This window comes from Primulina eburnea, chromosome 4 (genome assembly GCF_022965805.1).
Source record: "Primulina eburnea isolate SZY01 chromosome 4, ASM2296580v1, whole genome shotgun sequence".
NCBI lineage: Eukaryota > Viridiplantae > Streptophyta > Magnoliopsida > Lamiales > Gesneriaceae > Primulina > Primulina eburnea.
In genome coordinates, this window is record NC_133104.1 from 36431130 (window position 1) to 36503218 (window position 72089).

General features: G+C 36.2%; 5 protein-coding genes and 1 pseudogene across 6 annotated transcripts; 4 read left to right on the top strand and 2 right to left on the bottom strand.

Annotated features, from left to right (window-relative positions):
- Window positions 1–18932: 18932 nt before the first annotated feature.
- On the bottom strand, window positions 18933–20477 carry LOC140830252 (uncharacterized). The gene has a single exon (XM_073193535.1). The coding sequence runs from the start codon at window positions 20475–20477 to the stop codon at window positions 18933–18935; it is 1545 nt and encodes a 514-aa protein (XP_073049636.1).
- Window positions 20478–42631: 22154 nt separating this feature from the next.
- LOC140830253 (secreted RxLR effector protein 161-like) lies at window positions 42632–43360 on the top strand. The gene has a single exon (XM_073193536.1). It carries the CDS (start codon window positions 42632–42634, stop codon window positions 43358–43360), a length of 729 nt encoding a protein of 242 aa, XP_073049637.1.
- A 1020-nt stretch (window positions 43361–44380) lies between these two features.
- On the top strand, window positions 44381–47721 carry LOC140831039 (uncharacterized). The gene is made up of 6 exons (XM_073194733.1): window positions 44381–44573; window positions 46091–46141; window positions 46206–46248; window positions 46571–46611; window positions 47264–47323; window positions 47572–47721. Exons 1-6 carry the CDS (start codon window positions 44508–44510, stop codon window positions 47617–47619), a joined length of 309 nt encoding a protein of 102 aa, XP_073050834.1. The 5' UTR covers window positions 44381–44507; the 3' UTR covers window positions 47620–47721.
- A 771-nt stretch (window positions 47722–48492) lies between these two features.
- LOC140831038 (serine/threonine-protein phosphatase 7 long form homolog) lies at window positions 48493–52921 on the top strand. Of its 2 annotated transcripts, none has more exons than XM_073194730.1 (8): window positions 48493–48618; window positions 48707–48734; window positions 50435–51194; window positions 51269–51390; window positions 51469–51556; window positions 51641–52081; window positions 52183–52467; window positions 52550–52921. In XM_073194730.1, the coding sequence occupies exons 3-7, from the start codon at window positions 50436–50438 to the stop codon at window positions 52375–52377; spliced, it is 1605 nt and encodes a 534-aa protein (XP_073050831.1). In that variant the 5' UTR covers window positions 48493–48618; window positions 48707–48734; window position 50435; the 3' UTR covers window positions 52378–52467; window positions 52550–52921. The 2 variants fall into 2 exon arrangements, with proteins under 2 accessions (XP_073050831.1, XP_073050833.1); XM_073194732.1 differs by having other exon boundaries at window positions 48538–48595.
- A 405-nt stretch (window positions 52922–53326) lies between these two features.
- On the bottom strand, window positions 53327–54430 carry LOC140830254 (uncharacterized). Its single transcript, XM_073193537.1, has one exon. The coding sequence runs from the start codon at window positions 54428–54430 to the stop codon at window positions 53327–53329; it is 1104 nt and encodes a 367-aa protein (XP_073049638.1).
- A 13068-nt stretch (window positions 54431–67498) lies between these two features.
- Window positions 67499–70748, top strand: LOC140830255 (pentatricopeptide repeat-containing protein DOT4, chloroplastic-like; annotated as a pseudogene).
- The last annotated feature ends 1341 nt before the right edge of the window (window positions 70749–72089 follow it).

Here is a 72089-nt window from a genome sequence, read left to right on the forward strand (position 1 = left end):
TCTTCTTCACTTGACGAATATACTAGAATATCATCGATGAATACCACAACAAACTTGTCTAGAAATGGCTTGAACACTCTGTTCATGAGATCCATGAATACTGCCGGAGCGTTTGTTAATCCGAACGGCATCACTGTGAACTCATAGTGTCCGTACCTTGTCCTGAAAGCTGTCTTTGGGATATCGTCTGATTTGACCTTCAATTGGTGGTAGCCTGACCTTAAGTCGAGCTTGGAAAAAACTGAAGCTCCTTTGAGTTGGTCAAACAAGTCATCTATCCTTGGAAGCGGATACTTGTTTTTGATTGTGATCTTGTTCAGCTCTCTGTAATCGATACACATCCTCATGCTTCCGTCCTTCTTCTTTACAAATAGGACAGGAGCTCCTCACGGAGACGCGCTTGGTCGAATCTGCTTCTTATCCAACAACTCTTTAAGTTGCTCTTTGAGTTCTTTCAACTCTGCTGGAGCCATTCGATATGGTGCTTTTGAGATTGGTGTAGCATTGGGCACTAGGTTAATCTCAAATTCCACTTCGCGATCAGGAAGTTCGCCCGGGAGTTCTTCAGGAAAGACATTCGGGAATTCTTGCACTACCGGAATCTCTTCTAGTGTAGGTTCAGTTTCTTGTTTTACCTCGCTTAACATGGCTAGGTAAACTTCTTCTCCACTTTTCATGGCTTTCCAAGTTTGAGAAGCAGAAAGAAGAGTCTTTCGTTCTTTGGTCTTGCCATGAAATAAAATTTTCTCTTGGTGTGGAGCTTGGATGGTTACCGTCTTTCCATGACAGTCTACTAAGGAATGATTCTTGGCTAACCAATCCATTCCAAGAATTACATCGAATTCCACCATGTTTAGTTGAATCAGGTTTGCCTTGAATTTCTGATCTTCTATGAGAACACTAATATCCCGATATAGAGTGCGAGTTTCTAAAATTCGATTTGCAGGAGTGGCTACTCTATATGGTTCTTCTAAGTTATCAGGCTTAGCTCCTAACCTCTTGGCAAATCTCTTAGACATGAATGAATGCGTAGCACCACAATCAAATAACACATAGGCAGGTATATTATTGATTAGAATGGTACCGGCTACGACATCATTGGAGTTGTCAGCCTCTTCTTGAGTTATCGCATAGACTCGAGCATTTGGCTTGTTCTCCTTGGGATTATTTGGAGTTGATCCTCCTGCTGGTCCATTCCTTGGATCTGGAAGAGGACATTGAGCAATGCGATGGTCCATCTTTCCGCAACGGAAACAAGCTCCAGAATTCCTACGACATTCACCAGTGTGTGTGAATCCGCAAGTTTGGCACTTGACTCCTTCTTTGTTTGATTGAGAAGAAGTGGTTCCTTTGGATGGGGCACTAAATTGGCTGCTTGCAAACCTAGGCCTCTTGAATTGCTGGCCCGATTGATACTAGCTTGGATGAGGACGTTTGAGTTTGTTCTCGCCTTCACGCCTCTTAATATCATTTTCAGCCCTGATGGCGGCTCCCATCAATTCATCAAAACAATTGGGCTCGATAACGGCAAGGGCAGATTGAATACGGCTGTTCAATCCCTTCTTGAAGCGATGCATCTTCAAAGCTTCGTCTCCCATGATGGTTGGGGAGTAAGTTCCCAATGAGTGGAACTTGGATTTGTACTCCACCACTGTCATATTTGGTTCTTGAACCAAGCTTTCAAATTCTGACAGCTTCTGCACTCGAACCGTTGTCGGAAAGTACTGCCTCAGAAATGCCTCTCGGAACCTTTGCCAACTGATAGGTCCCGTCTCTAACATAGCTGGTGAGACTCCTTCCCACCATTTGGCAGCTTTATCAACAAGAAAAGGTGTAATCACCTCTACTCGGACCCTTTGTGGAACCTCCAGTAGTCGAAGATGATTTTCCACCTCTTTCATCCAATTCTGTCCGACCTCTGGATCGGTGCTTCCATCGAAGTTAGGGACTCTTGCTCTTCGAAGAGCCTCATAATGTTGCTTAGTCCCATTCTGAGCTGGAGGTGGTGGTGGTGGATGGTTAGCATTAGGGTTCACTAACCCTTGTAACGTGGTTGCCACAATCGTGGCTATCGCCATTAAATCCACTTGGCTGAGGCCAACTGCTGGTGGCTGTTGTTGTTGTTGTTGTTGTTGTTCATTCTCATCGTTGCGGTTGTTGTTACGGTTGTTGTAACGAGGATTGCGGTTGTTTCTAACTGGGCGTCCGTCCATTTCCTACAATTAAGAAAGTTCTAAGGTTGATAACAGAATAGAGACTAAACAAAAGAATCACAATGATTGAGTAATTGCTCCAAAAATTAAATATGAACCAATGGATAGAAATACTCTTTTATTGATTCCTCAAGAAAGTGCAATTACAAATGAAATTTGAAAATGAAATAGAAATGTAAATGAGACAAGTGTCACAAGACTACTAATGATGTTCTAATCTATCACTTCTCCCAAATCTAAATCCATATGATCCTCTTCAACTTCCTCTTCTTCTTCTTCGGGATCCTCCTCGGGTTCATCTTCATGGTTGGCTATTACTGCTTCGAGATGTTCAATATGACCGTGCAGAACTGCATTCTGGTCGCTAAGAACTTCAACAGTATCTTGCAACTCTTGAATCTGAGCATCAATCTGTGCACTATACTGATTATGCTGGTGCACGAGTTGGTGATTTTGATCCTTAAGAACTTGGATCTTCTCAACCAATGATTCACGTAACTCAATGAATTCGGCAACCGTATATTGAGAGGTCTCGAACTCTTCTTGAGTCTTCCTATGTCTCTCTTCTGCTTCATGCAGATAGTGAGCATATCTGTGAACATCACCCTCCAAGTGTTCTGCTCGACGCTCTAACTCGTCCTTGTCCAGCTTTAGGCAGTAGTTATGCCCCTTTAGTTTCTCTAGCTTCCTCTCTAAGTTCTTAACGTAGCTACTTTGGTCAGCCATATCCTACATCCAAAACATGAGGGTAAAGGTTCAGAGATGATCTCAAGAATATAGGTCGAGTTATAGACAAATACTGGAATGAACAGAATCAGTACTGCCTATACAATTAACAGAAGAAATAACTCAAAAATTTTCTGTCTCAGAATGGTGTGAAAATTTTACTAAAAATCCTTCACATCAAGAACATGAATGGTACCAAGTTTGGTGCAAAAATACTAAGCCAATTGAAAATGAAAATTCCTCAAAGTTTAAAAATTTTGGAGAATTTTACGGAAATGATGATATCTCTATCTAAACGAAGGATTTTGGGGTTCGTCGGTGGTGCTAGAAAGATTAATGGTTCTAGGTTAGGTTCTCCTCGTCGAGAGCTTTCCAACGCCTACTTTTAATAGTAAAAATTCCTCCTGGATCAAAAGTTATGGCCGTTTGAAGTTTGTGCGAAAAACACCTCAACTTCTATGTTATTTGCAAGGTCTACTGCATTCCCTTGCTGTAATACACTGTCTACTCCAACTCTGATGCTTCTGCAATCAGTCTGCTGCTTTTCCAGCATTGTCTGCTGCATTCCGAGTCTACTGACTCAGTCTTCTGCATTCAGATATACTGATTTTGTTTACTGGTTCTGGTTTCGGGCTACTGGTTTTGGGTCTACTGATTTCCATCTACTGGTTCTGGTCTACATCTACTGGTTCTGGTTTCAGATATACTGATTTACTGATTTGTTTCCCTACTGATTTTCCTAACTGTACGTATTCAGTCTATCATTTCAGTAGTCTATTACAGTAGCTTATTTTCAGTAACTTTCAGGACTTATTTTCAGAAGTCTATAAGAACTTATTATTTCTAATTCCTCCTCCCCAGATTATGAAACCCGGTTCTGCTCTGATACCACTTCAATGTCACGCCTGGGGACGGGGGTTGGTTGACACCGGCGTTGCTCTCAAATTTACATTCGAAAACAACAAGCCTCAGAAGTACAGAATTTCAGAAAAAACCAGTCTTTTATTCATAATACTGAATATTCATTGTCTGATACAACTCCATAATAATGTTTTACAGCGGAAATGTAAAACCAATTACAACATCGTCTTAACAAATGCAGCGAAATAAACATAAATAAGAACTGATAACAACGATCTTCATCACCAGCCCCAAAACTGACGTTGCTCCTCTTCTTCTATCAACTCTTCCTCGTTTTTATCTGAGATGGGTTTGGTGGGTGAGTGATATGATTGTCACTCAGTAAGCGGGGGCGGGAATAATTCTCAGTTTCGAAATCGTTTTCAACAGAAACAGTAATACGATAATATACAGAGAACTCTTGTTTTCAGAACAGTAATCAGAATTCAGAAATTACAGAACAGAATTCAGAATTAGTAAGCACTGAGCACGTTAGTGAATTTCATGGCTAAACTGATATCAGTCCCCTATATGTTCTCTCCTCTAAGGAGTGAGGCCAGAACCAGAATCAGAATCAGAATTCAGAAATGTTCAGAATATATATTCCTACCATTAGTTCACTAGGGAGTTTCAGTGCTTCAAAATCAGAAATCAAACATACAGAAACTGAACTTTAAAACATGAATTATCAAACGGATTTCAAGACATTTACATATAAGCCCACTTACTGTAATTTGCTAAAAGTGTTTCGGTAGAAGTCTGAAATCTTCTTGTTCTTGCTACTGATTCTACTGCTCGAAAATCAGCACTCTCTTAGCTCGAAAATTCAAGTGATACTCTCAAGATTTGTGTAACCCAATTCAGAGGTTTGAGAATGTTATTTATAGGCCGAAATCTGACTGTTAGGCCCCCTATTAATGGTCATGATCTGCATTTAACAGCCTTGATTTCATTTAAATGCTTCATTTACAAGTCTAAGCTGAATCAGTAACTGTCTGCTGCTTCTTCGCTCTTCTGCTGCTGCTGCTTTCTCGCTCTTCTGCTGCTGGATTCTGTATGCTGGAAAATACATGTCTGCTGGAAAATATCAACTTCTGAAATATTAGCTTGATGCTGGAATTGCTAGTTTCTGTTGGAATTTTCATTTGCTGCTGAAATTGCTAGCTGCTGAAAATTCGAGTTCTCACACTTATCATGAGAGCACGCAGATGCAGAAAGAGAAATGAAAATGCTGTCATTGACACTTACAGTCATTGGATAAAATGTTAGGAAAAATGCATACTTATCTCTTTTGCTTTTGGTCATTTATGTTGTCAGAATTGAGTTTTAGTTATTCTAATTTCTAACAATTTTATTCTTATTTTAGTGGAAGCATTGATGTAGTATTGTACATGTGAACACCGCGTCGACGTAAGACAAGCATCATATCATAAAAATAATGACAACTGAAGAAAAACAAAGATAACATACTAAGATTGATATTTGACAACATTAAAGATCCAAAATTGCGAAAAAAACAATGATAGCATACTAAGACACATTTATGCCATGAAAATAGTCTCTCCCAGACTCCAACGGCTGTGTACCAAATATGCTTTTCCAGAGATTAGAACCTGCAGCTCTTCTTGATCATGTTAGCAGTCCATTTGGGTTGTGTAAACATTTTCATAAATATGAGTTTAATTTGGGAAACTGAATCAGTGAAAGAGAAACTGAATTTCTAAACCACCAAAAAAAAAATCTAACTGAAGAAATGTCTAATATTTTTTCTTGGATTATTGTTGATTGATGATATACTAGAAGAAAAAAAAAACTTATGATTATTGATTAAAACTATCTTAATTTTTTTGGAATATATTTTATTAATTGTTTGTGTAAATGGATTGTAAGCATGTTCTAACAATTAATTAACTGGATTACAAAATGAAATTTTTAATTTTAAAATTCAATATTATATAGTAATCTTTGATTAAACTAAATCGACCTTTCTAACAATTAATTAACTGAATTACAACATAAATTTTTATAATAAAATTCAGTATTGTTATATTCATCTTTGATTAAACTAAATCAACATTTTATTAAGGAGTGTGTCTCATGTGAAACCGTCTCACGGATCTTAATCTGTGAGACGGGTCAACCCTATATGCTTAGCATAAAAAATAATACTTTTTCATGGATGACCCAAATAAGAGATCTGTCTCACGAATACGACATGTGAGAACGTCTCACACAAGTTTTTGTTTTTATTAAGTAACACTTCATTAAATATATTGAAAATTTTATTTGAAAGATTTAACAAATTTAACTTAAATATTTAAGACCAAAAAGATATCCACGTAGAAATATTTTAAAATTTGAAAACCAATATTTAGTAAGGAAATAAATATGCAAACGTCATTCACAAAAATTTGTGAAATAGTTTCATTAATCAATTTTTTTGAGGCGGATCTCTTATTTTAATGATCCATAAAAAAATATTATTTTTTATGTCAAAATATTAATTATTATTGTAAATATGAGAAGACTTGACTCATCTCACGGATCTTTATCCGTGAGATCGTCTCACAAGATACATATTCTCATCCCGTGAAAATTATCTTTAGCATTCTGTTAAGCTTGTGTGATAGATTGATAGATATACAAAATATGAGGATAATAAATTGAGAGCAATGTAACTATATTTAATTTAAAATTCAAACCAAATGATGGCTTAAATAAAAATGTAAAATCAATGGATAAGTTATTATCTTTCGCACTAATATTCTTATATAAATAGTCAACATAGGAAGAGAAGGAATATACATTTTACCAAAGAGTCTTTATGGTACTAAAAATTTAGTGAATGGATTTTTTTTTCCATAAAATTTTTCCATAACATATAGACTTTTTCCAGTAATTTTTCTAAATAAGACAGACATTATTTGATAAAAATTATATAGTAATAAAAATAACTTTTCTATTTCTAATTGAAGAGCACGAAGATGTCTCTTCGTTTTTATCAGATTCCTCTTTGCAAGTTCCTTCACTTAAGTCAAAATTTTAAAATAATAATAATGTTTTTTTATTTGACACCAACAGTGTATGCTCAAGTGGTGTAATTTCATTTTACGGAAAAAAAAAAAGATGTATTATAATTTTGAGAAGTTGGCTGGGGTATTCTAGCCTTGGAATATGTTTAGATGATAGTGAAATAAACACTTCAAACAATTTTAGATGATTTTGAAAATCAAGTAGTGTTAGCAGCTGGAGTTAATTTTCTGATCATACTATATTTTTCGAGCAATTAAAAGAGTTTAAAAATGTAAAAACATATCATTACACTTAATGAATTGATTATATACAATATCTAAAAACAACCTAATAAATAACATAATGTAAAAATGGTCAAGAGTTTGTTTATGAAAGTTCGAAGACAACTTTTACATCTCTGTTTCTTCTATTTACAGGAGTATTCTTTTTGAGTATTTGATTAGTATAACCATTGTACAAACTTAGTTCAGCACTCTTCACAAATCCTAATGAGATAAAACTCTTAGCAAAAACACAGCAACTTCGATTCGTTCGAAAGTAAGTTTTTGAAAGTTACAAAATTCTCACCATACGAAAAAGCTCAAATATAAAAAAGTTAAGTAAGAATGAAAAGGTTGCACGAGTTGATCCTTAATTGCTCTAATAGGCTTCTAGGGTGCGCAAATCAGCTTAATATGATAGAGCTTTTGGAAATACTGATAAACTTTTGGAAAATGCGAGGATTCAAATTTTCAGTTGATTCAATCCTTGTACTTCACACTATAATGCATTCCTCTATTTAAAGATGATGGTTCAAATATTAATAAATTTGAACGGTAGTCGCAAATGTTACTTAATAGCCAACAAATCTACAAATAATGTCATGTGTCAGTATCACTTTTCAAAAATAGCACCGAAGCATTTAATAGTCTAAGAAACTAGTTAGAAAAAGTAACCAATAGTTTTTTATATATGTTGAAGACAAAATGAAATATGTCCTTTCAACATTAAACTCTGAGATGACTGATTGTAGTATGTAGAGGATGTTCAGTCATGTGAGTCGGAGTGCAACTTAATAGGTCTAAGCTGATATAGAAATCGGATCGACACCAATATGTTCCTTCGACTCATCAATAAATATTGATTCAGCAAACTTCGATGTATACTAACTTTCTTTGTCAGATCATTTCAGTTTGTAATCACAAAAAATTAAGCCAAAATTTTATCTTAACAGTTTCTCTGTTTTTTATGATAACAAAACTAAGTTTAAAATGCAGTTACTGAACGGACTTTTATAAATATCCAAAGATGCAGTAAAACAAAACAATTCATCGCCTGAACGATTGGTGAGAAGAATGATTGGGCTTATAGCTACCATGCCCAGAACTGCTATGACCACCTGAACTGGTACCGTTGCTAGGCTTCTTTTGTTGAGAAGGAGGAACATCAGATGATTTAGGATTTTCTCTTTTTAGGCATCACCTTTTACTTTTTGAAGAAAATCAACAATTTCATATAGTTTGTCAATAGTTTCGACCTGAGCAGATAAGTAAGATTGATCTTGATCAATCCTGCAACTCAGGTCAGCTGTAGATCTTACATTTGTCATCTTTGAACCTGAAATCTATCCAAAGTGTAGATTGAAAACTTTAAGTACTTCAACAATATGATATTATCTTTTGTTTTTAATAGTTCCAGATCTAAGGTAGAAACCAATTGATCGGCTTGAAGTCTCTGATGTCATCACTTAGAGTATTATCACTTGTGATGGTAGAGTTCAATCTGAGTGAGATGATGTCTTCAATATGTTCAACTGACAGTTTTACAGTTTGATTGGTATGAGGAGGAGACACTCGATAAGATTAGTGTATATCTAAATCAAGTACTGGCTGTTGTAAGTTGGTTTGGAGCTCTTCAATAACATATGAGAATCGAAAGGATGAGCCAAAGTTAGAACAAGTTCATCTACTGCTGTGGTTTTTTCTTGAGCATCTTCAAATTAAAATAGAGCATCTGAGATAGGTATATCTTGATGTGTACGGGAAGAAGGGGTGTACAGATCAACAATCTCCTCAATCAACGGTTCCTCAGATCGAACCGAAGAAGTTATAGGGATATAAGCCTCTATAGATTTCACATTTCATCAGTAAGGTGGAATGAACTTTTGGAAGCTTTTCCAAAGGATGTGTCAGATCATGAACTTGAGGAAAAGACATTTGCAAATTCTCATACTTATCATTAACCAATTATTGATACGAAATTGGTTCAGAGAAATTCGGTTGAGCTGCTTGTGAGATTGGATCATATGAGTTCGGTCGGTCTGGTTGCTCAGGTTGATCTAGATGTATAGCTTGATCTGCTAGATAAATTAAGTTTGTTTCCATAGTGCTTGATGTGATCCTCTTGAAATGGGCGAGCCGGGTAAGGAGCTCCAATCGGATCAAATCAACAATTTTTAATGTTTTGGGAATTTTGAGCGAAGACAATGGCTTGAACGGCACCTGCAAACAATGAGAAGAACTCGTGAATGGGCGCCGGAGGGGTTTCCGACGTAGCCACTCCGATGATAAAGTCAGCAGGCTGCTATGATGATGAACTTCGAACAATATTTTAGGAAAAATAAATAGAATGATTAAAGTTCCAAAGGCCCCTTTAATGACATTAATACCTGCTATTTATAGGAGAGGAATGGGTAGTTACCTCGATTCCCGCGTCACCTACTAAGTCGGTTCACCATACTAGCTTCTGATGACTTCTCGGACACTCCAAACCCAAGTTGCTCTGGCGGATTAGATTGACTGTAATGATTACACTTGAGTGTGGCTCATTTATCGAGGTAGCTCTATTCTCGAGGTTGCCCAAGTGGGTATCCAACCGAGAACATTCCCTGGACATGTGAGAAGCACCCGGCCAACTCTATGAGGACCCGGGCTACGGATAAAGGATTGCGGATGAAACCATCACACCCGGGAAGGGAAAATTTACCCGGGCATTCACAAAACTACCCGGTACCCTGGTTTGTACCCATGGGATTCCGATGAACAAACCCATATCCTTATAGGGGTATCACCACCCATCCCTAAAATAGTCGGGCTAGAGCTTGACTCGCTGTCCCGATTCAATCTTTCCTGCTCTCTCCCGGATTGCAAGTGTGAATAAATACCGAGTGAGGGAACTTCCTAAGCGTCTGGTATCTCATACCCCCGACTCCTCAAAATCTGATATTTACTATTCTCGAGAGAACCGATCGAATACATCATTACGTATACATTAATGAGGATTTTACTGAAAACTACTCGCTTTCCAAGGTAATGATGAGTTTGTTCCCTCGATAACCGCACACGTCTCTTCAATTGTACGCACGATTTCCTAGGCGTCATATGATCGTCCGATTAGATCTGAATCGAGGGCGGAGATTAATTCTCTTCCCTATAAATAATGACCTTGCTCATTCTTCCGTCTCATCAGTGCAATGGCAGGTTCAAGCAATTCGAAAGTTCCGGATATGGCTGAAGAGCTCATGGCATCTGCAATAGAGAGAAAAAAAACGACTATGGAGGACGAAGTCTTTCACAAAATACTTCACTTCTGGGAAAAATTATACAAGCTGGAATCCTCTCAGTATGTAGAGGGGGTTCCTTCTCCTGAGAACGTGGCTCTTATGCGGAAATATCGCCGACGCCTCGGTGTTGCGGAGTACGTGGACATCTTTACCCACCATGGTGTCTACGCACTAATGTTACAAAGGGAGCTGAAGATCCTGGAGGATATATCCGGGTCAGATAGCTTTGGCAAGACCGCTACCGGGAATCTTAGTGGCTGGTTGCACAAATGGAAGATGTTTGTTGAAAAGGAACATCTTCGTGTACTCTCTGCCCATTTCTTTTAATTAATAAAATATCTTTTTCACTTTGTTATTGCCTGTATCTGGTAGAACGTCAAAACCAAATTAACAATAAGTAAATAACGAAGATTAACATGGCTAATACTCCTCAAAATTAAAAACTAAATGCCTGAGTTTTCGAAATCCCGCCCTATCAATCAATATGCCCGAGTCCCGAATTTGTAGTCCGGGAAAAGGAATAAGCCCGGACCAAGAATCCTCTGGTCTGCTGACGTGGTGTCATAATGATATGAGATTTATTAAATTCCTGCCAAACGAAAACGTTCTGTATTCCGAGGTACATCAGATTTGATGTTTCGATAACCGTCAGACCCTCTCGTCTGCCCAGCGCAATTTACGAGGGGCGTTCTGATCGTCCAATTGTCCAGATTGGATGGCTTCGATCAACTTTTGAATAATAAAGGAGATGCTTCGACTGGCTGAGGCTCTTGGACTTCCTTGCTTGTCTATAAATAAGGGGATACAGATGCAAAATAAACCTTAATCCATAATGTCGAGCTCAAGTGGTTCCAGTGCCTGCAGCAGTACACATGTCCTGGTGACTCCGGAAATGCGTCCTCATGTGGAGGAGCTAAAGAGAAGAATTGAACAACGCATATGGGCGAAGGTCATGGCCGTGCGGGACAAGGTTTATGATCTGGACTATACCTACCGCAATCGTCTCGCCCCTACCCGAGTACAAAGAACAAGAGCAAGGAAGTATATCCGAGAGTTTTCAGTAAACCGGGTAACAGATCTGGTTGATGACGAGGTTCTGCTGCACATGATGTTGTGGAAAGAATGGCGTGCTTTGGACAAGATAATGAAGGATGAATCCTTTGTCAACCTCCGTATTCACGAGTTCACTAATTGGATAACGGAGTGGCAAGATTCTGTATCTGATATAATGGATCCTATAACTCTTCGTCGTTTTCGTATGTAATGGAAGTTTTATTGATTTTTCCTGTCTCGTTATTCTGTTGCAAACAAATCCTGTACAAATTAATGCGAACTGAAATAACAGACGTACCATAAATTAGGATAACCCAATCTCTAAGACTGAAATTACACTTGGGACATATTTGGTGAAAATATGGTCCCCGGATCTGGTATCTCCTGCACTTAGAACATATTTGAGCTAGTCAAATCCTTGAATTTGTAACAACATACCGGGGTATCGAACTACCCGGTCCTAGAAATTACCATCCCGGGTCTTTAGGCTTCCCGAGCTACGAAACAAACCCACCGAGGTATTCAAAACCTCCCGGCCCATCCACACAACATCATAATGACACGTGTTACTCTATCCCAACGGTCAGTAACGTTTTCGTATTCCGAGGAACAGTAGGCCTGACACTTTTAATGATTGCGCGTGTCCCTTCGCGTACTATCCGATTCCCGAGGGTTATCTCGACCACCCGTTTAAATGCAAATCAACGGTTGAGATCAAGCCCCCTCCTTTATAAATAGTGGTGTACCCCTTTGCCAGAATCACTATTGAATTCAAATTTCAGCGGAACTCTTGCGCTTGGTTTTCTCTACTTCTTCGGCGTGTACAATCATTTTCCTCCGGCGACCTGCCCACTGTCTCTCTTATTTACTCGTAAGTACTCTTCTTTAAAAATGTCTAATTCTACCTCTTCCACGTCGGGGGCCAACGCGCGAGGCTCGCCTAGCGACGAATCTGCTGCGTTACGCTCCGATGCTTCTCAATCTCCCCAGCCCCGTCGCTCTATCACCCAACCCGCTAAGAAACCAGTAGCCTCTCCAATCATACCATCTTCCTCTAAACCCCTCCCTCCTAGTCACTCCCGAGCTCTTGCCCAAAAGAAAGGTAAGGGTAAAGCTCGGGCCACGGACCCTCCTCCCATCGAGGTCCCGGGAATTCCCTGGTTCTCCTCTCTGAGTAGCACCCTGCGCTCAGGGGCGGATGAGGAACTTAGGACCTTGGGTAACATTCCTTCCAATCTTTCTATCCTAATACCCGGGTCCTCTGACAGGGCAAAAAACCCCCCTCCAGGGTATACTACTTTCTTCCGGGACCAAATTAAGAATGGTCTTAGGTTTCCGATTCACCCCTTTTACATTGCAGTTGCCAAATTTTTTGGCGTACCAGTTAACCAATTCCACCCTAATTCTTTTAGAATAATGGCTGCTACCTATGTCCTCTTCAATATGAACAATTTTCTTATTAACCCCCTTATCCTTCACTATTACTTTTCTTGCCGTTTTGGGGACAATGCCTTTTCCCTGACTGCCCGGCACAATACTCGCTTCTTTGATGATATACCCTCTTCCCAAAAAGGGTGGAAAGGAAGATACTTTTTTATTCGACTCCCGGGAGATCTTCCCTGCTTGACCGGTTTTCTCTCCTCTCTGCCTACACAACCTTCCCTCCCCGGCACTTACAAATTCGAAGAACCCTTCATTGTGAGCCAAGATTTGGTGGAGGGGCGCAGATACTCATCTTCCACACTAATTTCTGATGATAATCTGACCGCGTATGGGTTGAGTCCCCGGGCTGAGGATCCCGAAGATCATATTATTGATGAGGTGGCAGGCTCGGGCTCTCAACCCGGTAATTCGCCCCTCTTTCCTGCCGCCTCCTTCCTTGCTCCCTCCTTGATTTTTTTAACATTATTTCTTTTTGTCCTGACAATTCCGAGATGCAAGCAGCTTTTGCCAAAAGACGAGCAGCTGAGAAAATCGCCCGGGAACAGGAGCTTGCGGCGCGCCGTGCAGCTACCGAAGCAGAAAAGAAACGTGCTGCCGAGGAGGTGTCTCGAGGAGTGACGGTTACTGGGGAAGATCCTCCCCGGGAAAATACTCCTCAGGCAATGGATGAGACTGTAGAGGATGCTGAAGACCTCGCCCCTCTCAGTCAAAGAAAAAGAAAAGCCACGGCGGAACCCGAGCTGGTTGTCCTGGAAGGCCCATCTGAGGGTGATCCCTGCACTTCCCCACCTGCACAACCCCGACTGCCCCCCCAAACTACTGGGGCCTCAACCTCCGAGCTCCCTTCCAACAATATTTTTTTCGAGGGAGCTACTGTTAGTGGTGCTAAACGCTTCAAGCAAATGCTCAGCCCCACTGAAGCAATATTTTTGAAGAGCATCCCTGCCACTAACAGATTTTTGGAAGGATCAAACCGGCTTCTCTCGGTAAATTCTTCGTCTTACAGCTTAATATTGATACCGACTTATTCTTCCTGACTTTTGTCTCTATCCAGGCGGCTCAAATGATGGTCTCGGCCTTTGAGGAAGTGGCGGCAGTGGCCACCAGGACGAATAGACAGGCTCGGGCGTCTCAAGAAGTTCATGACCAGCTCCGAGGAGAGATTGCCCGGGCCGAGAAGCTGCACGAGGAGAAAGTTGCCGGGCTCCTTGCTTCTTTGGAAAGAGCCAATCAACAATTGGCTTCAACTCAACGTGCTCGAGATGAGAGTTTTGCTCGAGAAGAAGCCTCTCAAAGGCAGACTGCTTTTCTGGAATCCCGAGCTCGATTTCTTGAAGAAGAAGCCACTCTCCAACAACACCGGGTTGTGGCTGCTGAAGATAAACTCAAGCTTTTCCAGCTCACTCATGAGGAATGGAAGACTGTCTTCCTCCGATCCTCGGATTTCCAAGCGGCTGTTGAAGATAGATCGTATAACTACTTCAAAGTGGGCTTTGCGAAATGCCAGGAGCAATTTGAGGAGGAGGGCTTGATTCCGGCAGACAAGGAGGGCTTTCCAGACATAGATCGAGCTATTGACTCCCTTCCCAAGGATGATGATGCCGACAAGGAGACTAAAAAGGCTCCTGAAAAGACTGGGGAATAGTCTGCTGTAGTATTTTTAGTTTAAGATTGTGTCTTTAGATTTCCATATTTCCTTGTGTAATTCATGCCCTCGGGCTTTGGCTATATAAAAAATCATTTTTCTTTGCGCAATACCTTGATCTCTAGCGGACCAAATATTTTATATTCGATAGGAATTCAAAGAACGTGAACCTTGCTAAATACGGAGTCTTGAGCCCGGGTGTAACTCCTTGGGCTTTTTAGAACCAAGGTACGGATCCTTGGGCCGGGGAGCATGTCCCGGGACTTGGGAATGGTCGAGGTGTGTGGCCCCGAGCCAGGGTGTAGTGCCCTGGGCTTTTTTAGAACCAAGGTGCGGAGCCTTGGGCCGGGGAGCATGTCCCGGGACTTGGGAATGGTCGAGGTGTGTGGCCCCGAGCCAGGGTGTAGTGCCCTGGGCTTTTTTAGAACCAAGGTGCGGAGCCTTGGGCCGGAGAGCATGTCCCGGGACTTGGGAATGGTCGAGGTGTGTGGCCCCGAGCCAGGGTGTAGTGCCCTGGGCTTTTTTAGAACCAAGGTGCGGAGCCTTGGGCCGGGGAGCATGTCCCGGGACTTGGGAATGGTCGAGGTGTGTGGCCCCGAGCCAGGGTGTAGTGCCCTGGGCTTTTTTAGAACCAAGGTGCGGAGCCTTGGGCCGGGGAGCATGTCCCGGGACTTGGGAATGGTCGAGGTGTGTGGCCCCGAGCCAGGGTGTAGTGCCCTGGGCTTTTTCTTCGGGAATGTGGGAGATAATAACACAACACTTCTGTGGAAAACAGATATTTCATTTACGTCTTTCGGTGAATAGATTACATCTGTCAAGTATAAAATTGCTTTAAATTAAATACATTCCAAGGTCTTTTGAGAGGGCGTCCTTGTGCATCCTCTAGATAAAAAGATCCGGAGCTGACTCTCCGAGTGATTTTGTAAGGCCCTTCCCATTTTGCCTCTAATTTTCCCACCTCTCCCGCTGGATTAACCCTTTTCATGACTAAGTCTCCAATTTGAAAGTCTCGGATTCGGACCTTCTTATTGTAAGATTTCATCACTCGACCTCTGTATGCTTCCATGCGGATATATGCCCGGTCCCTCTTTTCCTCGACTAAATCCAACTCCCTGGCTCTGCTTTCATCATTATCGTGTGGGTAAGATTCGACCCGAGGAGAAGTCTCTCCAATCTCAACTGGGAGAACTGCTTCAAAGCCATATACGAGGCTGAAAGGGGTTTCTTGAGTCGGTATCCGCGGAGTGGTCCTGTAGGCCCAAAGAACACTAGGTAATTCTTCAACCCAATACTTCCCCTTACCCTGAAGTCTCGTCTTCAACGCTTGTACAATGATCCTATTGACAACTTCTGTTTGGCCATTTGCTTGAGGATAAGCCACAGAGGTGAAGGATTGAGTGATCTTCATTTCTTGGCACCATGCAACAATTCCTTTGCCTTGAAATTGTCTACCATTATCTGAGATTAATCTCCGGGGCACTCCAAATCGGCATACAATATTTTTCCACAGGAATTTCAGTACCTCTGTTTCCGTAATTCTTGCCAAAGGCTCGGCTTCCACCCACTTGGAAAAGTAATCGACTGCTACTAACAAAAATTTCTTCTGAGCTCGGGCAAGCGGGAAAGGACCTACAATGTCCATGCCCCATTGATCAAAAGGGCAGGATGCCCAAATAGGCTTCATAAGAGCAGCCGGGCTGTGTTTGAAATTTGCATGATGTTGACAGCCTTCGCAGGTTTGAACCACCCGAGCTGCATCTTGACCCAGGGTTGGCCACCAAAATCCTGCAAGCATGGTTTTTCGAGCTAGAGACATTCCTCCGAGGTGCTCCGCGCAACATCCTTCATGAATTTCCCGAAGTACATAATCTACCTCTTTTTTAGGCAAGCATTTTAAAAGAGGCCCCTGGAATGATCTTTTATACAAGATTGCGTTTAAGAGCACAAACCTGGGAGCTTGTCTCTTGATCTTCTGAGCTTGACCTCTGTCCTCGGGTAGTGCACCCTTCTCAATAAATCTGATTAAGGGCGTCATCCAGGAGTCTTCTGGATCGGGTGTTCCTTCTTCGTCCATCGAGAGGATCAAGCGGGAGACCTGCAATACCTCCCGGGTGCTCACTTCACTTAGGGATGCTGCCATTTTTGCCAGAATATCTGCCTCGTCGTTTTCTTCTCGGGGGATTTGCTCGATACTCCAATCCGAAAAGCCTTCTGCTCGAGCTCTGATAAGTTGTAGATATTTCAACATCCTACCATCTTTAGCTTCATACACACCCTTTATCTGCTGTGTTACGAGTTGTGAATCAGAATATATAATTATCCGGGAAGCCCCGACTTCTCGAGCAGCTCGTATTCCAGCTAGCACAGCCTCATACTCGGCCTCATTATTAGTTACTCGGGAGTCAATCCTTATTGCCAATTTGATTTTTTCTCCCGGGGGAGATATCATCACGACTCCTACTCCGCACCCCGCAAGGCTAGACGCCCCATCTACAAAAACCCTCCACACTTCTTCTCTACTAGGCTGGATCATCTCAGATAAAAAGTCTGATAAAGCTTGTGCCTTGATAGCCACTCGTGGTTTGTATTCGATATCGTACTCCCCCAATTCCACCGTCCACTTAATCATTCGCCCGGATACCTCAGCATGGGTCATGATTCTACCAAGAGGGCTGTTGGTAAGAACCACTATTTGATGCGATAAGAAGTAAGGTCTTAGCTTCCGAGCAGTCACGATCAAAGCCAATGCAATCTTCTCCACCTCTGTATATCGGAGCTCGGGCCCTTTTAGAGCGTGGCTGACATAATAGACAGGCTTCTGATCAGAGCCTTCTTCTTTGATTAACACTGAACTGACAGCATGTTCTGTAGAGGATAAATACAGGAATAATCGCTCCCCGGGCTCGGGCTTTACTAACACCAGGAGCTCTGCAAGATGAGCTTTCAAGTCCTGGAAGGCTTGTTCACATTTATCGTCCCATCCGAAGTGCTTGGCCTTTCTCAAGACTTGAAAGAAAGGATAACTTCTGTGTGCTGATCGGGATATAAACCGAGAAAGGGAAGCAATCCTTCCCGTCAGCTTTTGCACCTCTTTTACAGACTGGGGAGAGGGCATACACAAGACAGATTTTACCTTCTCCGGGTTTACCTCAATTCCCCGATCTGTTACCATGAATCCCAGAAATTTGCCACATTTTACGCCAAAAATACATTTAGCCGGGTTAAGCTTGATCCCATGTTGCATGAGGGTGGCAAAAGTTTCCTGTAAATCATCAATAAAAGTAGTGACCTCCCGGGCCTTGCTTAAGATATCATCCACATAGACCTCCACGTTCCGCCCCAGCTGTTTCTCGAATACTTTGTCCATAAGACGCTGATAAGTGGCCCCTGCATTCTTCAACCCGAAAGGCATTACAATATAACAAAATGTACCTCCCGAAGTGACAAAACTAGCTTTATCTTGATCTTTTTTAGCCAAGGGAATCTGATGATACCCCTGGTATGCATCCATAAAGCTCAACAGCTCATAGCCCGAGGTAGAATCTACCAACTGGTCAATCCGGGGCAGCGGATAATGATCTTTGGGGCACGCTTTGTTTAGATCGCGGAAATCTACGCACATGCGCCATTTGCCAGTGGATTTAGGTACTAAAACCACATTGGAAAGCCAAGTAGGGAATTAAATTTCCCTAATATGCCCCGCCTTCAGGAGCTCCTTGACTTGTTCTGCTATGACTTTGTCCTTTTCAGGACCAAAGTGCCTCTTTTTCTGCTTCACAGGGTGAGACCCCGGGAGGATGTTTAAATGATGCTCCGATAAAAAGGGGGAAATCCCCGTAAGCTCCTGCTGGGACCAGGCAAACACATGAATGTTAGTTTTTAAACATTTAATTAAACTTACCCGGGTGGTCGTGCCGAGATCCCGAGCCACCCGGATCTGCTGTCCTGGCCCAATCTCCACCGCCTCCTGCTCTTCCTCGGCCACAAAGTGTATCTCCCCTTCCTCCACTATCCTCCCTCCTGTCTCACCTACCTTAGCCCTCTTCCCCTCCTTCTTAGATCTGTTCTGATCCGCTCGGACCGCTTCCACATAACACTTTCTAGAAGAGGGTTGATCTCCCCGGACTTCTCCTACCCTTGCTCCCACAGGAAATTTTATTTTCTGGTGGTAGGTAGACGCTACAGCCCTTAACTCATTCATGGCCGGCCTCCCAAGGATGATGTTATACGATGAGGGGGAGTCCACCATAGTGAAGGAAGTCATCACTGTTTTCTTGAGATCGTGAAAGCCCAAGGTCAGAGGTAAAATAATCTCCCCTTCCGGATAAACCACGTGCCCGGCAAAGCCAAAAAGAGCAGTTTCCACTGTTTCCAGGTGTTAGCCCTGTAAATCCATCTGCTTAAAAGCATCTTTGAAAATTACATTCACAGAACTGCCTGAGTCCACGAAGACCCGCAGAATGTCATAGTTCGCCACTCGGGCTTGGATCACCAAGGCATCGTTGTGGGGTAGATTCACCCCTCTTAGGTCCTCCGGGCCGAAACTGATGATTTCCTCACTCTTCCTCGATCCTTCCACCTCCAAACACTCTCTCCTACTCCTTGACTTCCTCGCTCGATTGGAGTCTCCATCAGTAGAGCCTCCGGATATCATTTTAATCGTCCCTACAACCGGGGGTGACTTCTTTCTTTGCTCGGGTTCAGGCCCCCTCCTCCTTCCGGGTTCGATTCTAGGATTGTTTCTCACACCCCCTCCCCGGGAACTAGATCCGGGCTGCCGGGACGTCCATGGCGGCACCCTAGACATCTGGGTATTGATAATGGGCCTTGGGAGGGAAGGCACAACATAATTTCCCTTCAGGACTTTGCAATCCTCAGTGTTATGGTAGCCTAGCTTGTGAAGCGCACAAAATCCCTTTTTCTCCGGCCGAGCCAGTTGATGATCCGGGGCTAAATCCCTACTGCATTCCTGCACCTCCCTCTCTCGGGCAATCTTCAGAGGCACATTATGAGAGAAATGCCCTGAATTGCCCCTCTTTTGTCCCCTCTCCTCGGGCTTAGATACCCGGTCTCCTCTTTCTTTCCTCACCGCTTCCCTCTTTTGTTTCTGGGCTTCCTCCATATTTATGTACTTTTCTGCCCGGGATAACAGATCCTCAAAATCCCCGGGCACTTTTTTGGTGAGTGATTTGAAGAATTCACCCTCTCTCAAACCCTGGGTGAAGGCAGTAGTCTTGGTCTCGGTGGCACAAGACGGGACGTCTAGAGCCACTCTGTTGAATCTTCTGATGTAAGCCCGCAAACTCTCCTCAGGGCTCTGCTTTACCTCAAAAAGACTGAAGGCGGTCTTTTTGTATTTCTTACTACTACTAAAGTGGTGTAGGAATACCTTTTGGAAATCTCGGAACGAATGCAAGCTTTGGGGGGACAAACCCTCAAACCACCTCTGAGCGGAATCCACCAGAGTGGTCAAGAACACTTTGCACTTGATTCTATCAGTATAGCAGTGTAACATGGCCATGTTCTCGAATCTGGCTAAGTGCTCCTCCGGGTCCGCATTGCCATCATAATCTTTTATTTTGGCAGACTTGAAGTTTCCAGGAAGAGGTTCCCGAACAATGATATCGGCAAATGGACATCCCTTTGCCGCGGCCCGGGCAGAGCTGCGACTTTCCAGCTGTCCTTCTAGGACCTTCATTTGCTGCTTTAAATCTTTCAACTCCTCTGCTGTAGTCGGAGCCTTCGACCCGGCACTATAATCTTCATTCTCTTCGCTCCCTTCCTCCTCCTCCTCCTTTCGCCCCTGCTCCTGCTCTTGCTCCTGCTCCTGCTCTGGTGGTGTGTTACGTCGAGAAACTTCTTTCCGGGCCATAGCATGAACCATTGCGTCAGCCATCATTTTTTTCAATTCCTCTCGGGTCATGGTTATAAGATTCTGGTCGGTATTATTAACGTTTACTTGTCTGGAAGATTGTCCCCCGTCCGCCTGGGCCCGGGAGTTATCTTGGTCTGTTCTTCTGGTACGAGCCATATCAACGCCTCGAGCTCAATATGATTTCCCACAGACGGCGCCAATGATGTGATCCTCTTGAAATGGGCGAGCCGGGTAAGGAGCTCCAATCGGATCAAATCAACAATTTTTAATGTTTTGGGAATTTTGAGCGAAGACAATGGCTTGAACGGCACCTGCAAACAATGAGAAGAACTCGTGAATGGGCGCCGGAGGGGTTTCCGACGTAGCCACTCCGATGATAAAGTCAGCAGGCTGCTATGATGATGAACTTCGAACAATATTTTAGGAAAAATACATAGAATGATTAAAGTTCCAAAGGCCCCTTTAATGACATTAATACCTGCTATTTATAGGAGAGGAATGGGTAGTTACCTCGATTCCCGCGTCACCTACTAAGTCGGTTCACCATACTAGCTTCTAATGACTTCTCGGACACTCCAAACCCAAGTTGCTCTGGCGGATTAGATTGACTGTAATGATTACACTTGAGTGTGGCTCATTTATCGAGGTAGCTCTATTCTCGAGGTTGCCCAAGTGGGTATCCAACCGAGAACATTCCCTGGACATGTGAGAAGCACCCGGCCAACTCTATGAGGACCCGGGCTACGGATAAAGGATTGCGGATGAAACCATCACACCCGGGAAGGGAAAATTTACCCGGGCATTCACAAAACTACCCGGTACCCTGGTTTGTACCCATGGGATTCCGATGAACAAACCCATATCCTTATAGGGGTATCAGTGCTAGATACTGATAGAGTGAGAGGTAATTGTAAATCTTGTCTCATGACCTTCGCGTTCATTGACAGCACAAGAGCATCCATCTCTAATTGGCTAATGACTGTTGCATCATCTCTGGCAGGTGGACCATGAGAATCAAAATTTGTATTTTTCTTATCCAGAACGATCCGAAGAATGCTCTCACGTACCATCATGGCTAGAAAATTTCTTCGTTCCAAAGCTTTAGAGATTAAGTTTGTTTCAATCCAATCAAGAATCTGATTCTCAAGCTTAGTAGGACTCTGTAATTTTTGTGTTTTCATTTTCTCGAAGTGAACAGCGGTTCGATAAGCAAACCATTTATCAAATTTCTTCAACTTTAATGGTAGTTTGAAATTATTAGAATGGCTTGGTATGTTCTACCAGAATTATTTTGCCATTTGCTTTTGGATCAATCCGAGGCAGCTCGAAAATAGTGGGTTAAAGGGACGACAAGAATGATAACTGGTCTAATAGGTTCGTTAAAATGCTTGAATGGCTTGATCTTCTGTATTCTCCTCTTTTTCTCAGGCACGAGAGAGGTGCACACTTGAGTCACATGCAATTTCTCTTGTTCTTTGTCAGTTATTTTTGACTCAGACAGATCAACCATTAATTTTCTCTTAACTGATCCCTTTCTCGGGGACTTCTTTTTCTTTTTAATACCTTCTTCAGCTTGTCCGATTTCTTTCTTTACTGCCAAAAAATCCTCAAAAAAAAAACTGTCGGCAGGAGCATAGCATTTATTGCATGAATTTTCTGAAAAGAAAAACGTGTAGTTGGGTGGAAATTTTCAGAATGAAGGGAAAACGCGATTTTATACGCGTGTTCACACTGACAGAGGTTCTATAAATAGAGCTCCCCTCTTCATTCTGAAATCATCTCTTCTTCAAGTTTTCTCTCATCTTATAAGCATTTGAGTACTTAGTTCTATAATATTTGTGAGGTGTTTTGTTCTCCTGTATTAAGAGAGTGTGAGTTCTCTTTGGAAACACAGTGAGTGAGTTGTACACCACAAAATATTATAGTGAAATTCTTTTCATCTTGCCCGTGGTTTTTACCCTAATAATTTTTAGGGGTTTTCCACGTAAATCTCGGTGTCCAGTTTATTCTTTATTTTCAGGTTTATTATCTCAAATTCTGCACGTGAGACCAACAAGTGGTATCAGAGTCTTGGTTTAAAACTTCTTAAAATTCTGAGTATGCTCTGTGGTTGCAGCCTATACTGATCTTCCACATCAGAAAAGATTTTTTGAGATTTTTTATTTAAGGTGGGATTATTTTGTCCGGTCTACTAAAATTTTTGTAAACATAATAGCGGGAAGGTACGAAATAGCAAAATTCAATGAAAGCAATTTTATGCTGTGGAAAATAAAGATACAAGCAGTTTTCAGAAAGGTGAATTGCTTGGCAACTATTGGAGATAGACCGGTGGAGATTACAGATGATGGAAAGTGGAATGAGATGAATGATAATGCCGTAGCCAATTTACACTTGGCTATAGCAAACGAAGTTTTGTCAAGTATCTCTGAAATAAAAACAGCCAAAGTTATCTAGGATAGTCTGACAAAGATGTACGAGGTCAAGTCGCTATACAACATGATTTTCCTAAAGAGAATGCTTTATACTCTTCGGATGGTGGAATCTTCATCGATGACCGACCATATCAACACACTAAATACTCTATTTGCCCAAATCACTTCCATGGGCCATAAAATAGAGGAAAATTAATGTGCGGAGCTTCTACTTCAAAGTCTACCAGATTCATATGATCAACTTATCATCAACATTACCGACAATATTCTTATGGGCTTTCTAAGACTCGACGATGTCTTAACTGCGGTTCTCGGAGAAGAAATCTGGCGCAAGAATAAGGAAGACATGTTGGTTACTTCGAAGCAGGCAAAGGCTTTGCCGATGATAAAAGGAAGATTTATAGACCGTGACTCCAGTGGGAGCCAAAGACGAGGGTAAGAAGAAAAATATTTACTACTTTAAATGTGGCGGTAAAGGGCACTTCAAGAAAGAGTGTACGAGTATCGATAAAAGCTCTCAAGGAAATGTGGCCAGTACTTCAGGCAGTGGTGAAATATTATTCAGAGAAGCAGCAACTGTTGTAGAAGGCAGCCACAAATTTTGTGATACATGGATTATGGATTCAGGAGTGACGTGGCACATGACGTCTCGGAGAGAATGGTTTGATCATTATGAACCAGTCTCAGAAGGATCTGTATTCTTGGGAAATGATCATGCCTTGGAAATCGCTGGGGTTGGTACTGTCAAAATTAAAATGTTTGATGGCACCATTCGCACCATACAGGAAGTACGACATGTGAAAGGACTGGCGAAAAATCTTCTGTCTTTGGGGCAATTGGATGACATCGGGTACAAAACTCGGATCGAGAACGAGATCATGAAAATTGTGAAAGGCGCGCTTGTGGTTATGAAGGCGGAAAAAGTTGCTGCAAATCTGTATGTACTTTTGGGAGAAACACACAAAAAGGCAGAACTAGCTGTTGCATCAATTGGTTCAGGAGAAGAATTGACAGTGTTATGGCATAGAAAGCTCGATCATATGTCAAAACGAGGATTGAAAATTCTCTCAGAACGGAAGCTGCTGCCGAGACTTACAAAAGTGTCACTACCTTTTTGTGAGTACTGTCTTACCAGTAAACAACACAGATTAAAGTTTGTCACTTTTACTGTCAGGAGTAAAAGCATATTGGAGTTGATTCATTCGGATGTTTGGCAAACACCGGTTGTGTCCCTAGGAGGTGCGAGATACTTTGTCTCGTTCATTGATGATTTATCTAGGAGATGTTGGGTGTATCCAATCAAGAAGAAATTGGATGTTTTCCAGATCTTCAAAGATTTCAAAGCATGGGTTGAACTTGATTCAGGAAAGAAAATCAAGTGTTTGAGGACTGACAATGGAGGATAATATACCAGTGACGAATTTGATGTGTATTGTCAACATGAGGGCATCAAGAGACAGTTCACGACGACTTACACACCTCAACAGAATGGAGTGGCGGAGGGGATGAATAGAACCTTGTTGGACAGAACAAGAGCTATGTTTAGGACTGCGGGTCTAGACAAGTCATTTTAGGCAGAAGCAGTCATAACCGCTTGTTATATTATCAATCGTTCTCATTCAGTGGCGATTGATCTGAAGACTCCAATGGAGATGTGAACCTGGAAGCCGACGGATTATTCTCATTTTCATACATTTGGAAGTCCGGTGTAAGTTTTGTACAATGAGCAAGAAAGATCGAAGTTGGATTCGAATCCAGAATATGTATCTTCTTGGGTTATGCTGATGGAGTTAAGGGGTTTCGCTTGTGGGATCCTACTGTTCACAAGCTTGTCATCAGCAGGGATGTTATCTTCGAGGAAGATAAAGTAAAGGGAGACAAAGGCATACTGAATTCAGAAACTACTATATTTCAGGTGGAGAATAAGACAGACGAATGTCAAGTTTCTTGTGAAGCGGTACCAGAGCACGAAAAACAAGAATATGTTGAGTCTGAAGTTTCCAATGTGAGGCAGTCAACTCGAGACAGAAGACCACCAGGTTGGCTTTCAGATTATGTCACTGAAAGCAACATTGCATATTGTCTATTATCAGAGAATGGTGAGCCATCGAGTTTCCACGAGGCTATTCAAAGCTCGGATGTATCCTTATGGATTATAGAAATGCAAGAAGAGTTGGAGGCATTAGACAGAAATAAAACTTGGGATCTTGTTACACTACTACGAGGGAGGAAAGCCATTGAAAACAGATGGGTCTATAAGATCAAGCGTGATGGCAATAACCAAGTGGAGCGGTATCGTGCTAGATTGGTGGTAAAATGGTATACTCAGAAAGAAGGTATTGACTTCAATGAGATATTTTCTCTTGTGGTTCGACTTACAACAGTCAGAGTAGTGTGGCATTGTATGCGGTGTTTGACCTACATCTAGAACAGTTAGATGTGAAAACGGTATTTCTTCATGGAGATCTTGAAAAAGAAATCTATATGCTCCATTCAGAAGGTTTTGCGGAAAAAGGCAAAGAAAACTTGGTTTGCAGGTTAAAAAAATCTCTATACGGTCTCAAACAGGCGCCGAGGTGTTGGTACTAGAGATTTGATTCCTAAATCATGAGCCTTAACAGAGTGAGTGCAAACCCTTGTACATATTTCAAGAGGTCTGGTGATGATTATATCATTTTGTTGTTGTATGTGGATGACATGTTGGTAGTAGGCCCCAACAAGGATCAGGTCCAAGGATTGAAGGCACAGTTGGCTAGGGAATTTGATATGAAGGACTTGGGACCAGCAAACAAGATTCTAGGGATGCAAGTTCATCGAGACAGATGTAACAGAAAGATTTGCAAGACTTTCTTATTTGAAAAAAGGCTTGCAACGCTTCAACATGCAAGATAGTAAGCCAATATCGACCCCTCTTCCTGTTAATTTCAAGTTATCCTCCGAGATGTGTCCTAGCAGTAAAGCAGAGAGGATAGAGATGTCTCGAGTACCATATGCATCAGCAGTGGGAAGTTTGATGTTCGCCATGATCTGTACAAGACCGGACATTGCTCAAACAGTGGGAGCAGTTAGTCGGTATATGGCGAATCCTGGGCGAGAACATTGGAGCAATGTTAAGAGGATCCTTAGATATATTAAGGGTACCTCGAATGCTGCATTATGTTATGAAGGATCGGATTTTACACTTAGGGGCTGTGTTGATTCAGATTATGCAGGTGATCCTGATAAGAGGAAATCTACTACTGGTTATGTGTTTACACTTGCAGCAGGAGCAGTAAGCTGAGTTTCAAAACAGCAGACAGTTGTGGCATTATCTACAACGGAGGTAGAATACATGGCAGCTACTCAATCTTGCAAGGAGGCAATATGGATTAAAAGGTTATTGGAGGAGATCAGACACAAACAAAAGAATGTTCCTTTGTTTTGTGACAGTCAGAGTGACTTGTACATCGCAAGGAATCCAGCCTTCCATTCCAGGACCAAACACATTGGAGTCCAATTTCACTTTGTACGAGAAGTAGTAGAAGAAGGAAGTGTGGATATGCAGAAAAATGCATACAAAAGATAACATAGCTGATTTTCTGACCAAGCCTCAAGTGGTCTAGCAGAAACATAAGCAGCAGAGAATGGCAAGATTGAAAGGATGTGTGGAGATGTGTTTGATTCTCTATCAAATCTCCAAGTGGGAGAAATGTCGGCAGGAGCATAGCATTTATTGCATGAATTTGCTGAAAAGAAAAACGTGTGGTTGGCTGAAAATTTTCAGAATGAAGGGAAAACGCGTTTTTATACGCGTGTTCACACTGACAGGGGCTCTATAAATAGAGCTCCCCTCTTCATTCTGAAATCACTCCTTCTTCGAGTTTTATCTCATCTTATAAGCATTTGAGTGCATAGTTCTATAATATTTATGAGGTGTTTTGTTCTCCTGTATTAAGAAAGTGTGTGTTCTTTTTAGAAACACAGTGAGTGAGTTGTACACCACAAAATATTATAGTGAAATTCTTTTCATCTTGCCCGTGATTTTTACCCTAATAATTTTTAGGGGTTTTTCATGTAAATCTCGGAATCCAGTTTATTCTTTATTTTCGGGTTTATTATCTCAAATTTCGCACGTGGGACCAACAAAAACCACATTCTTGCACTTGTACATTGCGATGGACTTCTGATTGAGCATTTTGTGGACATGCTGTACTGAATATTAACCCAGTTGAATATTAGACCTTTCAAGAACTCGACAGATAGGTACAACAAAGACTTTCAAATTCTTGTTTGGGTAGAAATCATTGCAAGGAGAATTTTTTAAAGAACAGTGGACAGTTGACCTGGATACCTCTAGAGATTTCCACTACTACTTCAAATCAGTCCACGGTAAAAGCGTCAAAGGATCTACTTTTGGAATTCAGAGATTTTCAGACCAGAAGCCTCGATTTCATCCTGCAAGGCTTAAACAACATCGAAGTCAATGTAAACAACATTGATGGTGAATGAAGACATGTTGATGATTGAAAAAAACTAGTGAGTGCAAGAGAAAATTTGTGTGAATTTGCAGATAAGTGAGTAAAAAAATCAGATAGCTCGTTAAAATGAAACGGTGGAAGATTTTGAGAATATATACAGTCTCATAAGGAAAAACATGTCAGGCCATACGCCAGTAATTTTGTGGAAATAATTTGAAAATTCAAAAAAAAATCTTGAGCATACAATAAAAAAGTAAAGAAAAATTCTCATAAACATAAATTTAATTATTAATTTGTATGAGTCAAATTCAAATAAAACAATAACTCAGAATTTTTAAAAAAAATTGAAAAAAAATTTAAAAATGATTTTGCTTAACTAATTTTTTTACTTAGATCAGTATCATCAGTCATAGCTATAGGACAAGATCAGACTGGTCATGAGCTGACCATCATCTTGAGCTTAATATGTCTAATTATTGTCTTATCAGCTCGATCTAACGTTCTCCCTAAGTTGATGCATAAAGAATTAACTTATATCAAAAAGACTAAACATATTTCTAAAGTAAGAAAAATTAGTATATGGTGTAGGCTTTATGAAGTTATCAACAACTTTCTGATATGTTGAGACATGCTCCAGCCTTATGTCTTCTTCATAACATGATATCTAATGAAGTGATGTCTGATGTCGATATATTTGATTAGAAGTGATATATGATATCAATATGCTTAGTTCTTGAATGTAACACTCTGTATATGATTGTTAAAGCACTTGTATTGTCATGGAAAAAATGAGATTCAACTTCTTGAACATCATGATCTCTTAATTGTAATTGAATCCACATTAGTTGTGCACAACAACTACCAGACTCCAAGTACTCATATTCAGTTGTTGATATGGACATGGAGGTCTATTTTTTGTTGAACCATAAGATCAATCTGTCTCACAAGAACTGTCAAGTTCCATTGTGCTTTTCCTATATAACTTACAACATGCATAATCAACGTCAGAATACCCGAATAAATTGAAACTGTAATATTTTGGATACCACAGACCAACATTTTGAGTCCTTTTAAGATATTTTACATTTCTTCCGGCTGAAATAATGTGAATATTTAGGGTTTTCTTGAAATATAACACATATACAAAAAACAAAAATGATGTTTTTCTCCTATCTGTTATATTATATCAGTGATCCGATCAAACTTCTATATAAAGATGCCTCAACCAAATGTCCACTTTAATCCTTGTCCAACTGAAGAACTTATGGGGTGTGGCAGCCACTGAACAATTTTCCTACCAAATTTGTTTAGAAGTTCTTTGGTATATTGGGCTTGATTAATGGAAGTTCCATTATCAAGTTTTCTAACTTGTAATCCAAAGAAAAATGTAAGTTCACTCATTGAACTCATTTCAAATTTTTCCTACATTAATTTAGAAAAATTTTCACATAATATAAGATTAGTTGATTCTAACATGATATCATCAACATAAATTTGTATAAGTATGATTATCTTTCCTAAATTTAAATAATGTTATATCAACGGCACCAATAGTAAAACCATGATCAAACAAAAATTTAGATAAAACGTCACACCAAGCCCTAGTAACTTGTTTCAAACCATGCAAAGCTTTGTCTAATTTAAACATACAATCATGGAATACATTATTCACAAATCCAAGTGGTTGTACAACATAAACATCATCTTGTAACAAGCCATTTGATAAGCCCTTTTAACATCTATATAGTAAACTTTGTAATCCTTAAAAATAACATAAGAAAGAAAGATCCTAATAACTTATAACTAATATGACTTTATTTCTAGTTACAGTATCATTTTTATCTAATTTATTTCTATAAACCCTTCTTGATAAACCCTTCTTGTGCCTATAATTGATTGATCTACAGGTCTAGGAACTAGATGACATACTTTGTTTCTATCAACCTGATTTAGTTTCTCTTGCATTAAATTTATCCAGTTTGAATCATCCAGAGTTTAATCTAATTCTTAGGTTCTAATTGCAAAATAAATGTGTCATGCTTACATTAATCAATCATTTGACTCTAGTTCTTAGTGAGGCTACAGGGTTATCTATGACCAGCTTATGTAGATTATTCTTATTCTATCGGTAACATTGTTCAAGTGGATTTGGATTTACAACATGAGGATCTTGATCTTGGACCGGATCAGCTTTTGATTTTGATTATTATCACTTTGTGGAGTATCATATTGATTTTGAATATCATCATTGTGATACAATGAGTTTGGTTAAAAAACCTCAAAAAAGGTGTAGTCATTGTTTTATTTTTCTCAATATTTAATGAATATAAATAAAAAAAAATTATATATAAGAGATAATATTGTAATATTAATTCAATGTTATGGCGGTAAGATTAAAAAAACCTAATGAAAAAATTTGTAACCACAAATTTGATATGATCGAATTATTAATTCTATCAAGCCAACCAAGTACAACCTTATTTTATCTATATATTTTAAAATACTAGAAAAATGCACGTGCGTTGCACGTAAAAAACTAAACTACTGAAAATATATGTACGAAATTTTAATAATATTTAAATGAATTAAAACATGGTTATTAACATTTATCAACTGAAACAAACTAACCCATAAAAAATAAAAAAATCATGACCATAGACGGTATATAAATCAGAGAAAGTATCTTATCCACTTGACACACTTTCCAATATGCTTCTTGGTTGATTTTGACAACTTAACAGCTCTTTGTCGTAGTTTGTTATAATATAAATATAATTGTTTTGATATGCTCAACAAGTATCTGATCGTCTTTAACATCTATTATGTTATTTACAATCCTTATCCGGGATCTGACATGCTCGTAGTTTGCTTCTTTATCACGACATTTTTTCGATTTTCTATATTGTTTTTATTTGATAATCTTATTTTTCCGACTATTTTTTTTTGTTGTTAAATGATTTTTCAGCTTTTGACAATAATCAACTATAACTCCTAAGAAAAAATGTTTTTACTCGTGATAAGTTTTCACTTGTGACTAAAAGTATTTATAACCTATATATTCTTCAACAACATAACCAATGAATGGTGTTGCACCTTCTTCAAATATTGTGATATTTGTGATATCATTTTTATATATTTAGTATCATATTATCAACATATAGCTGTAAGGTTAATAAATTTTTAACAACTATTTCTCAATCAGTGTGAGAAAAATACTTGAATTTTTTCAAATGGCTATATCTTAGAATTGTGTGCTCATTTAATTTGACACAATTCAAGAAAGTCATCTTGATCGTCATTTTTTGGAAGCTTTGAAATAATGATTGCGAGCATCATGTCATGATGATGATATAGTTTCAATCTCATTTGTTGCGTTTAGAACATAATATTATATTATTCATTGAAACAAAACAAATTTTCTTCTATCGAGTTTATATTTTGTTTTATAATATTTTATATCTTGTGGAACGATATACAAAATTAATTATTGTATTTTAAAAATCTTGAGAAGAGATACGAATAATGTTATTAAGATATGCATATGAGATATCATTCAAATATATGTCAAAGTATTTGTCTTATTCAATATCTCATCTAATAATATAACCATTTAGATTTGATGAGCATTTTATGATAGTCAAAATTAATTTGATGAAATATTGTAGAATTTTATTTGAATTTCAATATTTTGTAAAGTGAATTTATTTGACGAGGATTTTTCTATGCTACCATCATATATGTTATAAATTAGCTAGTTAGACACTTTGACTAAAAAAAGAGACAAAAACAATCTCGTATCACCTCGAAATATATCGAGATAATATTGGAGAAAATAAAGTGAAACTGACTCAATGTCTCAATAAAATGCACATAATTGATCTGTTATATTGTGTCAACAAAGTTTTAGAATTGTTCTCATAAATAGAATGAGAATTATGCACAATTTGTTTTTCATGTATTTCTTTTTCTAAATGAATAATTTTTTTCTTTTTGAAAAAAACTATTTTATTGAGAAATATTGACATTTTATATGACATTCATATGTCGCACAACCATGAAGTAGCAACATAATCATTATATAACACTTAACGTACACATACAATTCTTCAATTCCTTATTCATTATGTTTCGTTGAAATTTAAATCTGAATCATTCTTGATCTTAACATTTTGCTTTAAATATGATTTAATATATATGTATATGTTTCATGTTACTTAATTAGACCTAATTTCAAATATCTATAAAAAAAATGTGCTTGAATTATATCATACAGAAATTAGGACATAGTATGTAGGACCGAACGCTTGCCGCTTTACCAAAAGCTATAGCTAGTAGTAATGGTGCAACTCAAATCTTTTAAATCGCGCAGCAGCTCAAGCACCACAGTTCGGCCGCTCAAGCAAGCAGGGACAATTTTTGCATCCAACAATCTTCCTCCCAATAATTGCACTCCTTGCAATCAATGGGAATCGAACCCGTGACCTTGCCTCTGATACCAATTGTAAGACCGATCGCTTGTCGTTTTACCAAAAGCTATAGCTAGTAGTAATTGTGCAACTCAAATCTTTTAAACCGCACAACAGCTCAAGCACCACGGTTCGACCGCTCTACCAAACAGGGACAATTATCGCACCCAACATAGTAATACACAACATTATTTTTTTATTTAACATGTCTTTTTTTTCATCAACTATGTTTGTCAAAACTTTTTTGTTCAAAATTTGACGCATTTCATAGATTATATGTATGAAAAACCAAGAAATTATATAATTCACAGAAATCATTTACTATTCTCTTCGTAGAACAGAAGACTCAAAATACGTGGCTTTGATTGATGTACTCTCATATTTATTTTTATATAAACAACAAGACACATGATATAATATCAGAAAAATCAATTACCGCCAACAATACTAACCAAAACGAATAAAAAAATCATAACACAAACAACCTCGATAAGAAAAAAAATTATAACTCAAAGGTTAAAAATAATTTATTTAGTACAATAACAAAAAAATTGAAGTATATACGAGCAATAAAAACCATAAATCACTCTCAAATTAAATATTAACTCATATTATTCACAATTTGTATAAATTTTCCAATATTTTTTTCAAATAAAAAGAAGAAGCCTTATTAATGTCATCGTTTTATAGATATTCATTTCACTTCTTTAAAAAACACATGAAAAATGGTGCCTTGAAATCATAATAAAACCATTTAAAAAAGTACCCGTAATAATATAATACAAAGTCACACAATTTTTCTTAAACCATAGAAACATATTAGACTATTGACTAAATATATCTAGCAACAACAAAACATGCATTAACTTGTGATATAATTAAAATTTATAATCATGCATAATCATTGAATTAGAGCAAAATCGCATGTCAAAAATCTACTGGATATTATATATTTTAATAATTTATCCATATTTGTCGTTCACCAGAGGACTCTTAGACCTACCAAATTTTGTAGTTCACCTATTATTTTCATGATAAATAATATTACAAAAATAATATAAGCAAGAACATAAAAACTCAAATTAAAATGCCTTCTATCAATTTAAGTAAAAAAAATTGATTAGAGAATATAATAATATCGTAAAAAATTTAAATATTGATTTATAGACAGAAGTTTGAAAATACATTTGCCCCAATAAATAAAAAATGTTATCTCTTGATATTATGAGACATAAGGTAAAACGAATAAATATTTCAATCTTTTTAATATTTTCTAAGTCACTTCAAACTAAGTAATCTAAGCAAACAGAAAACATGCATTATGTGTTTAAAAATTAAAAAATATCTCAACAATAAAAAATTGAAAAATAACCGTTTTTGTTGGATATTTGATTTTGTTTTCTCTTTTCTTTGTGCAAACAAACAAATCACATAAACAATGCAAACACAATTACATGATCAATACAAAAGACATATAACAATCAAACATGTTAACGCTAGGGTAAAAAAAACTCCTCTCATTGCAAGAACACAAAATGATCAAATGGAGCATATTATTTAGTAATATTTATTTAGCAGCATTTATAAAAAAAAATTAACTAAATAACTTAAAAACAATGTTTGAAATCACTTAAAGACAAATATTTCTCTCAATCACATATCTTTATTGACACTTAAAGAGTCTGAAAATATTTTTATTCTAAATGGGAGAAAGAAATTTTGTATGGCATTAATATTTATAAATAATTTATTTTTATTCAATCCGAATCATTTCCCTTTGTCTTCCTGTTATTATTTGATGACAATGTATAAATTTAAGTAACTAAAATTAAATTTAAAGTAAATTAAAATAATAATTAATTTGATTGAGTTAAATACACTATTAATGATCTTATTAAACTAAGAAAAAAAATGAATTAAATAACACCATTAATATGACAAATTGTAAAACAAAAAAATAATATAATAGTAAGCTAACAAATGAAAGTCATATACTTAATAGATTAATAATAGATAATATATCATTATGTATTTAGCATCATATATTGAAAATTGATTTAAAAAAATATATATTAATGATTATTATTAAATGAAGGTCACATTCATATATTTATATTAGTATAGATTAGTATAGATAGATATAGATAGATATAGATTATTTGTAAGGTTTTTTCACAAAACAAATTTTAATCTCGGCTATTGAATTTAAAAGTTTAGTAATTAGTAAATAAATAATAAGGATAAAGATTAAAAGTTTATTAATTAGTAAATAAATAATAAGGATAAGGACAAAAGAGTAAATGCATAATTGTAATTAATAATTAATAATAAGGATTGAATTTAAAAGTTTAGTAACTAGTAAATAAATAATAAGGATAAGGACAAAAGAGTAAATGCATAATTGTAATTAATAGATAATAATAAAGATAAGGACAATAGAGTAAATTCACAATTCAATCTGTATATTTATATAGATATAGATTTTTTATAAAAATAAGATTTTATTGTTTATAATATCATAAAATAATAAATAAAATATAAGACATTGATTGCTAATGAAATATTATTTGATTATATATCTTTGTTCATTTATCAATTGACTCAAGTTCTATAAATGATTACAACTATAAATCATTATATATTATAAATATACATTGATTTATATTTTTATACTATGTATATTTTATCATCATATCTCACTAGACGAATAATGCCTAACGCAGCGTTTGGTTGGGCGGATTAGGTGTGATAGATTATGTTATCACATCTAATCATGCGTTTGGTACGATTTTTATTTAACCAATTCAATCCTTCCTATGAGTGATTAGGTGATATTACGTGTGATAAAATAATACATCTTTCTTCCGTAGGATTATTAATCCCTCCTCTATCCCTACTTTCTTTCCAATTTTACCCTTCTTCCTTCATCGCTATTGAACCACCTCGGCTGACGGACCGCCGTCGTCGCCGTCGTGCCGCCGAACATACGCCGGACCGCACCGCACAGCCGTCGCCGGACCTTCGCCGGAATGCCATCACCGCCGTCGGACCGCCGACTCACCGCCGTCGTCGGACCGATGTCTTCGCCGCCACGTCGTCTGCCGGACCGCCGCCGCCGGATTGGAAGAAGAAAAAAAAGAGGAAGGGTAATTTTGTCTTTTCATAAAAAATTTCAAGATTATCCTACACTTAAAAATCTTACCAAACATACTATTATATATTACATATCTACGACAATCATTTTTTTTATCATTTACATACTAATCATTAATTTATTTTATTCTGCAACCAAACGCAGCCTAAAAGTTTTAAGCTATTCAAAATAAATTTATGTGTGGAAGTTCAATAATAAACATGTAATCTATTGAGACATTATTGTACATAATTCAAATTCAAATCAAATCAAATTCAAATCGTAGTCAAATCCACTCTATAACTCGTGATTCGAACTCCGACATGGCGTACCAAATATGCATTTAAATACAATTGTGCATTTAGAATGAGTCGTTTGAAATCTCTATTTGAAATGCATCGTGTAATTATTACACAATGATTGTCTGGATCATAATGAAATTCAAACAATTATAATATTACTTGAATTTGAAATCAATTATGGTAAGTATCATTTTAATATGAATTCTTTTATTTAAGTTATCTAAACAATAAAAATATATTTGAATATTTAAAAGTAATTTCAAATCAATGTTTTAAATTAAATTTCAAATTAATAAAATAAAATAAAATTATTTGAACATCTAACCTCGTAAGAACATCTCCAACACATCTCTATTTTGGAGGAAATCTCCAAAATAGAATATGGGTTGGTGCTTCAACCCAATTTCAAATGTCATCTCCATTTTAGATATTGCAATAGTGATCATCTATTTTTGGAGGATCACTATTCATTTGAAGATCAATATGGAGATTTCACCAAATGACTGAAATGTCATTATAACAATTGCAAAATAGTCTTTTTGTTATATATATATGATATTTAGGTGATTGATTTGATTGTAATTTTCCTTTTATAGACTAACCTCTCTACATTATAAATAGATGTGTTTAGTTGTAATAAGAAAGATTTTTTTTTCTCTCATTCTCTCTACTAAATTTATAACAGGTTATCAGCACGAGTATTCTTCAAAGGTAAACTCATTAATTATTTTTCTTTCGTATGTATGCTCTCGATGAAGCACAATATGTAGATTTCATACTGGTGCTCTCGAAATAGCAAATATGATCTTATGATGATAATTTTATTTTATATTAATGCTCCAGAAGTAGCACAATGTTTTATGTGTATATTGATGCTCTTGAAGAAACACAAATTCTTATTTTATGTTGATGTTCTTAAAGCAGCACTACATATTTTTATGTTGATAATCGTGATAGATACAAGATCTTAAATTTACCAATATTCCTAAAGAATATTATTCAAGATCTTATATCTATCAATATTCCTGAAGAATATTATCCAAGATCTTCAATTTACATTCCTGAAGAATATTGACTAAATACAAATTAGAAATACATTTACTTTATATGCATTTACATTTTGACCATTAACGTGATGGATTCTTAATTATTATTATTTTTTTCTCAGCTCTACGTATATACTAATTGATTAGTGACTTATTGCACTTAATAAGTTAATTATTGTTGGATTTTATATTGCAATATTAGTACTAGTTAGGATTTTACATGGTTTTGAAAACTATTGATTAATTATTTTCCTTGATAAATGCTTTTACTATAATTGAATATGTTAATATATCTATCAAATCTGTTTCTAAATATGGACATGATTAAAATTTGTGATATTATATAACATTTTTAATATTATACCAAAAAAAAATGTCTCTAAAATTTCATTCGTTATTAATTTTCTTAATTTTTTTTTCATTTAACAGTTGATATGGAAAATATTACCAAACTCGAATTCGAAGCACTTGACATCAGTGGAAAAAACTATTTGTCATGGATTTTTCATGATGAGGTTCATCTTATTTCTAAAAATCTTGGAGATACGATAAAAGAAGCAAACAACGAATCCCTACAGGATCTTGCAAAATCACTCATTTTCCTTCGTCACCATCTCGATGATGGATTGAAAGCCGAGTATCTCACTGTGAAAAACCCGCAAGAACTTTGGAAAGATCTTAAAGAAAGGTTTAACCATCAGAGAGCTATAATTCTCCCAAGAGCCCGCTACGAATGAATCCACCTTCGCCTGCAAGATTTCAAATCTGTAAGCGACTATAATTCTGCATTATTCAAGATTTGTTCCAAGCTCAAACTTTGTGGAGAAAATATTTATGATCAAGATCTACTTGAAAAAACATTCTCTACTTTCCACGCATCAAATGTACTCCTGCAGCAGCAATATCGTGAACGTGGATTTAACAAATACTCTGAGCTTATTTCATGTCTACTAGTTGCTGAACAGAACAATGAACTACTAATGAAAAATCATCAAATGCGCCCAACCGGCTCTACACCATTTCCTGAAGCAAATGAAACAGCATTCCCTGAAGTGAATGTCACTCAACCCAAATCCCTCATTATGGAAGAGGGCGTGGACGCGGACTGTGGGGACCCGGACGCTAATCTTTTCTTAATCATCTTTGGGATTTAATTATCAGTTCTGATAAACAGGGTCTAAAAAAATTTCTTTTTAAAATATAACTGCGGAAGGTAATGGAATCTCAATAATACACATGTCTGTATAAAAACTACATTTCAGTATTTAAAAGTACCAATATGTACAACATTCTAATCTAAGGTTCCAGTAATAAAACCATATCTACTACAAGTCCGGAATCACCACGCTAACTCGTCTTCTCTCATCGTCATCTCGACCCTGATCAAGCCCCACCTGTTGTCATGCACACATACAAAACAAGACAACAGCCGGATACTCCGGTGAGAATAAATCCCAGTATAAAACATGGTAAATATGCATATACACATAATAATTCATGAAACATGCTGTCATGAATAAACTAAAACAATAGTAATAGATTTCATCATCTATGAAATCTAATCTAACTAAACAAGCAACTCTAATCAGATAAACATGCATATAAACAATCTAAATCATAAAACATGCTAGCACAACTGAAAGCAATAACGATGGGTCCCATGATCTAGGAGCCACATCCATATAAGCATGAAGTCCTAATCAAATCATGTCTAGACTTGACTCGATCTATAACTCTAGGGATCCCGTAATGAATAAGACGTCAATGGCTGTTACCTACTCAACTGATCGTGGTAACTGTACGTCTTATTCCTAGACTTCGGCCATGGCTGTATCGTGGTGCTACAATAGGACAATGTCTGCTCCTATGTACGATACACCGAACGTCTAGAAGTCTGACAATGACTGTCAAGACTTTCCTATCTTAACTGCAATGAATAACAATCTGTAAACAAAGCATAATTAGGTAACAATATAAACAATAATCTAGTATGTGATTTTATTGGGAAACTCAAATTAATCTAATTTGAGTTATGCTTCCCGAATATCACATGAATTATACCTTTGTCGTCCCGGTCTGACGATGACGAAGACATGTATTCAAATCTGTCCATCTCGAATCTGAAATGACAATATTGAATACGCTGTATCAGTGAATAACTCAATACACAACCTGTTCTGATCAATACTCAATTCAGTACATAATCTGACCAATATCTGAACAAGGCACAATCTAATTCACTACTGAATCTGATCAATACACAATCTGATTAATCTAAATAAACTGATGTTTCGACGGCATAACAATACAGTCTTGATATCCCGTCAATCTCCACATCACAAATATAATATCAGAATCTATAATCAATACCAGTACAATTCATAATCTGAATATCTGTACACATAAGATTAGTCATAACACAACTCTGATAGTAATCTCAATCAATTCAACTCTGAAAGTCATAACAATTGCATAACCAGTCTATTCTTTAATCTGACTTCACTTATACACTGTCTAGTGTAGTAGAAACATCATATCTGATTCATATTCAATTCTGACAATATCGTAAATTCAAATCATGTCTAAACGTAACAACTTACGTCCAGTTGTAGCCTGCGTTGATAGGAACACAGTACTGAAGTCGGATTCAAAATCAGACGGACGGATTTCTCACAAAAGGCGTAAGGATTTTCAACCCTATTCCGGAACCTTTCTCGAATCCTTCGTTCTTCTTTCTGAAGAAATCTCGAAGTATACATATATATATATATATATACACACATACGATGCATGCAAGAAGGCAAGTGGCGAAATCTCGTTTTGCATGATTCGCGCTCGAGCGGTCAATCTTTACCGCTCGAGCGCGGAGCCTTCTGTCCAAGCCTCGGCGATTACACACTGGCGCTCGAGCGGTAACTTTCTGCCGCTCGAGCGCCAGACATTCTGTCCGAACAATACTTTGCGATGCATTGGCGCTCGGGCGGTGCTTTTCTACCGCTCGAGCGCCGAGGGTTCTGGCCAAATCCTTGGCTACTTATGCAACGACGCTCGGTCTCGGCATAACGGTTCATTTGAGTTCTTACAACCTTAATCATGCCAATTAATCAACGTCTGATTATAATAATTAAATCTCGGGCATTACACGGACGCGGACGCGGACGTAGCAATGGTCAAAGGAAAAATTATCAGAAATATTATGGAAACAGACAGAAAACAAACCACCAGCTGTGGAAACCGAATAATGAAGAATCAGTTGGAAAACCAAAAGAATATGAAGATGAGTGTTTCAAATATGGAACGGAGGGGCATTGGTCTCGTACCTGTCGTACGGCAAAGCATCTTGTGGATCTCTACTAAAATTCAATCAAAGGAAAAGGAAAAATAAAGACAAATTTTGCTGATGATGATGGCCCTGTCGACATAACTCATTTAGATGTCTCTGATTTCTTTGCACAACCAGATGGGAATATTGATCATTTGATTGGGGGTGGTGTGCTAGAAAATATAGATTGATCAAATTCTGATTCTAGTATTTTTTTCTTGTCTTAGCTCAATGTTTTTAATTATCTATGTATTTTTTCTAGAATGTCCTCGTTATTATATCTTGGTTTAAGATTTTTCTTGAGTTGTAATAAGTGATAACTATTTTGAGGACCTTGTTTAACTACAATTTTATTTTATGAATCTTAGAGTTATAATTTACTTTATTATGCATTTATTTTTAGATTAATGAGGGAATATTCAGACGTTTGTCTAGCTGATAGTGGTACAACACACATCATCCTTAAAAGCAAAAGGTATTTTTTTATAATTAACATTAGCTGAAAATAATGTTATAACAATATCGGGTGCATCAAAAATTATTGAAGGCCATGGAAAGGCAAAATTAATTTTACCAAATGAGACAAGTCTATATATTAAAAATGCTCTATATGCTAGCAAATCTAATAGAAATTTGCTTAGCTTTAAAGATATCCGCCGAAATGGATATCATATTGAAACATTGAATGCAAACAATGTTGAATACCTTTGTATTACATTTATTATATGCGGCTAGAAGCAAATAAAAGAAAGATTACGTGCACTCTCCTCTGGAATGTATTGCACAATAATTAAAGCAATTGAGGCAAATACAGTCACAAACACGAAGTTTGTTGACAAGAAAATTTTCATATTATGGCACGACCAACTTGGTCACCGTGGGAGTTCAATGATGCAAAGAATAATAAATAATACTCGTGGACATCCCCTAAAGAATCAAAAGATTATTTTAAATAATGATTTTTCATGAGTGGCATGTTCACAAGGCAAATTCATGCCTCAACTAGGTGGTCACATGTTAGTTTGCTTGCAACTCAAAATATAGCTTTTTCAAAGCTACTTGGTCAAATTATTAAATTACGAGCCCAATTCCCTGATCACCCAATCAAGACAATTTGTCTTGATAATGCTGCTGAATTCAAGTCACAAGCATTTGATGATTTTTGTATATCAATTGGGATCTCAGTTGAGCATTCAGTTGCTCATGTTCATACACAGAATGGTCTTGCAGAATCATTTATTAAAAGATTACAATTAATTGCAAGACCTCTACTCATGAAAACAAAACTACCATCCTCAGTCTGAGGTCATGCTATCATACACGCTGCATCACTGATTCGTGTAAGACCAACTAATTACCACCAATACTCACCTGTGCAGCTTGCGTATGGTCGAGAACCTGAAGTTTCTCATATTAGAGTATTTGGTTGTGCGGTACAAGTACCTATCCCACCTACACAACGGACCAAAATGGGTCCACAACGTAGACTTGGAATTTATATGGGATATGACTCACCTTCTATCATTAGATATTTGGAGCTATTAACAGGCGACTTGTTTACCGCAAGATTTGCAGACTGTCATTTTGATGAAAGTGATTTTCCAACACTGGGAAGAGCAAAATTGTATCCAGAAGAACAACGAAAAATTTGTTGGAATGAGAAAACATTATCACATTATGATCCCCGAAACAATCAATGTGATCAAGAAGTTGGAAGGATCATTCACTTGCAAAGAATTTCCCGATGCTTTTGTTAATACAAAAAATGTAACAAAGTCACACATACAAGTGGAAAATACTCCGGTGAAGATCGATGTCCCTACAGGACCATCTAATACTTCACCCTTAAATGGATCTAAAATACGCCATAAACGTGGTCGAATGATTGGTTCGAAGGATATAGTACCTATAAAAAGAAAGGTGCAAGAAAAGCAAGAATTGAAAGCTCCAGAAGAAGCAACCTTACATGATACTACAAGAAAAATAAATAAAACAGATGTGGATAACGTGATTCAGGGAGAACCAAAATCACATGAAAATACCGAGACTTCAACAAATTATTTGATATCTCGTAAAATATGGGATCAGAGAAAAACAAACATTGACAATGTTTTCACTCTTAATGTGGCCCTTAATATCACGCAAGGTGTTAATGACCCCGAACCACAATCTGTTAAAGATTGTCAACAAAGAAATGACTGGCCGAAATGGAAGGAAGCTATACAAGCTGAATTAGATTCTCTAGAAAAACGTAAAGTGTTTGGACCCGTAGTTCAAACACCTAAAAATGTAGTCCTTGTAGGATACAAATGGGTGTTTGTACGAAAAAGGAATGAAAATGATGAAATTGTAAGATACAAAGCCAGACTTGTAGCTCAAGGTTTTTCTCAAAAACCTGGAATCGACTATGAGGAAACATACTCACCTTTGATGGATGCCACAACTTTTTGATTTTTGATTAGCTTGGTTGTATCAGAAAATTTGGACATGCGTCTAATGGATATTGTCACTGCATATTTATATGGTTCACTTGATAACGACATATACATGAAAATCCCTGAAGGATTTAAACCACCAGAAGTAAGTGATACAACCCCCAAGACCATGTTCTCGATAAAATTGCAAAAATCATTATATGGATTAAAACAATCCGGACGCATGTGGTACAATCGTCTTAGCAAGTCTCTACTACAAGAAAGTTATACAAATGATGTTATTTGCCCATGTGTTTTTACAAAAAAGAACGGATGAGGGTTTTGCAATCGTGGCGGTATATGATGATTTAAATCTTATAGGAACTCCCGAAGATCTCACCAAAACTGCCAATTATTTAAAAAGTGAATTTGAGATGAAAGACTTGGGAAAGACAAAGTTCAGTCTTGGATTGCAAATTGAACATTTATCCGAAAGAATGTTTGTTCATCAATATTCATACACATAAAAGATATTAAAACGCTTTTACATGGACAAAGCACACTCATTAGCATCACCAATGGTCGTTCAATCACTCGACACTAATAAAGATCCTTTCCGCTCACTTGAACATGGAGAAAAAAATCATTGGTCATGAAGTACCATATCTTAGTGCAATTGGTGCATTGTCATATCTTTCAAATTGCACTCGACCAGATATAGCATTTTCTGTTAATCTCCTAGCAAGATATAGTTCTTCTCCAACCCGAAGACATTGGAATGGTGTGAAACACATATTTCGTTACCTTCGTGATACAACTAATATGAGATTGTTTTATTCGAAAAAATCAAATTTATCTTTAATAGGATATGCAGATGCAGGCTATCTTTCAGATCCACATCAAGCCAAATCTCAAACAGGTTATGTATTTACACGAGGGGGCACTGCTATTTCATGGAAGTCGACAAAGCAAACTTTAAAAACGACATCATCTAATCACTCTGAGATCATTGCAATGCACGAAGCAAGCCGAGAACGTATGTGGTTGAGGTCCGTAACCCAACATATTCAAAGATCATGCGGGTTACCAACAATGAAAGATAGCCCGACGACTATATTTGAAGATAATGCTGCTTGCATCGCACAACTAAAAGGAGGATATATCAAAGGTGATCAAACGAAACATATTTCGCCAAAGTTTTTCTACACACACGAACTTCAGAAGAAAGGTGATATTGATGTACAACAAATTCGTTCTAGTGACAATGTAGCTGATTTATTCACAAAAGCGTTACCAACATCAACATTCAAGAAATTGGTGTACAAGATAGGGACGCATCAATTAACAGATCTTCGGTGATTGAAATCAGGGGGAGTATTAGTTGTTGTCCTCTTTTTCCTTCGTTCAGGTTTTTCCCACTGGGTTTTACTGATAAGGTTTTAACAAGGCAACATTGGATTCTCCATCAATCATCTAAGGGGGAGTGTTATATATATATGATATTTAGGTGATTGATTTGATTGTAATGTTCCTTTTATATACCAACCTCTCTACATTATAAATAGAGGTGTTTAGTTGTAATAAGGACTTGTTTTTCTCTCATTTTCTCTACTAAATTTATAAACTTTTTGTATTTTTATGTATTTGTTTTGCTCCATCTTATATTATTAGATTTCAAATTATTTAATTAATTAATTTTAATGTTAAATAATTTTTATACTTAGTTAATTTGTTTTAATTGTTTTATTATTTTCATGAATTAATTATAAGTCTGTTTATAATAATCATGAAATGGAAATAATAAACAAGATAATGATCACAAAAATTAATAATATAATTTATTAGAAACACTTATTGTTTATTTAATTTATTTAACTTGATAAACATGCGATTTTTTTAGACGATAAACAGTAGACAATACTAAAAGACATCACCAACAATTTAAAAAACACACATAACAATAAAGTTAAACGTCGATTTTTAGTAATTACAATCACAACAATATCAGTTAATGGTCAATATATGTGTTGTTCTTTAAACCATATGTGTCATTTGTGTTTGTCGTGATTTATATTTTATGTTTATATTATGAATGTTGTATCTTATCGTTTATGTTTGTCGTGTTAAAAAAATTTAATTATTTTAAATAAATTGAGTTTAATACATGTTTTATTGATTATATTTATCAAATTAATTAAGTTCGGTTATATAATATATTATGTAATTACATAATGATATGTGTGTTTTTGGAAATGAGAAAAAAGAAATGAAGTATTTTGTAATATTTTTAGAGGATTATGAGTTGGAGAATATTTTAAAAAATAAGGATCACGGTCTTTATTTCAGGGAATAAAAGATGAAAAAGGGAGGATATATGTTGGAAATGACAAAAAACTTGTAGCACTAGCAGAAGAGAGACGGCAGTTGAGCGTGAATCTATCTATTTTTCGTTTGCCACTAAATTCTCTCATTGGGGAGCTTGGGGTGCAACTGCAGCAGGAAGCCCATGGATGAGTTTGAATTCCGCCATCTCCTTGAGAATTTCCCGGTTGTCCGATCTCGCGATTATCATGTAAGTAATTGCCTCAGTTGTATCCTCGACCTTGTGTATTCGAATTGTATTTATGTCATAGATTGAATTTACTGCTATTTGGATGTTTCCGGATGCAAAGGGAGTCATTTAGGGTTTAATTGGTCTCGCTCGGGCGTGGGTCGACACAGTAGATTCAACTACATTGCGACTCTACTGTATTGAGAGAGGGAGCTTACCATTTTGGGGAAATTATATATGGGACTTGATTTTGTTTTTTATGATCAAGAAGAATTTTCAAACTTAATGTAAAACGTGTAGCCAAGAGGCTAATTTTTTTGGTAACGTACGCTCTTCATATTTTCATTATATCACTTTAGTTTTTGTTGTTCTTTATATTCTTCACTTGAAGACACAAAGAGAATTCTCTTGGTAGTTTATTGACAAAAGCACAAAGATTGGTTCCTGATAAATACTGGCCTTTTTTGTTTTAATCGGTTTTATGTTTTCAAATGTGTTATATCACTTTTCTTCATCTCTAACTTTTATGCGGTTCTTATGTGGAGGAAGTGGCTCTTGGTACTTTTACTTGTTTAACACACTCATCAATATTTATGTCATCATTTGTTTAGTTGGGGATTAAACTTTAAATTAGTTTCATTGCCCCCTCCCATTTGGTTACTTGGTTCCTCATTTTTTATGTTACACTTTGTCATGGTATAAAACACTAGATGCTTGTTGTTTCTGTATCTGAGTGGGGTCTCAAACGCATATCCACTCTTAAAAAGTTTTCAAACTTTAAACCTGGGGATAGCTATGCACCAGGTCTTCAAACTCGGCCTGGAATATCGGTGGAACCACTTCTCCGAAAAAGTCGAACTCATGGGAGTGGGCAATATCAATAGTTTTATATTTTAACACGCTCAAGACATGTAAGCTGGAAATTGAGAAATATCAGGCCGCGGGATGCAATGAATTCCTATAAATCAAGACCTAAGGCTAAGACCAACTAAAGAATATGTGGGTTTTCGCACTGTAGGGATCTTAAACCTCTGACCTCCTAACTATGACACCTTAATAAAATTGCTTGTCCCAAAAGTTCGATTTCATTTTAGGTCGTATAATAAATCATTTTATACTTTTTGCTGGAGAAAGGCACAAATAATGTTTCCTGAATAATTAATCATAGTGAAGTGTTAGCTAGATTGACCGAGATGGTTTCTTTGGGTAATAAATACGAATAGTGTTTTGGCCTGTTCTCCCATGATATTCACAGAATTACTGAATTGAATGCCTTGGTTATAAGCGCATGCAATACTGTCCAGCATCTGATGCATTGCGTAATTACCCTATCCTTTATGTATGTTGCTCTTGAGAAACGTATTTTTGATGACCCTTACCCAACAATTTTGCAAGTGTTGAACTATGGGCTCTTCCAATTTTTATCAAGCTGATTTATCCTTCACTTTGAGTTGTATGACTTGTGATGTGCCAATAAGAAACTATGTTAATAATATCTTTGGGATTGTTGATGTTTATCATTCAAAGTTGTGTTACAGGCAGACTTGGATTCTTCAAGACAATTAACTCGGTCATCAGAATCTGAGGAGGTGCAACTCTCAATTCTATCATGTTTTCCAGCTTCTGCTTTCTAATGTTATTGTATGCCTTCAGGTAAACGAGCACCAAGATGCTGGGACTTCCAAAAGTACGAGAGGTACAGAGTTAAATGAGACTGCCAACCATTGTATGTTAATCAGCCACTGCATGACATGCTTTTTGTAGTTTACAATCTGTTTTTGTGTTTGATGTATTCAGTTTAAGGTATTCAATCAAAACGCACAGATTTTTTAGCCAGTCTGATGTTGTGCTTTTTCGGGATCCTTTAAATTTGTATATCCTATCATATATTCTCGAGATATTATGCGTTTATACATGCGGTCCCTTAAACTTTTAAAGACGACGAAATTGTCAAATAAGTTTAGTAAGTAAGCTCTCTGTTTAGCTTAGTGATGTTTTACACTGTCGTGCAAGGACAGAGGTTTTTTGGGGGAAACTGATGTTGGCTGCTGAGCAGAAGGTATGCTTTCGAAAATTGACCTTGATATTAAATTCTGCAGTCTTAGTAGTTTTGAACTACAATAGATTAACTTTTCCATGTCTATGCTGCATTTTTTTTCAGTTTCATAGTTCCAACTTTCTAATCTGCTCTGAAGTGCTTGAAATTGCTGATTTGCTTTCTATCATTGTGGCTCTCATGCTCACCGTTCTCTGTAGCACCTCTATGATATCTACATGATCTCTTCATGCTCCGTCAAGGGAGACATTTGAGCTTGGAATTTAGTTAAATCTGATTTCTTGGAGAAGTCCCAGTCCATCGGATCATTATCATTACCTTTGTTCTCTTCTAAAAATTAAAATACAGAAATTTGATTGGATGAGTCATGAATTAAGCACAGAACATCGTGATGATGACAAACGTTAAATAAACTTGGCTTGCCAACAATTAGACAAAATGATTGATCATGCCTATTAATCAAAGACCTCTCTGATTGGATGAGTCATGAATTAAGCACAGAACATCGTGATGATGACAAACGTTAAATAAACTTGGCTTGCCAACAATTAGACAAAATGATCGATCATGCCTATTAATCAAAGACCTCTCTATGGCATGCCAACAAACTGACAAAGCCATTGACCTTGGTTGGTTTGGTGTTTGTTGTTTTTAGGTGGGAGCAGCAGAAGCGGAGAGATTCTGTAAGGCATTTCAACAAGTGTACGAGAAACTTGTAAGTATAGCATTTCAGATCTTCTTTTATCACTTCTTTGGCTGCTTGATGTTTGTTAGGTGTATCATGATGTAAAAGACTTTTCAAGACATCCTAAATACCCTCTTAGATATATAATGATGATTCGGTCAGTGTAGCATGAGATAAAACACCAAGCGGATCTGAAAAATGACTCCTGGAAAATAGCCAACCATCTTGCATAACTAAATAAATAATTATCGGGTTACCTTTTCGTAATCATTTCCAAGGTCTATCAACTGCCGTTGGATGCTGCTAGGAAGTTTATAAACTCCTGAGGATTTGTTGAATCTTGGCTGCCAGCCATTTCCCAGGTCTATCAACTACCGTTGGATACTTACTAGTTAGTTTTGATGGAACTACAAACTTTATTTTCCTATCTATACTAAAATTTGGATACTTACTAGTTAGTTTTGATGGAACTACAAACTTTATTTTCCTATCTATACTAAAATTTGATGCCTTAGACTTGGGGTTAATTCGCCTTACGTTATTCGTTTTACGTTAATCAGTTGGTGGATTAAATTTTATGTCAATTTTGAGTTTAAGACGGTAAAAAAAAAGTCAAGGGTTCTGCATTCAAATTTTGAGGTGCTAATTTATGTGAAATTAATTCAGTACTTAGATAATTAAATGCATATAAATCTAATATATTATAATGAATAATATTTCAACTTTCAACTATCCTATTCATTTAATATTGCTTCAACATTTATTATCAGTAAACTTATAAAATTTTGAGGTGTTCGTGAAAATTTAAATAATGAATATCAATAATAAATAAATAAATAAAACAAATTGCACTGACAAAAAAAACGACATATATTTTTTTCACCGTTTACAGCATATTCGTTAATACTTTTAAAAAATAAAGTAAAAAAAAAATATATCACAAAGTAAGGTGTCACGCCTCTTGAAGAGGCGTGACTGAGAAAATGTTTTTTTTAAAAGATGGCGTGATTTGTCTATTTTTTTTTTAAAATAAAATTTACGTCACGACACGCCTCGTGATTTGCGGAATAATTTTTTTAAAAAAAGTAAGTCACGCGAATAGACGTGACTTGCTTTTATGAAAAAGACAATTCATCTTTAATTATTGCAGAGGCTTTAACTATTTCAGAGTGCACGTGATTCAGCACATACATTGCTGCAACATAACTTTAAAATTCATTATAATATTATAAATTTTGTTCTATAAGTTGAATACTTGTTTGTTCTCTCATTTCATTCACTCCTCTTCTCGTATTTTTCTTCGTAAGTTCTCATATTTTTCATCGGTAAGTTTAAGTTATCGTAAATCTTTGAATTTCTTTTTTCACTCTTGTCATATATTTATTAATTTGTCTTTTTTTTTTGTTTTTGCAGGTTCATTTTAGTTCCAAGTTATATTAAGGTATGTATACTTACATAAATTATTATTTTAAATCTTAAATATATAAATGTAATTCTTATTTATGTTAGACTAATTTTGTAGTGTTATTTAATATTTTTTTCAATTTTAATAATTTTGTGATTTTTTAGTCAGAGGTAACTTCTCTTGTTAATTTTTTGATAATTTGGACACTTTAATTACAAATTTGCATTATCGTAACAAAAATAAAAATTAGCATTATAGTTTTTATTTTTTTAAAAAAAAAGGGAAGTCAAGAGGCGTGACTTCCCTTATCAATTTTTTTATTTGTTAAAAAAAAAAAAAAAAAGGAAGTCACGCCTACAGGGTAGGCGTGACTTCTCTTGTAAAAAAAAAGGTTTTTCTTATTATTTTTTTAATTTTTTGATAATTTGGACACTTTAATTACACATTTCATTACCGTAACAAAAATAAAAATTAGCATTATAGTTTTTTTTTTTATAAAAAAAGGGAAGTCACGCCTTCCAAACTTCCCTTATCAATTTTTTTATTTGTTAAAAAAAAAAAAGGAAAATCACGCCTACTCGCCTACTTCTCTTGTTAAAAAAAAAGGTTTTTCTTATTATTTTTGTTAATTTGGACACTTTAATTACTAATTTGCATTATCGTAACAAAAATAAAAATTAGCATTATTGTTTTTTTTAAAAAAAAAAAGGGAAGTCACACCTTCCAAGTAGGCGTGACTTCTCTTAAAAAAAAGGTTTTTCTTATTATTTTATAATTTACACACTTGCACTAAAAAAACGTTAAAAAAAATCACACTTTCCTTGTTTATTTTCTATGATAAAAAAACGTTAAAAAAAATTAATTGATTATTTAAAAAAAATAAGTTTGTAACGTCGATCGATACAAGGTGGTCAAAGACTGCAAATGTGTTGATTTGTAATTGGATGATACAACGTCGTAAAAGGCTGCAAATTTATTTATTGATAATGAGATGATAGTGAGTAAAATCATATGCTTTATCTGTTTTGGAAGCACACGTGACTTGATTACTTTTTAAAAAAAAAATAATTTGTGATGTTATTGAGCAACTACGGTAAAGAATGACTTGCAGTTTTATTAATTATTGACATATACTTGTTTGGATTTTTTTTAAAAAATTTACAAAAAAAACATTAAAAATTTTGAATTGTAATTTGTGTGTTAGTTATATGAATTTTTTAATTATTTTTTTAAAAATAGATTATTTTTAACTATTGATATATGTTTGATTATAAATTATTTTTAACTTAAATAATTATTTTTTAAAAAATACGTTATCCGGTAATTACGAACCACGATAATGTTATATGTTTATTTTGTTGGTCATTGTTAATTTTTTTAATATTTTATAATCATATGTTAGGATAAAACTAATTTTAAATATAATATGTTTTGTATTTATATTTGTGTGAACTTCTTTTTCTTAAAAAACCGTGATTTTTGTATTTTTATATTCTTAGAATACATTTTGCAATCGTTATATTTAAATTTTTTTATTAAAATAAATTCGTATTTTTAAAACTCGTAGATTGTAAAAATATTATTTTTAGTGTAATTATTATTTTTGACTTGTAGTTAATGTTTTATTTTATATTTTTTTTGATAATTGATGTTGTATTTGTTTTGTTTATACAATATTGTGATAGCTAATAATAATAATAATAATAATAATATATTCTTCTTATTATTGATTGTAGGATGTCGTTACATGCTGGACATGTTGATCCTACTGTTTTTTATCAGCAACAAACGCATATATCTAATTTTATTACGCCTAACAACTTGGATAACACCCTAAGAGTGCGTCGATCAGATAATTTAATTTGGGAATTGTGGAAAAGTGGTATACTACACGATCGTGTCCGATCATGTCTAAACGAAATGGGCTTTTACGGCATCCTCTTATGTGGTGATTATGTGTATGATAATCATTTAATAACCGTTCTTGTGGAACGGTGGCGTCGAGAAACTCATACTTTCCACCTGCGAGTTGGCGAGGCCACAATCACGCTACAAGATGTCGCGTTGATTTGGGGGCTGAATGTTGATGGTGATCCTATCATCGGGACTGATGTATCTTGCAAGTTTACTGTATGGCAGGTTTACTGTTATGATTGGTTAGGTTTTATGCCACTTCAGGCAGACTTCAGAGCCAATAGTTTAAAGTTGACTACTCTATACTTACACTGTACACAAACAGTAATTGATGAAAACAGTACAGACATAGAAGTGACACAATACTCCCGATGTGTTGCGCTGTTGGTTATCGGTGGTTGTATGTTGCCTGATTCTGAAGGTTGTGCGGTCAAACTGTTGTACTTGCATTTTCTGCAAGATATACATAAGGTTCGTAGTTATAGTTGGGCAAGTGCTGTACTTGCATATTTATATCATGAATTATGTTCTGCCTCTGGGTCAGGGAAACAAGAAATCGCAGGTCCTTTATACATATTGCAGGTATATTTATTCCAATTTTTATTTCAATGTATACTATTTTTTATACACATTTATTAAAGTCAATTGTTTTGTAGATTTGGGCATGGTCAAGAATGATTCCTCTATGTCCTGACCGCTTAGGATACAACCTCATCGCTCGTCCTGAAAATGAAAACAACGGTGATAACATTCTTCCAATTCCACCATACGGAGCAAGGTAATAAATGCAATATATGATATAAAATTGATAACGTCATCTTCATTTTATAGTATTACGAATTTAATGTGAATACAGATGGAAAAATGTATTCACGTGGACACATACACCTACACATTCTGTGCGAATCATTCGTGATGTACTTGACAAGATGGGAGATTGTCAGGTGTTTACATTTCATTAAATATAAATTTCGTATATGTCATATATTATCGATGGGGTACATGATTCTTTTTTTTTATATTTATAGTTCAAATGGCTTGTTTACGACCTCGAAGCTGTGGATGTTTTGTCATTGCCCTTGGAATGTAGACATCCCACTCTCTGGCGAAGTGCGTGCCCATTGATATGTTTTCACATTGTGGAGATGCATCGCCCAAATCGAGTTCTTCGGCAATTTGGAATGTCACAAAACATTCCAATATCAGCACTTGATGGAGATCATTTACATGAATGCTCGAGACGAGGACGCAAAAATTACGATTGGGTCAAACATCATAGATTGATGGTGGATGCGTGGGGAAATCGTCATAATCTGATTGTTGAGAGTGATTTGGTTGAAAATTATAGCATGAGATATGATTATGAGACATGGTATGACTCTATAACTCGACGTTTCATATCTCCTATAGAGCCTCAACAAATCGATTACGGTTATCAGCCCGAAGATGCATATTTCAGACGTATTGTGGTAAGTGCTTGTTAAACAATTTATTTTCAACACTTTGCATTTTTCTATTACAATTTATTATGCATGTGCTTGATAAGTTTTTTATTTTTATTTTATAATAGAGAGATGAGACATCAAATTTGAAGAATTTGTTTGGAGGACTCTCTATTGATGATCAACCACGTGAAGCATTAGCTGAAGTTGTTAAAAAAACTATCCAGACCTGTGATTTACTGTATGAAATGTCCTTCAGAACACTCGAGCAACAACATCATCATGCTAGGTCTTCAAACAGAAGGCAAGAGATGATGATGTAGCCGATGAACCATCATTCTCGACCCCTGAGTGGCGACAAAGCATGAGTACACAATCTCCGACGACTCATTCCTGGCCTCACAGCTCATATGGTACATGTTTTTATTATGTAACTACTTTGTTTAAATTAACATTCATAGTTCTTATTCAACAATATATTGATTTCACCTTCAGTGGATGATCCTTCGCATGGTACGACTACACAGTTGCCCGTAGCTCTTGGTTGGGCTTCCACTTCACATGGTACATGGAACATTGATATGAACGAGTCTGCCAACATGGATGATCATCCTCAATCACCAAGTCAGGTTCCCCTGAACATTGATATGAACGAGTCTGCCAACGTTCGAGTCAATGTTAATGAAGAAGAAGATGTAGAAGAAGAAGTTGAAGCCCCACAGTTGGTGCGTAAAAGTTAACGAATCCCAAATCCACGTGATTTTGGGACTGGACATCGCTTGGGTAGGAAGAAAAAATAAAATATTTAAATGTATAAGTTATGTATTTTGAATATAAGTAAATCTATTTGTTTTGAGTTTTAGATAATTTTTTTTTCTAACGGCATTAGATTGTGTTGCTATAATAAATAAGATACGTAGGTTTTAAATATGATATGATAAATATATATTTGTTGATACACAATCTATAATTAGGGCCGATTGATGATGTTGTAAAATAAAATACATAACGAGATGACTTTACACAACATATAACATATAGACACCTAAATTAAAACAACATATGACATACTATCCAATTTAAACAAACAAAATGTTCGATTAACATATAAGAATTAGCAAGATACAAGGAAAAACATAAAATTACAATTGTAACACATTGAATTTCATAGTGTTCCTTCAAACCTGCACCCAATCAACACGTAAACAATTAAATAGCAGATTAATTTTCATTATGAATGAAATATAAAATTAAAAGATAAAAAAATTACCTTTACATGTTCTGATTACGACGTTGTTGTGTTGAGATTTCTCGCTGGATGCATTGCCTTTCTCGTGTGGAAGGCCGGTCCATCTCATTTCTGATTCTTGTAGTTCGGTCTCTCCCTTTTCTTCTTCTTTCACGCCTATTCGGATTGTGACACAATTCGAATGTTGGTTCATCCCAATATTCCTCATCAGCAATTGGACGAAATCTTCCCTCGTACGTGTCTATGTATTCACTCATCTCAAACCAACGTTGTACAAATTGTGTAGGATCTAATCCATACCATTTGGCGGTACATATTGCATGTGAACACGGAATTCCAAAGATAGTCCATTTTCCGCATGAGCATTCATTAAGCCTGAGGGTCACAACCTGTACACGTTCACCCCGACCTTGTCGCCCTCCCGTAACAACAGGTTCCGATTGGTCTCTAATCTCGGTACGAACAACAGTGTGTTCACTAGATCTCGAAGACCATTTCTCGTACAGTCGAAAAGCATAATCAGGCCAAGGTTGATTGCTCTGAATCATACGTTGCCTTCGTGTGATACGATCAATGAAATAATGCACGCAACGATTGAATGTCAACTGAACTAACGCTGATACAGGAAGTCGACGAGCACCCTTCAGAACAGAATTAAGACACTCTGACAAGTTGCTCGTCATAACACCACGTCGCCACCCCCCATCGTGAGCAAGAGTCCATTTGTGTTTATCAATTTCAGAGAGATAAACAAAAGCTCTTGATTCGAGATTTTTAATTTCATCCATGATGGCATCAAATTTACGTATTTGATGTTGTGTGCCTGCTTTCCAACATAGATCTTTTAGGTGCACATTTTTGAAATGTGTATTGAAATTAGAACATACGTGTCTAAGACAAAAATGATGTACGCCACGTGGATGTCTAAAATCGGGTATCTCCTCAACAGCATTAATGATTCCACGATGTCTATTGGAGATAAGGCACAAACATGTTGATCCTCGAACCACATGCTTGCATAGAAGTTCCAAAAACCACTTCCAGGAGTCGTATGTTTCCTCATCGACTATGGCAAATGCTAAGGGTAAGATTTGGTTGTTTCCATCTAAACCCACAGCTATAAGCATCGTGTGCTTATACTTCGTGTATAAATGAGTACCATCAACACTAATTATTTTTCGACAATGTGCGAACCCATCTATACATGGTCGGAAGGCCCAAAACACGTAGTTTAAAACCTTCAATTGAGAATTGTATCTCGGTAAATGGTTCTACTCTACAATAGTGCCTGGATTGTACTTCACAAGGGCACCCATGTACCTTGGAAAAAGACGTACTGAACTCTCCCATGTACCATATACATTTTCCACCGCCCGCTTTAAACTGTACCATGCCTTACCATATGAGATTTGATAATTATATCGATATTTCACAAGCTGGATAACATATTTAATCTCAAACGAAGGATCACACCGAACAATACCGACAAGTGTTTTTGCAATCATATTTTTGTCCAAGTTATGTTGGTCTAACCCCACCTGGCTAGACATACATGTAAGTGGACCACCATATGTCGTGATCTTGAAATACCCCAATTTTGATTTTAACGATGCACGAAGACCCCACCTACAGTTGATATTTGAATGTTTATTTTTACAACTAACTTTCCACAAAGTCTTTGTACTCTCCACAACTTGATACTCACGTCGAGCAATTCTAACTGAAAAGTCCTTAACTGCTGCTATCAAATGCTTTTTATCTTTAAAAACCATGTTCGTGCAAAGTTCTCCTCTATCTGCGTTGTAATAACTCAAATTCGATGCAGATGGAATTCTAACAGAATCAGGGCATTGCTCATCATATATTGTACTAAAGAATTGAGGTATGTCATATAAAGATTGACAGACAGGCGGGATAGAAAAGGGTAATGCATTGGGTCGGTGTTCAAGATTTGAAAGGACTTCAAAAGGATATGCATGCATATGATCACCGGTGTCAGTTTGAGATGGACCAATATCAGCAAATGTGGCATTTTCTTCTTCATGCTCATCTTCATCTGTTTCACTTGCAGTTGTATCAGGTTCAGTAAATATTTAGGTGGCGTGAAGTTGAACATCTATTGACAACTCATGTGATCTTTGTTCATCAGGTACGACAGGTGTCAATACATGACTCGATCCACTACGATGCACACTCGGTGAACAATCGAAACCTGCATGATTTGCGTCAACCGAGTACCATCCTCTTGCACCAGAATCCCATCCTCGTGTGGAAATAGGCCAGTTAACATTTTCTTCTACGGTGCCAGTAATATACTGATCCCATCCCCCAGTCCAATCATCCGAATTAAATCGATTTTCATCTATTGGTTCGAAAAAAACATTAGCGGAAGTATCGGCTTCATCATTAAATCCCATCGAATTGAACCCTTCAGTTATACATGGAATGTATGATTCAGGAACCTCAACATGTACATTATGCTCGATGAAATACTTTTCGATAGACAATTCAATACATCGCATTTCGTTAGAAGAATCCAGCATAAACTGTAAATTGTTGTCATCATTGATGTCAAGATGCACTTCTACGCAATGTGACTTATCCATGTAGGAATATTTTGTTGACAATTTTAAATTAAATTTTGAACTTTCAATATTTGTCAGACGGTATACTATTTCTTTCAACTCATGCAAATTAATAGATCTTGGTATTCGTGTTGCTCTCAATGCAGTGGTACTATATTTTACGGTGTGATGTCCTATAATAACATTACCACCTACGAATAAAAGTACCGACATACTGTCCATTCCTATAAAAAAAAATTCAATAGGTCACACAAAATAAAAAGGTGATAATAATTTTTTTAAAATTTCAATTGAATAGTAAAATCATTTTAATGTACACTTTTTTCATAACCATTTTTTATAATAATAATATTTATATTAATTCAGTACAATAATTAAATGGTCGTCTTAAATACGAATAAAATTAACAATTAAATCATAATACTTATTTTTATTTAATAAAATAAGAACAAAAAAATATTTATAATAATAGATTTTTTATTACTTTTGTAAAAAATATCAACGGTAATACTTAATTTTTTTTTATAGCATGCCTAAATAAAACAACAACAATAATAATTACATAAAAAAAAACTTGTTACTCTAAAATAAAAAAATCTTAAATTTTATTTGTATTTTACAAGTTAATAATAATACAAATATAATAAAATAATAAGTTTTCACGATATGTTTATGAAATAAATTAATAATAAAATAAAATAATTACCCAAATTATTTTGTGTACAATACGTTAAGACAAATTATAATATTTATAAGAAAAAAATTTATGTAACTTGGATAAAATAAATTAACTGTAATACTTAAACCTAAATAAAACTACAACATCAACACTAATTATAAATATAAGTATTATTATTATTATTTACTAAAAAAACTTTATTTAGTATTGTAAATTACAAAAATTATATTTCTTAGTTATATTCAATAATGCTACAAATAATAATTTTTATAATAATAAGTTTTAATACTACACATTGTCAAATAAAATAGTAAAAAATGAAATTAATTGTAATATTTATTTGTATGTAAGCAGTTAAGAAGAAAATTAACAATAATCAAAACTTTACCTCAAAAAATAATCATAAATAAAGAATTTAACAATTTCGATCAAACTACAAAATTTAATTTGGAGTCTAAGTATTTTACCTCGTATGTGGAAGAAGAAACTGATATTGAGTACCTTCAACAATTAAATATATTCAACACTCGGCCGAAACAATTTGAAGAACGCTTCAAAAATTTTCAGACCAACGAAGAATGATAGTAACAAATATTCTCAATACGTTCATCGATTTTTTAAGCAAATTTTACATATTCGGTCAAAAACACGCCATTTAACATGGCGTGTTAAATGATTTCAACCTATACATCTCATCATTCTGTGATCACAAATTATTTTGAGTTGCTCGTCAGATCCCATCACTCTGCCACCACAATTATAATTATTAATTAAAAAAAACACCATCTCAAGTCACACCATCCAAGATGGCGTGACTAAAAAATAAAAAAGGTGGATAAAAAAACAAGTCCAACAAGTCCCGCCATCCGAGAAGGCAGGACTTGATTAATAAAAAAAAAAAAAAGGGTCCCGTCATCCAAGACAGCGGGACTTGATTAATTAAAAAAAAAAACCTTTCACGCCAATCAAAATTGGCGTGATACGGTATATTGTTAAACTAAACTCCCTTGCGTTATTTATTTAATTTCTTTTTTTTTTCACGATAAGCGGTTAAAAAACCCTAATAATTTGTCTTACAACTTAATTTGTCAACATGTCAATACTCATGATGAAATCAAAGTCATCCATAGATAGAATCATAATGTTCGTGGACATATACTTTTTTCTCAAACTCTAGAAGACACTCTAACACTAGGCATTAAGCACGGACCTCAAAATCATCGGCTCCTCCTGGCCTGTCCAACATGAGACTTGCCCCGTTCAAATAATGTGGGGACCCGGACGCTGATCTTTCTCATTAATCATCTTTTTGGGATTTAATTATCAATTAAGATAAAAACAGGGTCTAAAAATTTTTTTTTTAAAATAAACTGCGGAATGTAATGGCATCTAAATACTATACATGTCGGTATATAAAAATACAAATTCAGTATTAAAATACAAGAATGTACAACCTTCTAATCTAAGGTTCACTACTAAAGTTCTAGTAGTAAAATCCAATCTACTGTAAGTCCGGAATCACCACGCTAAACTCGTCTTCTCTCGTCATCTTCTCGACCCTGATCCAGCCCCACCTGTTGTCATGCACACATACAAAACACGACAACAGCCGGATAACCCCGGTGAGAATAAATCCCAGTATAAAACATGGTAAGCATGTATATACACAAACTAATTCATAAAATATGCGATAATGTATAAACACAATATATTTCATAATCTATGAAATTAAGCATGCAGCTCAAATCAGATAAACATGCATATAAACAGTCTAAATCATAAAACATGCTAGCACAACTGAAAGCAATAACGATGGGTCCCATGATCTAAGAGCCACATCCATATAAGTATGAAGTCCTAATCAAATCATGTCTAGACTTGACTCGATCTATAACTCTAGGGATCCCGGGGTGAATAAGACGTCACTGTCTGTCACCTACCCTACCAATCGAGGTGCTGTACGTCTTATTCCTAGACTTCGGCCTGATCTGTATCCACGTCTACAAAGGGGCGGTGATCTTCCCCTAAGCTGAGATATCGCCGAACATTTAGAAGTCTGCCTGATCTCCAGACTGTCCTATCTTAATGCATGAATACAAAATCTGTAAACAAGCATAATCATTCTAATTCAATGCCACATGATCTGTAAACAAAGCATAGCAAGATTTATATATAAGTTCTATAAACAAATACATAAACAAGAATATAGTATGTGATTTATTGGGCAACTCAAAGGGTGATCTCAATTGAGTTGTTTCTTCCCGAATATCACATGAATTATACCTTTGTCGTCCCCGTCCGAGGAAGACGAAGTCTTGAAGTCCAATCTGTCCATATCCGATCTGAAATGAAAAAATCAAATACACTGTATCACTGTGTAGTTCAATTCACAATCTGTTCTGATCAATACTCACTCAGTACATAATCTGATCAATCTGAACCAAACACAATCTGATCATATCAACAATATCACGATATAATCTAAATCATATCTGAATCTGATCAATCTGTTTCCAGCATATGAATATCTAACAAATACATCTTCAGAGATGCTGAAATACAAAACACAGACATACGGTATTCTTTCTTCGATCTGACTTCACATATCTACTGAATAATCTATCCAGACATACAAGAATAATCATCTCTCTATTCTTCAATCAAGAACAATACAAATCTAGTGTTTAATCTCAATCAATATCTTCTGAAAATCATAACAATTACAGAAACAGTCTGTTCTTTAATCTGACTTCAATTCTACAATGTCTACGGTAGTAGAAACACCATATCTGAATCCCATGCAATTCTAGCAACATCATATTTTCAAAACACTACAAAACGTAATAAAACTTACGTCCTTGTGTAGCTCTAGTCGAGAGGAGTACGATACTGCGTTCGGATTCGAATTCTGATACACGGATTCTTCGTAAACCAAATTCTAAGCTTAAGAACTAAACTTTCTCTCCCAAGTTATCGATTTCCCCTTTGAATTCTGAATCAAACGTGTCATGCTTCTATATATATACTGCATGCACCAACTGAAACGTGGCATCATTCTCCGCATTGCACATCACACCGCGAGTGCGGTCCCTGCAGCACCGCGGGTGCGCTTCAGTCTCGGCAATTCTATCTAAAATGCACAATTCATGACCGCGGGTGCGGCCCTTCCAATACCGCGGGTGCGGTCTGGCACCGCGGGTGCGGTGTATGCAAGACCGCGGGTGCGGTCTTGCTTCGCCCCAAAATTCTTACCCTACTGAACTTACACCGCGGGTGCGGTGTACACAAGGGCGCGGGTGCGGTCTTGCACATTCTAAAATTTATAGTTTTGATCCGAACAACATCCCATAATCTTATCTGATCAATTCTACAAGTCTGGGGATATTTCATTAATCTTGTCTGATCAATTCTACGACAATTCTGGGGCATTACATTTCTCCCCCTCTTAGAACTGAGTTCGTCCTCGAATTCACAAGCAATCAATCCAAATTATCAGAAGAGATGTATAACCGAGTTTAACATCCAAACTCATCTCAGTAACATCATTCTGTGGTGTCTTTCTTTGGTCAATCTCTGATTCTAATCTGAATTCAAAATTCAAGAATTATAATATCATAATCCTTTTTCAACTCGTTCTAGCCGAATCAATCCCGCATTACTGGCTATACAACATCCGTATATGCCAATCTGCAATCTATAACAAAACAATACCATCTGTATTTGTTATCCTATCTGTTTATCCCAATCCAGGACATATTCAATCTTCATCTTCCAATACCAATCGTCATCATCCGACATTGGTTTCTTAAATCTATCTATTCTGAACTATCTTGATAGCTATTGTCATACAGTAAGTTACACAATAACAATAATCTATATCAACTAGTACTAACATCCAGTACTAAGCTCTACCAATATTTGTCAATATCTGGTAATATACTCTGACTATCTGTCAATCTGTAATAAATTTGCACAAGAGAGCTTATGATATAATCTATCCCAAGTACAACTCCATCAAAATCACAATCTGATATCATCTAATTCTTGCATTCACGTCAATCTGACTATTTCTTTGACATTGATCTATGTCATCTGGTTCTGCTTGTACGTAATCTGGTACAAACTGATAGATATAGATTGAGTGATCTATCAATCATAATCATATCTTATCATAATCTAAAGAAAATGGCGGTAATTTCATTACGAAAGCCATAGAAATGTACTCCCATTTCTATTCAGAACTATACAAATTCTGTAATAATCTTCTGCTTTCTATCTTTTTGGCTTCTTCTGTTAGCAATTCAGACTTATCATTACACTTTCTGCCAACATTTCTGTACAAATTCTGTTACAACTGATCTAATCTGTTTATATCACAATTGTCTGTTCGAATAACGTACATTCACAATCATCTGAATGGCAACTGAATTCACTACTATGCGGTTCTGACACTATCTGTGAGTTCAGATTCGAACTATGCTGTGTAAACAAATCAGTGAATAATCATAAATTAAAGAAGAAATACCTACCTGGTATTCGGCTCTGACTATCAATATCAAAATCTGTAACCAATTCTGAGACATTCTGATATCATAACATAATCAGTCCCATATAACACAAAATCAACTATCTGTTATTCTGACTGATGCTCTGTTCTGATTACTACAAACAAATTCTGAACATTCTGATCACATGTCTGACTGTTTACACTAATCTGTATCAAACACTGATGCACAATAACAGTAATATCACATCAGGTTCAGAATAGAAAGACCCTATACAGATCTAGTGAGTTTACGAAAACTCATAAAATAACAAAATCAGGCAACTGTAAATTCTGGCTATCTGACCAATCCTCATACTGTCCATATCAACTGCTATATCTTATCTGCAAATAACATATGCTCCCAACAGTATAAGATATAGCACAAATACGGATGTAGAACAATAACAATACTCAGCAGATATATATATAACAATAAGAGAATAAATAATCAGAACAAGATAATCTGCAGATAATAAATTTCTGACATTTCTGGAATTCTTGATCTTTCTGTCTTAACTGTCTAAATCAATCGATCTTCAGATACTGCATATTCTGAATAAACAGTGTATCAATAACTGCATACCGGATTCATACCTGACCCATTTCTGTATACAATGATCATAGTTCTCTGAATATTTAACCCAATCTTCAAATATTCAATATAATCAATCAAATGCTGCAATATATCAATAAATCATAGATATACCAAGCATAATTTTCAGAATACCTCTGAACATAAAATCTATCAATTTAGAACCAGAACTGAAATATCTTCCAAAGAAATACTCAATCAACTGGATTTCTCAGCCAAGGATTCTTTTATCTGTCAATTATATCAATTCTGTCAGTCATTCTGTACTATGTTCTAATATACCAGCAATACTCGGTATTGATTCAATTCTGAAATCTACCTTTCTGATATCAAACACATCTGAAATCTTATCTAGGAAAACACCAGTCAACTATGATATTACTAGCAACTCTGTCACTGCTAGACTCGATTTCAATGGATCTATTGAATACATAAGGATACCCTCTGTTCCTTTTTGTAATAATCGAGTCATAAACAGTACAATAATCTAAGGAATTCTGGATCTAGAATCCTTACCGGAAAATCTCCGTTTATCAGCCAAATCTGGTCTGAATCTTACCGTTTCTGGCACACATTCTACGATATTTCTGTACTTGTTTAGCATATACATGTCAGTAATGCAATCAGAATCATATAACACAAGTACATCACAATCTAGTTCAATCTCATTCTTATCTAACCGTAGTATATCATATGTCACAGACATTTCTGATATCAACATATTCCTCAACCACCAAGGAATCAATACTACAGTAAACACAGATCCAACAGATATAGCATATCTCCATGCTACTCAATCACAGGTATTCATAAATAATGCATTAGTACATATCAATACCTATGCATATAATCATACAAGAAATAGTACCTGTTATGAATTCTGAGTCTGTTCTTCAGTCATTACCACTACTGACCCTGCTCTTTAAAATCTTCGAGAACTCTTCTGGGGACAAATTCTAGCAAAGTGTCCCGGCTGTCTACAAATATGGCAACTACCAGTCACTCCCTGGCATTGCTCTGTGGGATGTCTTCCCCCACAAGTCCTGCAATACCCCTCAACATAGCTCGGGCTGGAACCACTGGAACTAGAGGAACCACCTCCTAATTTCTTGAACGGTTTCCTTTGAGCTTTCAGCAAATCTTGCTTTCCACTCGTGTTGCCACGTTCACATCGGAGAGGGGATTGCTGTGTCTGGGATTGCTTCACGCTCAATCTTCCCAATTTTCTAGTCAAACTTGCTTCTGCCCTCTTTGCTGTACTCAAGGTATCAGCAAAATGATAAGGTTGCTGCATGTTCATCAACGCAGCTATTTCCGAATTCAATCCTCCGACGAACTGATTTACTACAGCTTCGTCATTTCCAGCCAAATGAGGAGCAAAACGCAGTAGCATAGAGAATCTCGCAGCATATTCGTCAATATTCAATAGGCCTTGTCTCAAATTCTCAAATTCTGCTCTTTTGTCCTCCCGATACGAAACGGAGAAAAACCTTTGGTAGAATTCAGCTCTGAAGACCTCCCACGTGATCACAGTACCACGTTGTGTTAATACTCTTTTCATGGTAACCCACCAACTTCTGGCAGCATCTTGTAACTGGAGGAATACTAATTTAACTTTCTGTTCATCCGTACAGTCAAGTAGATCAAACAATATTTCTATGTCATCTAACCAGTCCTGACAATCTGCAGATGTCTCTATACCACTCAGAATCGGTGGCTGAAATAACTGAAGTTCTGCCAACTTTACTTCTATCTGAGTTTCTGATGTATCTATCTGTTCAGACGAAGTACTGCCCTTTTCTGGAATTCTCCGAGGCGGTATATCTGAATATCAAACAAATCAATACACAATCTGTATAATCTGTCTCAGCCCTCCTCTGATCATATACCTCTGATTCAGACTCGGTTCTGATTCAGTCTTGATAATTACATGCTGTAGTCAACTCAGATAACAAACAACATGTAATAGGGAAAGCAATAAATCATGCTAGCACACATCATGCAAGTCAACATTGACATAAATCTCATGCTAGCAATCACATGCAAGGAAAGAAAATTCAATCTACCCCGCTCACTCTCCTCTAACTCAGTGCTAAAGAATCTCTCAACTCTGACTATCTCAATCTAAAGGATCTATCGCTAAAAGATCTATCGCTAGAGGAACTATCAGCTCTGATACCACCTGTTGTGGGGACCCGGACGCTGATCTTTCTCATTAATCATCTTTTTGGGATTTAATTATCAATTAAGATAAAAACAGGGTCTAAAAATTTTTCTTTTTAAAATAAACTGCGGAAGGTAATGGCATCTAAATACTATACATGTCGGTATATAAAAATACAAATTCAGTATTAAAATACAAGAATGTACAACCTTCTAATCTAAGGTTCACTACTAAAGTTCTAGTAGTAAAATCCAATCTACTGTAAGTCCGGAATCACCACGCTAAACTCGTCTTCTCTCGTCATCTTCTCGACCCTGATCCAGCCCCACCTGTTGTCATGCACACATACAAAACACGACAACAGCCGGATAACTCCGGTGAGAATAAATCCCAGTATAAAACATGGTAAGCATGTATATACACAAACTAATTCATAAAATATGCGATCATGTATAAACACAATATATTTCATAATCTATGAAATTAAGCATGCAACTCAAATCAGATAAACATGCATATAAACAGTCTAAATCATAAAACATGCTAGCACAACTGAAAGCAATAACGATGGGTCCCATGATCTAGGAGCCACATCCATATAAGTATGAAGTCCTAATCAAATCATGTCTAGACTTGACTCGATCTATGACTCTAGGGATCCCGGGATAAATAAGACGTCACTGTCTGTCACCTACCCTACCAATCGAGGTGCTGTACGTCTTATTCCTAGACTTCGGCCTGATCTGTATCCACGTCTACAAAGGGGCGGTGATCTTCCCCTAAGCTGAGATATCGCCGAACATCTAGAAGTCTGCCTGATCTCCAGACTGTCCTATCTTAATGCATGAATACAAAATCTGTAAACAAGCATAATCATTCTAATGCAATGCCACATGATCTGTAAACAAAGCATAGCAAGATTTATATACAAGTTCTATAAACAAATACATAAACAAGAATATAGTATGTGATTTATTGGGCAACTCAAAGGGTGATCTCAATTGAGTTGTTTCTTCCCGAATATCACATGAATTATACCTTTGTCGTCCCCGTCCGAGGAAGACGAAGTCTTGAAGTCCAATGTGTCCATATCCGATCTGAAATGACAAAATCAAATACACTGTATCACTGTGTAGTTCAATTCACAATCTGTTCTGATCAATACTCACTCAGTACATAATCTGATCAATCTGAACCAAACACAATCTGATCATATCAACAATATCACGATATAATCTAAATCATATCTGAATCTGATCAATCTGTTTCCAGCATATGAATATCTAACAAATACATCTTCAGAGATGCTGAAATACAAAACACAGACATACGGTATTCTTTCTTCGATCTGACTTCACATATCTACTGAATAATCTATCCAGACATACAAGAATAATCATCTCTCTATTCTTCAATCAAGAACAATACAAATCTAGTGTTTAATCTCAATCAATATCTTCTGAAAATCATAACAATTACAGAAACAGTCTGTTCTTTAATCTGACTTCAATTCTACAATGTCTACGGTAGTAGAAACACCATATCTGAATCCCATGCAATTCTAGCAACATCATATTTTCAAAACACTACAAAACGTAATAAAACTTACGTCCTTGTGTAGCTCTAGTCGAGAGGAGTACGATACTGCGTTCGGATTCGAATTCTGATACACGGATTCTTCGTAAACCAAATTCTAAGCTTAAGAACTAAACTTTCTCTCCCAAGTTATCGATTTCCCCTTTGAATTCTGAATCAAACGTGTCATGCTTCTATATATATACTGCATGCACCAACTGAAACGTGGCATCATTCTCCGCATTGCACATCACACCGCGGGTGCGGTCCCTGCAGCACCGCGGGTGCGCTTCAGTCTCGGCAATTCTATCTAAAATGCACAATTCATGACCGCGGGTGCGGCCCTTCCAATACCGCGGGTGCGGTCTGGCACCGCGGGTGCGGTGTATGCAAGACCGCGGGTGCGGTCTTGCTTCGCCCCAAATTTCTTACCCTACTGAACTTACACCGCGGGTGCGGTGTACACAAGGGCGCGGGTGCGGTCTTGCACATTCTAAAATTTATAGTTTTGATCCGAACAACATCCCATAATCTTATCTGATCAATTCTACAAGTCTGGGGATATTTCATTAATCTTGTCTGATCAATTCTACGACAATTCTGGGGCATTACAAGTAAGGTGTCCAAGATGTAAACAAGAACGTGAGCGAAAAATCGCCCAGTACGTACAATATGAGTATATAAACCTCTATGTACACATACATGAATATGAATCAGAGATCAAAGAACAAACTCGAGCTTTTCTTGCACGATAAATCCCCAACAAAAATATAATGAAAGTTTATGTTCGAATGAATCGCAAGTGCCTGAGTCAATTTATAATATAATATACGAAGTATGAGTATCGTTCTCACAAATATTGATTGGACAAATTTAACTTAAACACAATTCTTTAGTTAACTAAAACGAAAATTGGATGAATTAATAAATTAAATTGAAGGTCAAATAAAATAATTTACTAACACGATATAAATAATATAAATCAAATTAATAAACAAACAATTGTTCGGATCTTAGTTCACATACCCCGAATCTCTTCTAGGGATTGAATTTCAATATTAAGTCATATTTTTGACTAATTCCCTAGTCTATCGACATACTATGTCGAGCTATATTGATCTAATTACAAAATGCAGTAACCAATTGTCCTTGTGTTATTTAACAATTACAATCACATTAACAGACCGTGGAATACTCTAGCTTTGGACATATTGGATTATGATTATCAACAGGTAAACAAACTTATATGTCTATGCAAGTTGTAGATCAATGAATTATGTTATTATACCATGTTATAAAATCTCCCCTCGGTTTCAATTATAACACATAAAATCCCTTTGAAGTTGATTATAATCCAAAGTTGTAAGAAAAATCAATAACATAATCAAGTATACTTAAAACAAATTCAATATTCCAAGACGATTCACAACATAAATGTTTGGGGATAGGATCCCCTTAATCCCAACTAAATAAGAGAGAAAAGAAAAAAAACTCTTATTAAATTCTCGTTCTTCGGTTGAGTTCTTTTGCTCTCTTTCCGACCTTTCTTGTGTCTCTTTTCTGAATAATCCTCCAAATCCCCCCTCTCACATGTATTAGGCTGCTATTGTTTAATTCCATAAAAAAATCCACCACAAAAGGAAATAAATAAATCGTCCAGATGTTGTTTCCATATTGCGTCGCCCTGGGGCGGGCAAAAACACATGCCCTAGCGCGAGGTCCTCGAATAATTTTCATGGTATGCGCATTAGGGTGAGTGATTTCACCCGCACTAGTGCGCGGTCCTCGCAGCTCGCTCTCTTGCACGCAGGGGTGGGTGTCACCCATCTAGTGCTTCCTGCTTGTCATTTTGCCAATAATTCATTTCGTTTTAGCAAGTTTACCTACAAAGCAACCGAAACATATGATTGACAAACAATACGCATAAATTATGAATAAAACAAAAAAAATACAAACTCGATATCCTAAAACTTAATGGATTAAAATTAACATAATAAAATATGCAAAAACAACACATCAATAGGCGCCGAAAGTATGTAGTCTCATCCCGGATCATGCCTCTGGGTGACTTTCATACATTAATAATACCCACAATGTCATAGATAGGTCACCTTGGCATGATATCCCGTCAAATATGATGCAAACTAGTGCTGAGTGATCCTATTAAACTAACTGGTCATATCAAGTGTACACGTTCAACATGATATAAAGTGTCGTGAAAATATGAAACCCGAATGACCTATTTATATAACGATGTGTGATTCTACTTTCGTCGTTTCATTTTGATTTTTTATTACGCTGAATTTTTTTATTTCATATTATATTACTTTTATTAATTGTTTTATATAATTAAATAAACATGACTAAATAATTTGTCAACATTAATAAAATACTCAATTGTATCTTGAAGTCATGTATTTTCATGATATTGTTTTCTTAGCTATTTAATGACAGTAGAGACAAGAAGATAACGAAATCACAAACATAAATATTCAGTCAACAATAATAAAAAAGTCTCTCAATCAAAGAATAAACACATTGAATGCTTATGTTTGAAAATTAAATATGACATAAAAAATTATTAATTAAATAGTAAACTACCATGAAAATCAGTCACTCCAATATTATTCAAATGCATATGTATATATAAAAGTGCAAATATTTTGTTAACTTTTTTTAATTTTGTTTTTTTTTTAAATAATTTTGTACAATTTTGTAAAAAACATTAAATTGAATCGGACCGAACCAAATCGGTAGGCTAACCGAGCCCGGTCTGGACCAAGACTCAGACCGCTAGTTCCATAACCCGACCCTTAACCGACCACAAGGCAGCATCTCCATTTCCGCGGCCCTCATCCTCTCCTACGCCACCAATCATTCTCACCCCACTGTTCTCACTGCCTCTTCACAAAATCACTTCCCTTCTCTCGTTCCCCGTTCTTCCACAACACTCCCATCCGGTCCTGCAACGTTTTCCCTAATGGGCCTGGTGAGCATCGTGGAACTGTGAAAAGTGATGCTATTTTGTGGTAAAATGATTTGTTGACTAGCAACGCTCCTCTAAGACCGGATGACTACACGTTTCTTTTAGTGCTGAAATTCTGCGGATTTTTTGCTTTTGGAATAAGGATTGGAGGTGCACGGGAGTTCGATCATAGATGGATTTGTGAGTAACACTCTAATTTTGTTTTATGGGAGCTTGTGTGATTTGGGTAGTGTAAGAAAAGTGTTAGACAAAATGCAGCGGAAAGATTTGATATCATGGAATACTGTGATTGAAGTTTTCTACGATAATGATTGTGGGTTGGAATCGGTTGGTTTGTTAAAGGATATGCTTCCTGAGTTTGGGGTTACCCCGAATGCCATTAGTATTGTTAGCATTTTCCCGGCCCGTACAATTCTTGAAGATGAGACTTTGGTTAAATTGATTCATTGCTATGTTTCAAGGTTGGCTTGTATGGTGAGGTAAAGATGATCGGCAATGCTTTGGTTTATGCATATGGTATGTGAACATTTTGAGGCTTTGGAGGGAGCTTTCAATGAGATTGGTAATAGAAACGAGGTCTCTTGGAGCTCGTTGATCGGTAGTTTAGCTTATAGGGGTCTTCATAGCAATGCCTTGGACAGTTTTAGGATGATGGTAAAGCTGGGAGTGAAATTGAGTTCTATTACTGTTGCCACGATGTTACCAGTATTGGTAGAGCTACGGTTTTTCAGTAAGGGACGAGAACTTCACGCATTCAGTGTGAAAATGGGCATCAACTCTGATGTATTTGTTTCAAATGCCTTGATGTATTTGTAAGGAAAATGGAGATGCTTCACTGAAGCTTCAAATTTGTTTTGTAAGATGAGTGTGAGGAATGTTGTCTTGGAATACCATGATCGGTAATTTTTCTCAAAACGGGCACGAGCCAGACGCTTTAAAACATGTTAAGAGAAATGCAAGATCATGGTGAACTTCCTCACTGTGTCACTCTCACAACTGGTCTTCCTGCTTGTGCCAGATTGGGTTCTGTTACTCATGGAAAGAAAGTACAAGCAAGATCCATCTGGAACGAATATGTGTTTGAATTTTTCGTCTCAAATGCTTTAACAAACATGTATGCAAAATGTGGTTGCCTAGATTATGCTCAAAAGATATTCGACATCACTCTTAGAGATGAAGTATCATACAGCACGCTATTTCTTGGCTACTCACAAACTAGCTAGTGCTCAAACTCTGTTATCTTGTTTAAAGAAAGGGAAATTTCAGGTCTGAAGCAAGATACGATCTCCTACATGGGAGTCCTCTCTGCATGTGCAAATCCATCGGCCGTTAGAGAAGGGAAGCAGATTCATGCTTTTGCAATGAGAAGGTTGTTCCGTGATCATCTTTTTGTTGCAAACTCACTTCTTGACTTCTACATTAAATGTGGAAGACTTGATCTTTCGAAGAAGATTTTTTATCAGATTCCAAAAAAGGATATCGCATCTTGGGATAACATGATAATGGGGTTTGGAATGGTTGGGGAATTGGATTCTGCTCTTAGTTTCTTTGAAGCTATGGAGGATGATGACGTTGAATTTAATTCAGTATCATATATAGCTGTTCTCTTTGCTTGTAGTCATGTTGGATTAGTTGGAAAGGTAAAAGCACACTTCCGTGACATGATAGTACAGTACATAACTCTCTCCGATATGCATTATGCTTGCATGGTGAATCTTCTTGGGTGCTCCGGTCTTATGGAAAAAGCAGTGTTGCTAATCAATAATCTCAAGATTAAACCAGGTGTTAATATATGGGATGCTATACTTGGGGGCAAGTCGGCTATATGGTGACGTGGGGCTTGGCTGTCGAGCAGCAGAACATTTACTTTAGCCGATGCCTGAACATTCTGGGTATTATGTATTGCTATCAAACATGTACGCCGAAGCAGGGAGGTGGGATGAAGCAGATGGAATCAGAAAACTGATGAACACTACAGGCTGGGGAGGGAGAAATTAATTTAAATTCTCCCCGGCCTGTCGTTAATTTTTTTAAAATATTGCCCGCTTTTAAAATATTGCCCGCCGCGGACAGAAAAATTAATTATAAATTTTACCCGCCTTTTGCATAGGCGTGAGAATATATTTTTAAATTATAACATTTTAAATGCTTGCCCGCCTATTGCAGTGGCGAGCGAATTTAAATATTTTTAAAGTAGAATTCTTTTGTTTTTTATCACGTGTTCGTTTATTTTAGATATAATAATTTTGTTTTTTGTGTAATTATTGGTGGGTAATGTAAACCGACGAAATTAATATAATTTATTTTATGTAAAAAGATGATTTAACATTACTATACAAAAAGATGGATTTGACCTCACGTGCAGAGACCATTATTATTGTCCTTCTATATGAATTGATATTGTTACACACTTATTGATGTATATTTGATTGATAATTTTGGCTGTATCTTATCATATCTTTCAATGTCGACATGAATATCGTGAATTTGTATCGAATAATTAATGTTTTTGTATTTATTTGAAACACGAGTTGTCTTTAATTTTTTTTTAAAATATAGGCAATAAAGAATTCATGTATTGTTTCTCTATATATTTTGCTTGTTTTGCATCTGATAATAAGTATTCTTTTCCGAGTTATTGTTCCGTCGGTGAATTTAAAGAGTGAAGAAATATTTGGCATCAATCAGTCCTGATTGAGGTATATCGCTAATTTTTCAAATATGATATATCAATTTTTGTTTTGAAAATTACATCGATCTAAAAAATAATTTTCATACAAATAATTTATATTCATAATTATTTTTTGTTGTAGATTGAACGACGAACGAAATATTTGTTCACGATAAAGGACATCTTTTTCGAGGTATATATCATAATTTCATAATTTAAATCTTATTAGATAAATACTTCTATTATTTTTTATTGAACGAACCTAATTATATATTCCAAAAATATTTATGATCATTGATAAAAAATTTTTTATATCTTGTTTATAAAATATATGTGTGCGTAATATTTATGTATATTAAATCATGATGTATACACAAATTATTATATATATATATTATACACACACACACACACACACATATATATATATATATATATATATATATATATATATATATATATATATATATATATATATATTATATTGTTAGTATTTATAAATTATCGTTTTTTTTTCTGGTTTATATATCATAAAATTTATGAATTTCAATGTCACGAACTTTTTAATATTTTTCGTACAAATCGTTCATTATTATTTTTGTGGTAGATTGTACAATAAATATTGAAGCACATAATCCACAACTTTCTACTTATTGTGGTCTATATCATAACTTTCCAATGTTAGTACTAGAAATGTTTATTTGACATATGAATTTTATTTGAAGTGTTAATACTAGAAATGTTTTTCTTTAAATTGAAAATTTATTTGAAGTGTTAATACTAGAAATGTTTTTCTTTAAATTGAAATTTTATTTTTAGATAAATTTAAATGCAGGTATGGATACAATTTATTTTTAGATAAATTTAAATAATAGTTGATGCAGTATACAGTTCACGGTAGAGGAATGCTAGTACAGCACTTCCCCAACTGTATTTTGAAACCTGATTCGTGTCTCGGAGAAGACGTAAGTACATCAAATTTACGGAA

Bases quoted from the DNA above. Each gene is read 5' to 3' on its own strand.
- LOC140830252 (XM_073193535.1), bottom strand. From the start codon at position 20,477: ATGACCCGAGAGGAATTGAAAAAAATGATGGCTGACGCAATGGTTCAT.
- LOC140830253 (XM_073193536.1), top strand. From the start codon at position 42,632: ATGGAGAAAAAAATCATTGGTCATGAAGTACCATATCTTAGTGCAATT.
- LOC140830254 (XM_073193537.1), bottom strand. From the start codon at position 54,430: ATGCTTATAGCTGTGGGTTTAGATGGAAACAACCAAATCTTACCCTTA.
- LOC140831038 (XM_073194730.1), top strand. From the start codon at position 50,436: ATGTCGTTACATGCTGGACATGTTGATCCTACTGTTTTTTATCAGCAA. The intron at 51,195-51,268 runs GTATATTTATTC...ATTGTTTTGTAG, and splicing joins GTCCTTTATACATATTGCAG to ATTTGGGCATGGTCAAGAAT. The intron at 51,391-51,468 runs GTAATAAATGCA...ATGTGAATACAG, and splicing joins ATTCCACCATACGGAGCAAG to ATGGAAAAATGTATTCACGT.
- LOC140831039 (XM_073194733.1), top strand. From the start codon at position 44,508: ATGGATGAGTTTGAATTCCGCCATCTCCTTGAGAATTTCCCGGTTGTC. The intron at 44,574-46,090 runs GTAAGTAATTGC...GTTGTGTTACAG, and splicing joins TCCGATCTCGCGATTATCAT to GCAGACTTGGATTCTTCAAG. The intron at 46,142-46,205 runs GTGCAACTCTCA...GTATGCCTTCAG, and splicing joins GGTCATCAGAATCTGAGGAG to GTAAACGAGCACCAAGATGC.